This window comes from Gossypium hirsutum, chromosome D04 (assembly GCF_007990345.1).
Source record: "Gossypium hirsutum isolate 1008001.06 chromosome D04, Gossypium_hirsutum_v2.1, whole genome shotgun sequence".
NCBI lineage: Eukaryota > Viridiplantae > Streptophyta > Magnoliopsida > Malvales > Malvaceae > Gossypium > Gossypium hirsutum.
In genome coordinates, this window is record NC_053440.1 from 11,814,834 (window position 1) to 11,886,922 (window position 72,089).

General features: G+C 34.1%; 3 protein-coding genes and 2 non-coding genes across 5 annotated transcripts; all 5 read left to right on the forward strand.

Annotated features, from left to right (window-relative positions):
- Positions 1-9,749: 9,749 nt before the first annotated feature.
- On the forward strand, positions 9,750-13,459 carry LOC107955130 (pentatricopeptide repeat-containing protein At3g58590). The gene is made up of 2 exons (XM_016890853.2): positions 9,750-12,997; positions 13,090-13,459. Exon 1 carries the CDS (start codon positions 10,047-10,049, stop codon positions 12,243-12,245), a length of 2,199 nt encoding a protein of 732 aa, XP_016746342.2. The 5' UTR covers positions 9,750-10,046; the 3' UTR covers positions 12,246-12,997; positions 13,090-13,459.
- Positions 13,460-13,930: 471 nt separating this feature from the next.
- Positions 13,931-14,033, forward strand: LOC121216443 (U6 spliceosomal RNA). The gene has a single exon (XR_005912625.1). It is a non-coding gene; the product is annotated as a U6 spliceosomal RNA (small nuclear RNA).
- A 3,409-nt stretch (positions 14,034-17,442) lies between these two features.
- Positions 17,443-17,545, forward strand: LOC121216467 (U6 spliceosomal RNA). Its single transcript, XR_005912648.1, has one exon. It is a non-coding gene; the product is annotated as a U6 spliceosomal RNA (small nuclear RNA).
- A 2,323-nt stretch (positions 17,546-19,868) lies between these two features.
- On the forward strand, positions 19,869-21,651 carry LOC107955131 (glycerol-3-phosphate acyltransferase 5). The gene is made up of 2 exons (XM_041091974.1): positions 19,869-20,537; positions 20,610-21,651. The coding sequence occupies exons 1-2, from the start codon at positions 19,989-19,991 to the stop codon at positions 21,525-21,527; spliced, it is 1,467 nt and encodes a 488-aa protein (XP_040947908.1). The 5' UTR covers positions 19,869-19,988; the 3' UTR covers positions 21,528-21,651.
- Positions 21,652-28,100: 6,449 nt separating this feature from the next.
- LOC107955132 (probable E3 ubiquitin-protein ligase RHC2A) lies at positions 28,101-29,898 on the forward strand. The gene has a single exon (XM_016890857.2). The coding sequence runs from the start codon at positions 28,587-28,589 to the stop codon at positions 29,598-29,600; it is 1,014 nt and encodes a 337-aa protein (XP_016746346.1). The 5' UTR covers positions 28,101-28,586; the 3' UTR covers positions 29,601-29,898.
- The last annotated feature ends 42,191 nt before the right edge of the window (positions 29,899-72,089 follow it).

The window sequence follows — 72,089 nt, forward strand, 5'->3', positions numbered from 1 at the left end:
AACTGTTCTTTCGGCTTGCATCAATCAGAACCAGAGTGCTTTTGTGCCAGTAGGGGTGTGCAAAATTCGGGTAAAACCAAAAAAATTCGGTTAACTGACCAAATTCGATTAATCGGTCGGTTAACCGAATTTTTTCGGTCGGGGGTCGGTTAATAGGCCCACTATTCACCTAAACCCAATCCAAACTCAAGTATTCAACCCAACCCAATTACCCAACCCAATCATAAAAATTACAAATAATTTAATAAATAAAATAAAATTCTAAAACTAAAACTAAAGTCTAAAAGCCTAAAAATAATTTAATTATGTAGTGATTCAATTCAGTTATTTTGATTAATTCTGTTAATTCGGGTAATTTGGTTAATTTTTAACCAAAAATAAAAAATATATAATTTTCGGTCAATCGACCGAATTAACCAAAAAAATTTCGGTTTGGTTAATTTTTTTTGAAAAATTTCGGTTCGGTTAACAGTTAAAGATTTTAAAAGGTCGGTTAATTCGGTTAATGTTATTTCGGGTCGGTTAACCGAATGAACACCCCTATGTGCCAGCGCATATGATTCATAATACTTTTCTAATTGCCCACGAGTTTTTGCATTACCTCTGGAGTTCTAAAAATTGGTCAAATAAAGGGTTTGTTATTAAGCTTGACATGAGTAAAGCTTATGACCATGTTGAATGGGAATTTTTAGAGAAAGTAATGATCTATATGGGGTTTTTTGTTTCTTGGGTCACTTTGGTTATGTAGTGTGTCCGTACTGTAAGCTACGTTGTTAAATGTAGGGTGTTCATTCGGTTAACCGACTCGAAATAGCGATAACCGAATTAACCAACCTTCCAAAATTTTTAACCGTTAATCGAACTGAATTATTTTTAAAAAACATTAACCGAATTAAAATTTTTTCGATTAATTAGGTCAGTTAATCGAATTAATCGAAAATTATATTTTTTTTATTTTTGGTTAAAAATGAACCGAATTACCCGAAAATTACCCGAATTACTTGAATTGAATCACTACATAATTAAAAACATTACATAAGTCTTTGAATCACTACATAATTAAAAACATTAAATATGTCTTGAAATTAACACATAATTGAAATGTAAGTCTTCAATATTCTCCATTTATATCCATTTCTTCTTTTCAAAAGATCTCCATTTGCATTAAACCTACAAAAAAATATGTACAAAAATTTAGCATATAATAGAAATATATGTATTTAAAAAAAATTAAATAATATAAACAAACGAATAAATTATAAGTTAACAAGAATAAGATAGTAAGCATACCCTTCAACTCACGAAAGCTCATGAATTTAGGGTAGGTTCTGATGCATTCCAAGAAAATTTTAAACATTGAATCAATTAAATAAGTAGGATTGATATGGTAAAAACAATTGAAACTATTAAAATAAAATAATAAATATACCATTTTCGATCTTGTCAAGCTATTGGACTTGTTCTTCAATCTTTTTGATGTCTTCTTGTGATGATGATTTTCGAATCCAATCTTGAGTACACACAAGAGCTTGTACAAGTTTCGGAGTTAAAGAACTCCTATATTAATCAAGCACACGTCCCCCGGTGCTAAATGCAGAATCTGGAGCAACTGTAGAAATCGGTATAGCTAACACATCTCTACCCATTTTTGAAAGAGTGGGAAATCTAGGGCTGTTCACTTTCCACCACAATAAAATATCAAAATCTTCAACAAATTTCTCATTAGCCTCAACTAGATATTTATCCAACTCAGATGTTTTATCCTCACAACAAATTTCCAACTCACATTTTTTATATAAAGCTTGCATTCGCCTTTTCATTTTTTTGTTGTGGTTCACCGAGAGAAACATGTGTTGGCACACTCAATTGGCTACAATTACTATGAAGTGGAGGCTTATACTCATCAAACAATTCATACAAAGATTCCTTCAATTTTTGCATCATTTCACAAGCTTTTTCAAAACTAGACATTTCACAAAGCGCAAATTCAAGATACTTTAGCTTTTGTCTAGGATCTAAAATACAATCAACAAACATAAGCAAATTTATCTTATCAATATCACCCCAATATTTATCATACTTCTCTTTCATCTTGATGGCCATAACACTGAAATCAACATTACTTTTTAACTGAGCATCTCGTAAAAGAATATCAATTTTAGAAAGCTCATAAAAAAAATTATTGGACGTGACATATGAAGTGCCAGATATACGCAAAGTGACTTCATAAAAGTGTTTCAAGAAATCCCTCAAGTTTCTAACATGATCCCAATCATCGACATTAGGCCAACACTCTCCCCTTTCAAGTTCAGCCCTAAAGTTTGTATCTTGCTCCTCAAATCTCTCAAAAGCTTTCTCTCAAAGTTCTGAGCAGTGTCTAACATTAAGTAGGTCGAGTTTCACCTAGTACAAACATCAAGACACAACATCTTCTTGCACTCTATCTTTTCTATCACAACACACTCCTTAAACTTTTGTAATCTAGCTGGAGATTGTCTTACATATCTAACATCTCTCCTAACATGTTCAACAGATTTACTCATTTCCTTTAAGCCTTCAACAATAATCAAATTCACAATGTGTGTCATGCATCTCATATGAAGATATTTACCATTTTGAACTAAACCCCCTCGAAGGTTAAATTTCTTTCTCAAATAACCAATAGCAACATCATTTGAACTTGCATTATGAACAGTAACAGTAAACAATTTATCAATCCCCTAATTCAACAAACATTTCTCAATCGCCATCCCAATGGACTCACCTTTATGACTAGAAATTGGACAGAAGTTTAAAATTTTTTATTCAATTTTCAATTGTTATATATAAAGTGGGCAGTGATACACAAATAATTAACTCTTTGCAAAGAAGTCCATGTGTCAGTAGTTAAGCAAACCCTAGAACAAGAACTTCTCAAAAGTTGTTTTATCTTGACCCTTTCATCTAAATACAATTGATAAACATCCCTAGTCATAATAGTTCGTGAAGGAATATGAAACCTAGGACATGCCACAAATATAAATTTCTTAAAACTTTCACTTTCAACAAACTTGAAAGGTAATTCATCAATCACAATCATTTGTGCTAATCCCTTCCTACATGTTTTTTGATCAAATCTCCAAGTTGAAAGATTCTCTTCCCCTTCTTCAACGCCGTTCCTAGGTAAAACTAGTTGTCCTTGAGTATTGTCAACAAAATTACTAGGATTTTTCTTACATGAACCAATATGATATTTCAATGACCTTGTACTATTTTTTTTCATATCACAACAAAATTATTTTTGACAATAATTACATTTAGTCTTACTTGCGCCCTCACTATTAATAATCTTAGTGAAGTGAGACCAAACTTCTAACCTTTGAGAATTGGCTTTTCTTTTCCCTGTAGTCCCCTTTGTTTGGCTTGAAGCTCCAACTCCCGAATTTTTAGAATCTATCGAAGTAGAAGGTGTAACACTACCCTCAATAGATGTTGGTTCGATTGACATTCTACAAGAAAAAAAGTATATAATAAATTAAAATACATTTATAATATTAAACATATTTTGATGTTGAGTTTTAGAAAAAAACATAGTTGAGTTGGATTATGTTAAAAATGTTAAAAATTTAGACAATTAAATTTTGTCTTGTTTTGGACAACCTTACGGGTCAGCAAGGCATATATTAAACTACGCTTAACATGTTTATTTCATCACGCTTTGAACAACAATAAACAACTATTAGGCATTATATTAAATCAACTCTTTAACACATCCGAACAACTTAAAATACATCATCATAAACTACAACTTTCAGACACCATAAATTGCAGCATTTAACACATAAATTTTTAGCTTACTAACATCATAAATGATAAATCCATATCACTTGCTTAGTAGTTTTGAGCCGGTCATACAACCCAACTTTTGAATAGCACAGAACCAGTATCCATAATGTGTAGCTAAATTTTCATTTAGATACTTTTAAATTTTATAAAAATTTAAATTAGTAAAAATAAAATTATACTTTAATATTATTAAAAATAATAAAATTTTGATTTAATTCTTTAATAATTATAAAGATATAGATATTAAAATAGTAAAATTATATTTTTACTAATTTAATTTCGGTCCCTAAAATATTTTCTGACCCCGTCCTTCTTGATCAGATCAATTGCATAAATTCAAAAACAGCGTCAATGCCATGATTGAACCAAAAAACAAAAAATAAACACCCTCAATACTTCACAAATTGTTCATTTTAAAAAGAAACAAAGTTTATGAAACAATCAATTGAACTAAAAGCTGCGTCTATACAAACACAGGGAAACTTATGATTAACTATTGACTATCTCCAATCAAATTAAAGAACAAAAATTTTCAAATATATCCTTAAACACAGTGAAATTTATCATTAAATACTTTTTTTTCTTTTAACAAAATCCAGTGAAATAGTTAAGATCACAAAGACAAATGTAAAAGAATGAACTTAAACTATTAAAGCTGAAGAAATTTCAAGCATTCTTGTAACTAAACGAAGCATAAATTAAACCAAAAAATATATAAAAATTTCGGATTTGTATTAAGAGTTGACAACTGTAAAATGTATGAAAAAAATAAATTAAATTAGGATACTAAATCGTATGCACACGCCAAAAGGGGAAATAAGAGCAAAAGAGGTTTTTTTTTAAAGAAGAAATGATAGTACTACATTAAAGAAGCTTTGTAGGGTTGTAACATGTTTGGTTGCTGAGAAAGAACTGGAATTTAAACTTTCAACTTTTAAAGCTTAACTAAGAACAAAAGATTCTTGCATTTTTTTTAGCTTTCTCAGGAAACAAACACCAACTAACAAGAAAGAAAGAGCCCAACACAAACTTTTCTCTTAGAAACAGAGTAAAAAAGAAAAAAAGAAAAATGAGGATAAGAACAAACTACAAAGATACCTAATTCTCAAGAAACCCTAGTCTAAAAACAAATAAATAAAAGCAGAGAAATGGAGATTTATTACCTTTTTGGAAAGTTACAAGGAGTTGAGGGTTAATAAAGTTGCAGAGAAGAGCAAGAAAAATTAGAGAAAAAGAATAACAATAATCGAAACAGGCGGACGGGCGGACGGCTATCGGCTGGACGCGGATGGAATGGAATGGCAGGCTATTAGTTTTAGTTTTAGACTATTACAACTGTTAGAGACTTAGACTTTAGTTTTAGTTTTATTGGGTTGGTTATTGGGTAGACTTTAGTTTTAGTTTTATTGGGTTCGGTAATTAGGTAGACTTTAGTTTTAGTTTTATTGGGTTGAGTAATTGGGTTGGGTTGGATAATTTTATTTAGTAATTTTTTTGGTTAAATCGAAAAAATTCAGTTAACCGACCGGTTTCGAACCAAATTAACCATTAACCAAAATAGTAAAAAAAAATAATCGACTCCTGACCAAAAAAATTTGGTTAACCGATCGATTAACTGAATTCGGTCGATTAACCAAATTTTTCTGTTTTACCCGAATTATGCACACTCCTAGTTAAATGTAATGCTTCCCTCACTAATGTGACTATTCCTGAGAGAGGGATTCGTCAGGGAGATCCGTTTTCATCCTATCTTTTCTTATTCTGCATGGAAGCGCTCTCTAAATTACTTTTGGGGGCCTAGATGGATGAGAAGATCCGGGGGATTAGGGCCAATTAGAATGGGCCCAAGATTAATCATCCTTTCTTTGCAGATGACGCTCTTTTTTTTCGTAATAAAGAGGAGGTTGAGACCGTTAAGAATGTCCTCCACTACTTCGAGATGATTTCGGGGCAAAAGGTTAATTCGTCCAAGTTCATTGTCTATCTCAGCCCTAAAACTCCAAGAGATCAAAGGGCGCAGCTGAGTGGTATCTCGGGTATGCAGGTTTTCTAGTCCATGGATAACTATTTAGGCTTGCCTTTGATCATTGGCAAGAATGGACGAGGGTTTTTCAGCACATTATTGATCAGTTTTCTCTTAGGATAGAAGGTTAAAAGTCTTTTATCTTATGGTGGTAAGAAAATTTTCATTAAATCGGTTTTGCAATCTTTACTTACTTATGCGCTTTTGCTTTTTCTTACTTCTAGGGGCACCCTTGATGTGATGATCTCGAGAATGAGGAGATTTTGATGGGCAAAAAAAACAAAGATCTTGGTTGGGCGATGATGGCATGGGACTCTCTATGTACATCTAAGGGTATGGGTGGTTTCAATTTTAAGGACTTGAGGCTCTTCAACATTGCACTCCTCGGGAGACAATGTGGCGACTTATCAACAATAAGGATACTTTATATTATCGTGTTCTATGCTCTAAGTACTTTCCGAATAGGGATGTGCTCCACCCTAAAGCAGTTGATAAACCATCATTCTCTTAATGAGTATTCTGCATGTAGTTAAAGCACTTGAGATCGAGTTTGGATGGCAAATAAGCAATGGCATGACTGCTAGGTACGGCGTTGATAGATAGGGCTTTGAGGGTTTTGATAATTTATGGCATTCTGGATGAATTGGTGAGTGAGTTGTGGAGGTCTAACTCGTGTGAGTGGGATAGAGATCAGGTGGAGAAGTTTTATACGAAGGGTTAAGTGATCATATATGGACCTTACTGATTGTTCAGCATGGTCCACCGGATTGGATTGTTTGGCTTCACAACAAGTTCAGGTGCTATTCATCAAAATCTGGTTGCTCTTGGCTTATTCTCAAGAAGATGGGTTATAGGTTGCATTGTTTATTCTGGAGGACTATTTGAAAACTTCATGTCTTTCCTAAAATCTGTATCTTTGCACAGCGGGTTGGTCATAACTTACTTCTGACTAATGTCAAGATAGGCTAGGTTTTTCAAGGCTTTGACCGGGCTTGCCACCGGTGCAGGCTTGGGGATGAAACTATTATCCATGCTCTTAGAGATCGTTTAAGGCCCGTGCGATTCTTTCTTTTGGAGGGCTTGACGGACGTTTACTTAATTCTTCTTATAAGAGTTGTATTGATTGGCTCGAGGACGCTACTCACTTATTGGATCTTAAGGCGTTTGAGAATCTCATCACAGTTTTATGGAATGTATGAAATGGTCACAACAATGCATTGTTTCAGAGTAAGGAGGATGATGCTCGATTGGTTTGGAAGCGGGCCAAAACCTTGGGGGATGATTTTAGGATCTTTAATCTTTTGCATGCGCCGATGAACCCTAGCCCCCTAGGTCTCATAGGTGGATCAGGCCTTCAAATGATGCCATTAAGGTTAATGTTGATGTGACGGTTCTTGACTCGGTGGTGGGCATTGGAATTATTGCGAGGAATCATGATGGTTTTGTGTTATGTGGTCACGTGATTATTTTGGATTATAGGATGGATGTTGAATGGGCTGAGGCAGAAGCGTTGAGGGAAGGGATTATATTGGCTCATAACAATAATATCACAAGGGCTTTTCTCAAGATTGACTGTGCGAGTTTAGTTAATCGATGTGCTAGTTTAGTCAATTGGTTTAAGTTTCATCGTGAGGGCATTTCGATCTTTGATTTTCGGTTGAAGGAAATTTTCGATTTGTTGGATTCTTTCATTGATTTTAAGATTGAGTGGGTAGACCTGTCGAGCAATAGAGTGGCTGATTGTCTTTGTAAACTTAATGTTAATAAACATTGTACCTTCCCTTTTAATATGGATATCTGAGCGATATCCATGGGCTTGTACTTGTTGATGCTTGTTAATATGAGGTAGTGACATTCGGGCTCATTTTGATAAAAAAAAATCTTATATCTTGGCAATTCTTAAATTTTAAATAACTTTTTTGTTTTTTTATTATTTTAATCAATTTCATTTTTTATGTAAATAAAATATATGTTGAATTCAATGAGGGTTCACTTTCAAATTTTGTTTAACCAATTTGTTTATTATTAATATTATTAAAATGATTGTGTTTCCAACCAATTTAAAAGTTAATTAGTTGTGATACTTTTAATGAATTATTTATAAATTTATTTTAGCACCATATATTTATTTAATAATATATAAATATTAATAACAACAAGGATTATCATAATTTTATAAAAATCGGGACTAAAAAATAATAGGACTAGGTTAAAAAAATTTTAAATGAATTAAAAAAAAGTAAAATAAGACTTGTTAACTTAACTAATTTAAATTTTTATTTATTTATTTAATTTGATCGAACGTTGACCACTTGAACCGTGACATCAATATCAACAAGGAGCATGTGTCACGGGATTAGAATTTTAATCTGGCAAACAACGCAGTCAAGTCATTTTTTGGATTCAAATTCTGCCTAAGTTAGCCTACTCTTGAACAATGAGAATTTATTCTTTTTTTAAGACATCGAAACAAAGCGGAAGCAAACTCACACGAAAGAGCAATGAAAGATGTCGACCTTAGGCAGTTTCTTTGCTTAAAAATGCGTAAGTCAGCCTAACTCGCAATGATAAAGGATTCAACAGCAAAAACGCCTAAGCTGGTCTAACTTGCAATGATAAAGAATTCAACAGAATTCCCTCAAGGTACCCATGAAGAACAGCAGAAGAACGAAGTAAGAACGAACGTTAAAAAATGAACGAAAGTCACAGAAAAGCAAGGACACTTGAGAGAAAAGTTTGAGTGAATACTCTCAAAATTATTATTGATAACTTAATAAATTACAATGAGCAAGGAGGTCTCTATTTATAGTTGAGCCTCAAAGTCCATCAAAGGCTACAATTAAAAGTTGTATACAATTAGAACTCTAAGACACAATTAGAAGCCGTATACAATTAGAACTCTAAGATTACATAATCAGATCTTCTTGGATCACTTCCCATATTTACCAGGCTCTTGGGATGGGCTTTTAATCTCTCCAGGCAACGGGCCAGTTTGGTTGGGCCAAATGACCTCCCTCAAATACGATGGATCGCACAAGTTTGTCATGGTTGCGTGCTCCCATGCGCAACCCATGACACTTGCAGGCTAGGAGTCTACCATTGATAATTTCAAATAATGAATTTGTTTTGTATAAAGAAATAACAATTTTAGTTACTTGTGCTGGTTCCGTGTTTGCTAAGGAATATTGTTCAAAGAACTATTGAGAAACTAACATATTTCTTTTGAAAATAGTGCAAAAGCTGATGAAAATGCAAGAAAACTCGCTGATGATCTCAAGGTTTGTTTGTTGCTCATGCCTTTATCTTCAATTCTACATAGTTTCTTGTTGGTTTCGGAATTGCGAGAATTGACAATATGGCTTGACCATCGTTTATACAGAGGAACTCCATAATAGGATAATTCAAATGGAGAAAGAATTAGATGGAAAACGGGCATTAGAATTGAAACTTCAGCAACTAAGAAAGAGATTGACTGTTTTGAAGCAGGTTGAGGCAAGTATTAAGAAGTTGAGAGAAATGGACATTAAGCTTGAGGAAGTAGAAGAATTATTCAGTTATTATCTTATCAGGGTGAATAAGAGCAACAATAACCTCAAGGATGCTCGCAAAGAACAGATTTAGGTGAGTTCTTTTTTAACTGACCATTTTCTTTTTAAAAATTAACTGATGCGATACTCATTCCCCATCTATGCACGTTAGCATTGCACATTAAAATTTATTTTAACTGATCATTTTCTTTTTAAAAATTGCTTCACACACTGGTGATACTCATTAAAAATATATTATTTTTTCTCCACCGTGAATTTCATATTTTTCGCAGATATTTTAAAAAATATATAATAGTGATTATACCCAAAAAAAAAAAATTCATGATAAGGGGTAAAAGGAATGGTGTTGCTGGTTAGTGAAGTGACACCAACTAGTACCATTTTTGTATATAGTTATTCTTGTAATTAATTAATATTTTTAGATTATTTATATAAAAAACCTTGGTTTGATGTTCGGCTTTGCTCGGAACGGATACAATTTACAGTTTTGGTCGGGGTTTGGTTTGTTTTTTTTACTGTTGAACAGTGAATGTCTCGATATGTATTATGTAGAGATTTGCAATAGCCTGCTGTCTGTGCTTGGTCTACTACGATAAGACCAACACCGGAAAACCTTCAGACGTGCTACTTGACCACCTTTTCCCGCCTGCATGAGCTGCTACGATTTCTTAAAAACCCAACACCGTCTCCTTCAATTACTCAAATCTAGCTCAGCTTTTCCTTTCCTTATATCCACCCAGTCTCTGCACGCCCTTGCCATCACCTTCGGCCCTTACGCCTCCCAACCCATCTTTTTATTCAACAATATCATCTCTCAGTATGCATCACTCGGGCATTTACCAGTGGCACGCAAAGTGTTTGACAATATGACCAACAGAAATACAGTATCGTTTAGTTCGATGATCACTGCCTATGGTAAATCTGGGGACCTCTGGGCCGCTTGCGAATTGTTTTCTTCGATGAGGAGTTATGGTTTTTTGCCTACTCCCTATGTGTTGGCGGGACTCTTATCGTCGCAGGCATTGAGTCTCTCTGGTGGGGTTCAATTACAAGCATTGGTTGTCAAGAATGGATTGTTCTTCGCAGATTCCTTTGTCGGTACTGCTTTGTTAGGTCTGTATGGAAGGTACGGGTGCGTTTCTGAGGCACTCCAGGCATTTGATCACATGCCGAGGAAGAGTTTGGTAACATGGAACTCAATTATTTCTTTGTGTGCACATCATGGTTTGGTTAAAGATTGTATGCTTTTGTTTCGTGAGCTCCAGAGGGTGGAGGCCTCTTTGTCTGACTCTTCATTTGTGGGCGTTTTGTCTGGCTTGAAAGGTGAGCTTGATTTGGAATTTGGAGAACAGATACATGGTTTAGTGATTAAATGTGGTTTTGATCATGAAGTTACTGTTACAAATTCTCTTATTAATGCATATGTCAAATGTGCGCAAATCTGCTTAGCAGAAAAAGTCTTTGAGGGGATGCGTATTACTGATGTTGTGTCCTGGAATACAATTATTGGAGCATTGGAAAAGGATGAACATCCTCAAAAAGCTTTAGGCTTCTTCTTCCAAATGTCCTGGGAAGGAATGATGCCAAACCATACTACTTTCGTTATTATAATTGCTTCTTGTAGTAATTTGCGGATCCCAATGTTAGGGGAATACATTCATGCTAAAACAATCAAGAAGGGCTTCCAATCTGATGTAGTTGTAGGTAGTGCACTAGTTGCCTTTTATGTTAAATGTGATAAATTGCAAGACTCCCATCGATGTTTTGATGGTATACGTGAGAAGAATGTAGTTTCTTGGAATGCTTTAATTTTGGGCTATGCTAGTAAATTTTCGATTACTGCCGCTTCTTTACTGCTAGACATGCTACACGAAGGTTACCGACCTAACGAGTTTACATTTTCTGCAATTCTTAAATCTTCAGCGACCATAGAGCTAAAGCAGCTTCATTGTTTGATTATAAGAATGGGCCATGAAGATAATATATATGTTTTGAGCTCCCTCATGACTTCATATGCTAAAAATGGTTTCCTGTCCGATGCCCTTACTTTCATTACAGATTTTGGAAGACCACCCTCCACAGTGCCTTCTAACATTGCTGCAGGAATTTATTATAGAGTAGGCCAATACCATGAAACTATAAGGCTGCTCTCCATTCTTGAAGATCCGGACATTGTATCTTGGAATATCGTGATCGCAGCTTGTGCTCGTACTGGCCACTATAAAGAGGTTTTCGAACTATTTAAACACATGCAAATGATTCAAATATATCCAGACAATTACACATTTGTAAGCCTTTTATCTGTGTGCAATAAACTTTGTAACCTGGCTTTGGGTAGTTCTGTTCATGGTCTCATTATAAAAACTGATTACAGTCTCTGTGACTCATTTGTTTGCAATTTACTCATAGATATGTATGGAAAATGTGGATGCATCAAAAGTGCAGTGAAAATCTTTGGTGGAATGGTGGACAAAAACCTCATAACCTGGACATCTCTGATTTCAGCCCTTGGAGTCCATGGTTATTATCATGAAGCTTTGGAAACATTCCGAGAAATGGAGTTTCATGGATTTAAGCCTGATGGGGTCAGTTTAATTGCAATCTTGACCGTGTGCAGGCATGCTGGATTAGTGGAAGAAGGCATGGAATTCTTCAGGAGAGTGGAAAGTGACTATGGGTTTGAACCCAAAATGGAACACTATTATTGTGTGGTAGACTTACTGGCTAGATATGGAAAACTCGGGGAAGCAGAGCAGATTATTGCCAGCATGCCATTCCCACCTGATGCCATTATATGGCGTAATTTCCTTGAAGGATTGAAGAGACATACAACTGGAGAAAATCTCTGAACTGGACATGGTGTTGTATACCCCGACTGAAATGATTTCTGATAGTGAATCAGGGCCATGTCTTACCGCATAGCTCCTATTGTATCATCTCTGCGGTCACTGGCTTCATACCTCCCTTGTTAATACCCCTCGTCAACAAATTCAATAGCTGATATCTTTATAAATGGGCTGTGAAATAATTGATCAAAAAGTTTCCCTTGAAAAATCCCAGTTGGCCAATGAGAATGATTGGAAGAATTTTGGGTTTTGACGAAGAAAGAGATCTTTTTTAATGATTAAATTATATGGTGCTTCAGAATTAGCTTCTGCCTTTTGTGGTGTAGAGAATTAAAACTTATCCTTCATAATTGGGTTATGGAATTAATTTGATCAAATAATTTCCCCTGTTAGTCAACTGAGTGACTGGAAAATTATGGTATTGATAAAGAAGAGATATTTTTACCAATAAATTATAAGGTTCTAGCTGGTTTATGCTTGCTGCAAAGAGTAAAACATGAACCTTTATGAATGCCGAGTATTATCTCTTTGTGTGGGAATTGGACTTATCATTTATCTCATTTCTATATATAGTCATAACAACTTTGTAGTCATTAGTGCTCATTTTCTGGTTAATAGTTACAAGAATTGAGAAATGAGTTTGAATAGGAAGGCCCAAGATTAAGCACAAGTTGACAACTTGACATGCTTCTATTGAGGAAGTCCTTGCAGGACCTGAAAGATGTTAATCGAGACATATGTTACTTGGACTCGGGGTGAGTGTTAGATGTTGACATGTGTTTGACATGGGTATTCTCTATATTTGCTAAGTTTTTCCGTACTCATGCCCCCATGTTCATGTTTGCAGGAAGCAAACAAAGCTTAGCAATCAAACGAACTGCCTGTGATGAGGTATAATATTTTGAACAACATTTATTTTGGTGGAACTGAATCAACATTTCTAAGGTGTTTCCGGTGAATGCATTGTTCTGTAAGTTGAAAGAAGGAAGAAAAGGCAGTCTAAAAGAAGCAGCTGAGCTGATGAGTGAGTTCCATCATCCAAAGGAATTGAAGAACCCTAAGTCTCATAAGCAAATAAAGTGTCTGAGCCATCTACTATTGGCCTCAACTCCAGCTCATCTGCTACTAGTGAAATAAAAAACAATGTACAAATTTGTAATTATGTAAAAGAATTGATCCTTAAATGCAACTGTTGAAAATGATATTTCTGTGTCCAATAGCTTTGAATCATCATATTATTGTCAAATTTTCTCCCCTTTTTCTTCTATTCAGGCTTAACGAGAGTTGAGTTGGTGTTAAAGTGTAACAAAAAACTGAAAAACATGAACAATACCTGCAAATCAAGCTTAAAATAGTAACCTGAGCCAGTCTAACTAAATATATTGATATGCTAGTGCAACCGTGAAATGTTCCTCCTTGACCAATTGGGCTGACACGGACCCATTTATCCAGTTGAGGGAGTTGAGGCACGTCAACAGCCCATGTTTGAATAAAAGGGTCCCACTCTACAGCCATAAGCCCATTGCTTTTATTTTAGGCCATGCCTATGTCCAAACGAGCCCGCGCCTGGGGACATAGGATGAGGTAGGCTAGTTCCTGACTTGTTTGGGAACCAACTAGATATCCCACATCAGTTAGAAGCAAAGCACAGAAAGCGTATATAAACTAAGAAGCAGCTAGCAGGTAATGTCCCTTCGGGGACATCCGATAAAATTGGAACGATACAGAGAAGATTAGCATGGCCCCTGCGCAAGGATGACACGCACAAATCGAGAAATGGTCCAAATTTTTTTTTGAAGGGTTGGATTAGGATCGAGAGTTATAATGTGGGTTTGGCCTCCAAATTCGATTTAAGGCTGAGTTTGGTGAATTAGCTTCTCATAACCCTGTGGTTTGTGTTACCAAAAGATGAACTTAACAGCATTAATTTTAGTAAATAAATCATTGTTGAGGTCTATTTTTTTTATCATATTAAAATATTGAAAATTATAACAAAATATTACTATATATCAGGAAATGAAAATAAATTTTTGCAAGTGTATCTATATAAAATTGTAAAATGAAAATATAAAGTTGGTAAATAAAAAAGATATGGCAATAGAAAAATTAAAAGTGAGAAGCAGATTTTGAACATCAACTTTTTATGTTTTATACTATTAAATGAGATTAAATTTAATAAGGAATAAAAATCAACTCCTTGATACTCAGAATACAATTTCTCAGAAAAATGCAACCTCTTGTGTTTGATCTTTGATTTTCTTTTTTACTACTCCCATCTGATTGGAATCCATATGATAATAAGCTAATAAGCCTCAGGAAAATTTAGAAACTGCAATATATATATACTGAAGTGAAGAATTAAATTGAAAAGGAAAAACAAAAAACAAAAAAAAAAGGATTAAATTGAGATAAAAAAAGAGGGATTAAATTGATTGGAAAATTTCTGTAATACCTGATAGAAGGAGGGATTAAATTGAAGAATAATATGGCATGAAATAGCTTGACAATGCAACGCCACTCCAAATTGTGTTTTGCAGAATAATCCAATTCCTTTAAAAAATTTGATTCTATTTGAGTCTAATTTTTATTTAATTGTGCAAGGACACGTTGAAAGATAACAATAAAAGAGACTATAATAAATACCCATTCCTTTTACACTATTTATTTAATTCATGCTTATTGCTCTTTTCTTTTCTTTTCTTTTTTAATGTTAGTGAGAGGCGTGATCATATTTTTTTTGTGTAGTTTTTCAAAAAAAAGTGTGGCAGTGAATTTCGCAACTTTTCTCTATTTATAGGGATGTGAAAATTTGGAGTTAAGAGTTTCCTCGAACGATGTTGAAGTTTAAAGGAAAATCATTACTTGTTTCTATATTCAAGTTTGCTTGGAGTGCATATTTATACGTGATATGAAGACAGAAACAAAAGGTATTTTGTTACATCTTTCTTGACTGAAAATGTTGTTTTGGTGCATATTAAAGAAATCATGCGGTTGTAGTTAAGTCAACAAACCTTGAAACTCATTGAAGTGGTCGGTTGTAGAAGTTTTTTTTCTTGTAACTCAACATCATCATTCTCTTAAGCATGAGCAACTTGTTATTGTTGGACTTTGACGCATACAATTTTTTAAGCTTGTTCCACGATGTGGCCGCATGTGTGTCTTGATCAATGTGGTTATAGACATTCTCTTCAACAAATTGCTGAATAAAATCGCACATCTGTTGATGCTCAAATTTCCACTCTTCATCAATTTTCGACTTGGGTTTTGAGTAGCAAAAACAGAAAGGTGCAAAGCCTTCACAAATCAAAGATCTTTCATCTTGTTTCGCCAGAGTTGATAATTTGTGTCTTTCAACATAATTATCTTACTAGTGTAATTTCCATGATTATCTAACACGAGAACCAAGCTTTGATACCAGTTTGTTGGGACAAATCTAAACCTGAGGAAATACCGTGGAAGCACAATCGATATTCTTTCACCCCCGGAAAGTCAATAAAATAATTATGGTAAACCAAATAACACATATATATCAACAATCAATACAAATAAACCACAATATTGTAAGTAAAAATAATATATCGAGGCACATAATTTTTACGTGAAAAACTTATTTAAAGCAAATGGTAAAAACCATATGACTTTGAAAGTTCACCAAAAATTCTACTATAATCAAAGTTTTGCTATAAGATCACAACCGAACTACAAGAAAAAGTATAAAACTCAAATAAAGCTATCAACAAATAATCTCAAACAAACTTTAAGAGAAAAGTTGAGATTATTTTTGAAAGCCGAAAACCCAAAGCTATAATATCCCAAACGAAAATGGACCATGCACATTAAAGATATCTACTAACTAGTAACTACCATTAAAAAAACTCAGCACCAACACACACCAAATGGACCTCCTATCAAAGAAAAATTGTTCTCTCTTTTTCTTTTACTTGCAGCACACACTTTTTTTATCAGCAACCCCACAAATGTATATATATAGGGTGGGCTCCCGGGACCACCCGCGGCCCAACAAATACAGCATAAATGATTAGCATGATGGGAAAATGGACAAATGGTTCACTCATTTTTTCCCCATTTTTATTGTGAACGTTTGCAGGTGGGGTTCCTTCTCTGTTTGCTTTATGGATTACGCTCACTTAATATTGCAACATAGAGTGGTTTTATGGGTTCAGTCTGTTTTACTCTGTTAAACAGTAAATTACGTTTGAAATGTTTCTAGTTATGTTTTCTGAATTAGCCTCTGCCTTGTTTTTTTTTCATTCTAATCAATTTGATCAAATAAATTACAAGTTTGTAGCTGGTTTATGCTTGCTGCATAAGTGTGAGGCATGAACCTTTATGAATGGTGAACAGGTATATTAATTTCTGTGTGCATTTAGTGGGTTATATCCCCATAAAGCCTGTTTGAGTATGCATTGGACATGGATGTCCCACAGGGTTACTTGAGAAAAAAAGAACCTTTCAAGACCTGAAAGATGTTAGTTGAGATATTACATGTTATGATAGAACCTTCATCCTCTTGTTTTGTTACTCAATAGAACTCTCAGTCAAGCTACAGATTGAAGATAAAATCTGCGGCTGAAATACACAATGCAACAACAGAAGGCGAAGATAAAAAAGAGGGATTGACTGTCTGAATGAGGTGAAATATTTTGAAGATGGTTTGCTGTGGCCGAACCGAATCAGCAATCCTGTATCCTAAGGTGTTCCCCATTAATGCATTGTTGTGGAAATAGAGAGAAGGAAGAAACGGTAGTCAAAAAGAAGCAAATGAGCTGAGTGAGTTCATCATCCAAAGGAATTGAAGACCCAAAACACTGCAAGTGACTAAGCCATCAATGTTTGTCTTTCACTTTTTCTACTTGTGAAATCAAACCCAATATGCTAAGTTTGTAATTATGTAAAAATGAATTGTTCCCTAAATACATCTGTTCAAAATTATCATAAAATGATTATTTTTGTCTTAATTTTTTTAACTGGATAGTTGGGAACCCGCCATCAACTTATTCTCATTTTTTTTCCTAGGAGGGCACCACAAGCCCATGGCTTTTATTTTGATGTCTAAACCAGCCCACGTGACTTGGTCAGGATGAGGTAGCCTAGTTCATGTTTAGTAGCGTACCAACTAGATATACCACATCAATTAGGAACATAGCAGCGAAAGCGTTTATATGGAAGCAGCAGGGTTGTCCCTTCGGGGACATCCGATAAAATTGGAACGATACAGAGAAGATGAGCATGGCCCCAGAGCAAGGATGACAAGCACAAATCGAGAAATGGTCCAAATTTTTTTTCATCCTTTTCTCAGTTTGCTTCGCATTTTAGTTCATGTGGGTTTGGTCTCGATATTCATTATATAAAGATTTGAGAAAGTTTGGCGTCCGGGTTATTCCTTGTAAGTTCCATACAATTATAGTACTAAGTATTTTGATTGCTGGTAATTGTTGATACTGAACACTAACTACTTGTAATTTAGGTGTGTTTAAACTTAAGAGGAGCCTTACGTTTTTAGGGTTAAAGTTTGTTCATAGCTGGTGTTCTGTAATTTATCAAAAAGTTTCACTTTTGAGTGACCCGGGTTGGCCGATGACAAACATTGGGTTTTGACAAAGAAACATTGGAGAATTTGCTCTTCACCAGAATTTCTATACATGGAGCTAATATTTTGTAGCTATCTTACTCAGACTCATGTTTGTGTCCGATGTGGTTACTGTTTAAATATTTTTTACAAGATTTTCATATGTTTAAAATCATCTTATCTTCATATTTGTGTTAGGATATGCATGGGAAGAGTCAGAGCAGCATCGTTTTGGCTGCCACTGCTGATAACCTTGTGGTTTGTGTTAACAGAATTGAAGTACCAAATGCTACAAGATGGAGTGGACTTGGGTATCATTGAGGATTGAATTTGGATATGCAGTTGACATGCTTCCTTTGAAAAGGTCCACAAAGAAGATTGTAACTGAGATGTTTTTTTTTGGTATTGTACAACATTCATCCTCTTGTCTTGTTTTTATCTTTTTTAATGGAACTCCGAGTACTCCTCCTAACATAGATATACATCTGACATGAGTATGTAGGACATGAACAAAAATACTAATATAAAGTCTCCATTGAAATACTAATACAAAACTTATGAACAAAAAATAAGGGGGTATTGGGTACATAATGATGTCTTATTTTTGTACAAAAGAGATGGTAACTTATGCGAATACAAAGTGATCTCCATTGAAATACTACTATAAAACTTATGGATAACCTCATTGACAAACAATATATGTTTTCTCCCACCATTAACACTCAAATTTCAAGAAAATGAAAACTAAGGGTTTTCACTTTCATATTTCTAACCAACGTTACCTAAACTTAGGCAAGAAAAGTTTTCCATAAGAAGTAGACCAATTAAACCACCATTTTCTTTTTCATTTTTCAACCAATTTAAAAAGAGCAAAAAAAAAATCCCATTTCTATAATAAAACCCTTAATTCAAACTCAATTCATTCATTTATTTTTATTCTCAAACTATGATTTTTATCGTAACAACAACTCTTTCTCCTTTTGATACTACAGAAGTTATATGTATTAGAAATTCAATAGCACGCATGTGGAAATTATATATTTAGAACATAGAAGTGTATTTAAAAATAACATATAATAAATAGTGAAGCGTATGGTTTCAAACTAATTAATGATAACAAATGAAAAAAATTGAATAAATTGTGAGTAAAACGAAATTTAAACACGTAAATACATCATATTAAGAATATTAAATGCATTATCTTGGTGGTGCTGTCATCAATCTTGAGTTAATGTGAAGTTAATTTGTGACATCAACTCAATCGACAACTTTATTAATATATATATTTGATGAAGGTGATAAAGTATGCATAATAAATTTCAAAAAAAAAATTATATATGCAAATTTTTTATTGGATTTTAAAAAAATTATATATAAAAAGATTAAATTACATTTTAAATACGAAAAAACTTTTTTATAATTTTACTAATCGAAGTTGGATTACTCGTAACACATGGGGGTTTAATTAGAAGTATACGTACATACATATTCTCTAGTACCCAACAAAGTTATAAAAGTTTTAACATTCATTTGACTTAATCAAATACCAAGAACAATTCAACAAGTCCAGCCAAGGAGCTAATTGTGAAAAAGACAATGACTTTTTTCTAAAAAAGTAGTTAAGGAATACCATCTACTTATTTTGCTAAGCAATGGTATGAACATTCTGAAAAGTTAATACCTTTACTTATTATTTATATATATAACTTCATACTATACGGTAAACCCAAAGTTAGTAACCTAATTAAGGGTCATAAATCGATGGCTCACTCACCTACTTTTAATTCAAAAATTGTTCCCCAGAAAAACAAAAGACAAAAAAGTTTCTGTCTTCATAAATTTTGACAAGTTTGGTGAAGTTAAGTGATCAATCTTCGTATGTTAACGTGGCGTATAGTCCTTTATTCTTTGCAGATATATCAACTTGTTTGGCTGCTAAGAAAATTTAAAATACGAAAAAAGAAAGTATATAAGACAAGTTGTTGTAAAACTGATAAACTGCCTCACTCTTTCATTAGAGATTAGTCAATCCAAACCATTGCTCTTTAACCATATATTCTCAAATCCTTTCATTTTCTTTCATTCAAGCTAAAAAAAAAAAAAGTCAGATTTTTTTTTGATATTTTAAGCAAAAAACACAAAGGAAAATTTTAGTGATGGAATCTGTTGTTTCTGAGTTTGAGGGCACTCTTTTGAAAGACCCAGATCCCTTTTCTTACTTCATGTTGGTGGCATTTGAGGCCTCCGGTTTAATCCGGTTCGCATTGTTGTTGTTGTTCTGGCCAGTGATTCGATTGTTGGAAATGCTAGGGTTGGATGATGCTCGGTTAAAGTTGATGGTCTTTTTCGCGACGGTAGGGCTTCGGGTGTCGGAGATTGAAACGGTTTCGAGAGCTGTTTTACCTAAGTTTTACATGGATGATGTTGATATGAAGGCTTGGAAAGTGTTTAGCTCACATGATAGAAGAGTTGTGGTGACCAAAACGCCTAGGGTTATGGTGGAAAGGTTTGCCAAGGAGCATTTACGAGCTGATGAGGTTATCGGAACCGAACTTGTAGTAACTCGGTTCGGATTTGCTACGGGTTTTGTTAAAAGTGATATCGCTTCTATCTCAAGGAGAGTTGCCAAGCTATTTGTAGACGATGAGCCTATTTTAGGACTCGGAAGAGCTACATCCAGTTTTCAATTCTATTCTCTATGCAAAGTAAGTTTCTTTCAATAAAATTAACAACAATTTCAAAACTTGTTAACTTGCTAATTAAAGATTACCATGCAGGAAAAAGTGCATCCACCATTTATAACCAATCAAAACCTCAACGATCAACAGCTCCTCCGACCACTTCCGGTAATCTTCCATGATGGCCGTCTTGTCAAGCGGCCGACACCCTCAACCGCTCTCTTAATCCTCCTATGGCTTCCATTAGGCATCTTACTAGCAACCATCCGGATTGTCATAGGACTAATTCTTCCAATGCAAGTCATTCCCTACATATCTCACTTATTCGGTGGCAAAATCGTCGTCAAAGGCAAACCACCACCACCCGCCTCTCGTAACAGCCCCGGTGTCCTATTCGTTTGCACTCATAGAACCCTAATGGACCCTGTGATCTTATCCAACGTTCTAATGCGCAAAATCCCAGCAGTCACATATTCCATTTCACGGATTTCCGAAATCCTATCGCCAATACCGACGATTAGATTAACTAGAATCCGAGAAGTGGACGCAGAAAAAATAAAAAATGAATTAGCTAAAGGTGACTTAGTAGTTTGTCCCGAAGGAACAACTTGCAGGGAACCCTTTTTATTAAGGTTTAGTGCCCTATTTGCTGAATTAACTGATCGAATAGTCCCGGTTGCCATGAACTATAGGGTAGGGTTTTTCCATGCAACAACAGCAAGTGGGTGGAAAGCTTTGGATCCAATCTTCTTCTTCATGAACCCTAGACCGGTTTACGAGGTAACGTTCTTAAACCAACTTCCGATGGAAGCGACATGTTCATCGGGAAAGAGTCCAGAAGATGTGGCTAATTATGTGCAAAGAATCTTGGCTGCTACGTTAGGGTTTGAGTGTACAAATTTAACCAGGAAAGAAAAATACAAAATATTGGCTGGGAATGATGGAACAGTTTCACGCACTTCCTTTGTTGATCAAGTTAAGAAGGTGGTGAGGACTTTTAAACCCTCTTTTCAATAAATTTGTTTGTTTTTTTTTTGTATGGAATAAATTGAATTAAATGATGTCCTTTTGTTGTACATAATGGGATTTTTTTTTGCATTATTATTTATGAGATTGTTAATAATACTTGATTTTCATGAAACTTAACCTTTTTCTATTAAAAAAAATGCTATTTATTACATTAAAGAATTAATACACAAATGACAATCGTGTTGTGTATTTTTATTGATATGACAAATGCTAACAAAAAGACGAGTCATCCTTAAAATATACAAAATCCTAAAATTCTGGTCAATGCTAGTAAATGCAAAAGCAATATTATGATGAATTGATTGAGTTCACGTTCAAAGAATTTTTTAAAATAAAATCAAAACCCATATCTATACAATAATGATCCTTCAAAGTTCGGAAAGAATGATGTTAAAAAGAAACAATGTCTGAAACTGGTCGCCGCTGGAATTTGCGTTAGGTTCGAATTTTTATGGTGTTTATTGGAGAAATCTCCTACTTCGATTAAAACTTACTTATGATGGATTCTATAATATAGAAAAGGGTTCTGTGTATCAATATCTGCGTCCAAGTCATAATAGGTGGGAAGTTATACGATACAACTTCAACATAATTACTCTAATATAGCTATCCTTTTTAGGGATTTAAATATTTCCTAACTATTTTGGTCCATTTGGCTAAATAATCTCAACGCGTTACCAACGGCAAATATTGTATAATTGTTCTATTTTCTGCAATTTTTTCCATTCCTCTGTGTAAATAACCTAATATTGTTTCACAGTCAACAACATCTTCACCATCTAGAGTAACGACGAGACAAAGAACACCATGCATTGATGGGTGGTGAGGCCCCATATTGACTATCATAAGGTCTTTTTCTGTAGCTGATAGATTCATAAGTTTTTCCTTGATATATTGTTACATGAATTGTTAAAAACGAAAATAAGTACATCAAAATGAATATCTAATAAATCGACTAATTCAAAATTTGCAAATTAGTGATATTTTTATTCCCGAAGATCTAACTCACCAATTAATTCTTTATAACGTATTTTATTTGTCCTTGATAAATAAGATAGCAGTCGTTGACGTTTTTCCTAGAATTTTACATGGTTGAACTAAGATTTGTTTTTGTTTTACTTCTGTTTTCTTTACTGAAAATAGAATGATGTTGCAATACTTCTGCTTTTGTTGTTTAAGATCACTAATATTCTTATTGTAAAAAATAAAACGTCGGTAATGACAATTCATCGCAAAGAAAAAGAGAGAGAAAAATAAAGAACACACAAATTTTACGTGGAAAGCCTTTCGGGAAAAAAAATCACGGGCAGAGGAGAAGATAATTCACTATGTCGAATTCGAATAATTACAAGAGGAGTAGACTATGTCTATTTATAGGCTTGAAAAACCATATTCTAATAGGAATGTAGTAAGATTGAAACACCTTATTCTAATTAATATTAAATAGATGGAGTTTAATAAGGTTTAAAAAATCTTATTCTAAAATAAAATAAAAGAAGTATAATTCTATAGGGATTTTACTTTTATTTTATTTTACCACTGTATTTTATTTAAATAAGGATTCAGGTCACTTAATTCTAACAATCTCCACATTGACACGAACTCTTAATGAACAAGCTCTTCATCGCGAACTCTCAATGAACAAGTTCTCCACCTCTTCCATAAAACCCCTTAAGGGTTTAACTTTAACAATGAACACCAACCAAGTTTTAGCAATGCTCAAACTTGGTTATAGGAAGTGACTTAGTCATTATATCTGCAGAATTTTCATGAGTACTAATTTTGCTCACAACAATATCACCACAAGCAATAATATCACGAACAAAATGATACCGAACATCAATTTGTTTTGTTCTCTCGTGAAACATTTGATCTTTTGTAAGGAATATACACTCTGACTGTCACAAAATACTATATTGATTTGAAGGTCTTCATTGAGTTCATTAAAGAGTCCCTTCAACCAAATAGCTTCTTTACAAGCCTCAGTAATCGCCATGTACTCAGCTTCAGTGGTAGATAACGCAACTGTAGTTTGCAAAGTAGCTTTCTAACTGATTGCACAACCTCCAATTGTAAAGACATAACCTGTGAGAGATCTTCTTCTATAAATGTCTCCAGCAAAATCAGCATCAACATACCCAATGACTCCATCTCTGGTTTTTCCAACCTATAAGCAAACATCAGTAGTACCTCGTAAGTATTTTAAAATCCACTGAACCGCTTTCCAATGTTCTTTATCGGGATTCACCATGTATCTACTAACTGCACTGACTGCATATGATAAATCTGGACGTGAATAAACCATAGCATACATGAGAGATCCCACTGCACTAGAGTATGGAACATGTGACATGTACTCAATCTCACCATCTGATTGTGGAGACAAAGCCGATGAAAGTCTAAAATGGGCTGCTAAAATAGTACTAATAAGCTTAGCATTCTGATATTGAATCTGCAAAGAACTTTTTCAATGTACCCTTTCTAACTTAGGTACAATTTACTTGCTTTTCTATATCTGAGAATCTCCATACCAAGTATCTTTTTTACTGGTCTCGAATCTTTCATCTCAAATTTCACTTAGTTGGGCTTTGACCTTTCTTATCTCTCCTTTATCTTTTGTTGCTATCAACATGTCATCAACATAAAGGAGTAGATACACAAAAGAACCATCACTTTTTTTCTTAAAGTAAACACAACTGTCAAATCTACTTCTTTTGAAATCATGAGAAGTCATAAAGGAATCAAACCTCTTGTACCACTGTCTTGGTGACTGTTTCAAACCGTAAATGGACTTTTTCATGAAGCAAACATAGTCCTCTTTTTCTGAGACTGTAAAACCCTCTGGTTGTTGTATGTAAATATCCTTCTCAAGTTCTCTATGCAAAAATACAGTTTTTACATCTAACTGCTCAAGCTCCAAATCATGCAATGGCCATAATAATAAGCAAAGCTCGAATTGAACTATACTTCACAACTGGGGAGAACACATCTGTAAACTCTACTCCTGGAATTTGACTGTAACCCTTTGCAACAAGCCTTGCTTTATATCTAGGTTCTTCAACTCCTGGAGTCCCTTCTTTCTTTTTAATCACGCATTTACAACGAATAACCTTTTTACCTTTAAGAAGTTTCACAAGATCCTATGTTTTGTTTTTATGGAGTGATTCCATCTCCTCTTGCATAGCAAACATCCACTTTTCTGAGTCTTCACAACTAACCGCCTCAGAATAATTAGATGGATCTTAGTTTGCATCTATATCTTCAGCCACATTTAAAGCATAAGCAACTAGATCAACCTCGGCATACTTCTTTGGAGGTTTAATTTCTCTTCTAGTTCTGTTTTTGGTGATAGAGTATTGTGGTGAAGAAGCAACTCTATTCTGAATTTTTGTACTGGCTTGAGGAGTCGACTCTGTTGTAGATTCTGAATTAATCTGATGCTCCACCTGCTTTTGATTTTCTTTATTGGAAGAGTTTTTAAAAGAAAAGTGAGGTAGCATAGCAGTTTCATAAAAAACAACATCTCTGCTAATCACAACTTTTCTATTTTCAAGACACCATAACTTATACCCTTTTACACCAACTTTATAACCAAGAAAAACACATTTAATGGATCTCGGTTCTAATTCTCCATTTTCAACATGAGCATACGCAAGACACCCAAAGATCTTTAAAGCAGAATAGTCAGCAGGATTACTAGACCATACCTCTTATGAAGTCTTTTTCTCAATGGCAACGGATGGAGATCGATTGATCAAAAAATATGCAGTAGAGGATGCTTTGGCCCAAAATGAATTTGGTAAGTTAGAATTTGACAACACACATCGAACTGTCAAATGTCTCACGATCCCTTCTGACTTGCACAGTTTATTAAACTCATTAGAATATAACTCTAGGCCATTGCCTATGCGGAGGTATTTTATTTGTTTTCTCCTCTGTTTTTCAATCATAATTTTCCAAGACTTAAATGCGGAAAATATATCACTTTTCTGCTTCAGGTAGAACGCCCACACTTTTCTGGAAAAATCATCAATAAAAGTTAGCATATAATTAGTTCCACCTCTCGAAAGCACTCTGGATGGCCCCCAAAGATCAGAATGAATATACTCCAATGTTTCCTTCGTGTTATGGGTTCCTCTAGTGAATCAAACTCTCTTTTGCTTCCTAAAAACGCAGTGCTCACAGAACTTCAGTTTGCAAATTCATTGCCCATCAAGAAGTCCTCTTTTGCTCAATTCTGCCATGTCATTCTCACTCATATGCCCTAGGCGCATATGCCAAAGTTTAGTAATATCATCATCTGACAAGGAAGGGGATGTGACAGCTGCATCACTAATAACAGTAGAACCCTACAAAACATATAACTTGGTAGTCTTTCTCTGCCCTTTCATCACAACGAGAGAACTTTTGGAAATCTTTAGAACCCCATTTCCAGCTGTGTATTTGTACCCTTTTGAATCAAGAGTACTTAATAGAATTAAATTTCTCTTCAATTCTAGAACATGTCGTGCGTCACTAAGTGTTCTGACAACTCTATCAAACATCTTAACTTTAATTGTTCCGACATCTACAATTCTACATGAAGCATTATTTACCATCAAAACAACACCTTCAGACACTATTTCGTAAGTTGTAAACCAATCCCGATTGGGACTTTTGTGAAAGGTGCAGCCCGAATTAAGGATCCACTTCTCGCTCACTTTAGAATTGTTGACAGAAGCGGCTAGAAGTTCACCATCCTGTAGTCTTCTACAACATCAGCTTTACCGAAATTTTTTGGTTGTTTTCCATTTTGATTTGCAGCCTCCCTTTTGCTCTTGTTCTGCAGCTTATAACACTCAGTTTTAATGTGTCATTTCTTCTTGCAAAAGTTACAAGTTTTACCTCTGTTTGAAGACTTCGATCTACCCTTAGATTTACCGCGAGGATTCCGTTCCTATATCCTTCCATGATCATTATCAGCATTCCGATCTTATCTTCTATGAACAATGAGACCCTCTCCCTGAGAGTCAGTTTTAGCCACAAGATGTTTCATCTTATCATACGAAGTTAAAGAATCATAAACCTCATCAACTGTGAGAGACTCGCGGCTATATAAAATTGTGTCTCTAAATGTTGAATAAGACTGGGGTAACGAAAAAAATAGAATCAACCCTAGATCTTCCTTATCATACTGAATTTCTTTAAACATTATTAAGTGTTCATGCACAGATGCACATCTCTCCAAACGATGAGCATAAAGACGCTGCTTCATATGCAGCTTGCTAGTTAGAGTTTTCGACATACATATTTGTTCCAACCTCTTCCATAATCCAGCGGCGGTTTTCTCCTTCATCACATCCTGCAAAATTTCGTTAGACAAATGCAGATGTAACTGTGTTAATGTCTTTCGATCATTGCGCTTCTTCTCTTCCTCCGTCAATGTTGAAGGCATCTTATCTACTCCTAGCAGGGCTTCCTCTAAGTCCATCTGTGCAAGAATTGCCTGCATCTTTATCTGCCACAACGTGAATCTGGTGTTGCGATCCAACAACGAAACTTCATGCTTCAAAGACGCAATTACTGTGATTAAGATGAACAACCCGGAAGCTCTGATACCAATTTGTAGAAAATAGAACGTCGGTAATGGTAATTTATCGCAAAGAAAAAGAGAGAAAATTAAAGAACACATAGATTTTATGTGGAAACCCTTTTGGGAAAAAGACCACGGGCAGAGGAGATGATAATTCACTTTGTCGAATTCGAATAATTACAAGAGGAGTAGACTATGTCTATTTATAGGCTTGTAAAACCATATTCTAATAGGAGTGTAGTAAGATTGAAACACCTTATTCTAATCAATATCAAATAGATGAAGTTTAATAAGGTTAAAAAAATATTATTATAAAATAAAAGAAGTATAATTCTATAGAGATTTTATTTTTATTTTATTTTACCACTGTATTTTATTTAAATAAAGATTCGAGTCACTTAATTCTAACACTTATATCTTTAAACCCAAAAGTCCTGTAAGCTTAAGAAATTCCTTTTGTATCTTAAAAACCATGGACCGAAAATCCTAAAATAAAAATCGATTAAAAATATTTAAAAAATTAAAACGATGATTTGATTTACAAACAATGTTTCAGTTTTAAATTTTTACTCAATAAACTATTTCCTTTTACAGTTGTTAATTTTTTTTTTAGATTTAAAGATTTGATTTTAGTTTCAATAGTGAATGGTTTTAAAGATATAAAAATATACCGATTGAGTCTTGGTTTGATTAACATTAGCATTTTCCTATTTAAGGGTTGGAGAGGAACTATAACTAGTTCTAGATATTAAAAAGAGTAATGATTTAATTTTAAAGACTTTAATTAAAATTAAATTGAAATAGAGAGGTTAGTGGATAATAATATTTTTATATCTTTAAAAATTAAAAATTTTAATATTCCTAAAGTAATTGAGTTGGAAGTTTCAGAGAAATTGGATTGTTTTTGAGCATCACATGGAAAGTCAAATTAAAAAAGAAGAAGAAGTTATTTTGGTAAATTATAAAGAATATTAAAAAGTCTTTGTAACCGAGTAAAGTACATGGAAAAATATATTCAAAGTCTATGGTGGAAAAAGAAACGAATTAAATATACATCATCATCCCTAATTAAATAGATGTTGACGTGGTAAGGATACCATTGGAAAAGCGTGCCACGTATCTTAATTGATTGATGACGTGGTGCATGCTTTTTAGATGATCATCGCGTAAACAAATGGTTTAATTATGGGGTGGTAGGGGGCCAAATTCTGTTATGAAGTTAAAACTTCCCTCTTTTATTCCGCCACACTAACACAAAGCTAACAGTTTGTAATGTAGTTAAAACCTCATGCTAGCTAACATTTACAGCGTAACTCTCACTTCAACGCGCTCTTTCCGTTTTCCCTTCACCATTGTACATATAAATCAGTATTTCTTCCTCTCTTTGAATCACCATCAACTCTCATCTCCTTCTGCCCCCAAAATGTTTCCTCTTTTGGGAAATTAGTATTCAATTTCCCTTTACTTCTGTTACTATGGAATCAACGACGTCGTATTGGTGTTACCGTTGCAGTCGATTCGTTCGGATTTTTAACCGAGATCCCATCGCTTGCCCCGACTGCGACGGCGGATTCATCGAAGAGATCGGTTACCATCCTCACGCCGAATCCCGTCGCCTCGGCACCAATAGATTCCAAGCTGTCTCCAGGTATACCAGCTCTACTCCTGCTTCCACAAGCCGTCGTAACCGCGGCGATCGGTCTCCTTTCAATCCCGTCATCGTCTTACGCGGCGGAGCCTCCACTTCCTCAGCCGCTGGGGAGAATTCTAATGTTGAGCATAACGGGAGAGGGTTTGACCTTTATTACGACGACGGTGGTGGGCCAGGTCTTCGACCCTTACCCCCGACTATGTCGGAGATTCTATTAGGTTCGGGGTTTGAGGGACTACTTGACCAGTTATCCGAAATGGAAATTCAGAACATCGGGCGTTACGAAAACCCGCCGGCCTCGAAAGCGGCGGTGGAAGCAATGGCAACGGTGGAAATAAACGAAACCCATATTCTCAACGAACTTTACTGCGGGGTTTGCAAGGAGCCATTCGAGTTGGGAACCCAAGTCCGAAACATGCCCTGCAATCATTTGTACCATTCGGAGTGTATACTCCCATGGCTTGAGTTACGAAACTCATGCCCCGTTTGCCGGAATGAATTGCCGGCAGAAACCGGTGGTAGGTATGCGGAGGAGGGGTTGAGTATTTGGAGGCTACCGAGTGGAGGGTTCGCGGTGGGGAGGTTTACAGGCGGAAGAATGGGAGGGGAGAATAGAGAGGTGAGCGTCGGAGGGGAAAGAGGAGGGGTTCTGGGAAGGGTGTGGAGGAATATGGTGGGGTTATTTGGGGGGTCAAGTTCAGCTGCTGCAACAAGGCTGGATTCAGGGATAAGTAGAAGCAGTAGGCTTTCCTTTAATGCTACTTCAAGGAGAGCTACTTCAAGGAGAAGAAGAGGTTGGGCTGTTGAAGTTGATCATGACAGAAGAAGAATATGGTAATTTTTTCTCAATTATCACAAAATCATTGTAAATTATGATATCGTATTTGATTAGGATTCGGGTTCTATATATCTTTGGATATATAATAGGAGTAGATATACCAGCTTATGAGGTTCAGATTGCTGCAATAGACAGTAAGATAATTAACTCAGCTATGATGTAGTAGATTGAGATAAGAAGAATAAATGCAAAGGAGATGGATTCTTTTTTTAGCAAATGATCAAGCATGTATTTTCATTTCCCTAGTGAGGGTCATCTTTTAGCTTTATTGGAGTGAATGTGGAGATTTATTGGGTAATGTCATGATCCTTGAATCCACCCACTGTTGTTATTGATAGTGTGTGAACTTTTCAACCACTGCCTTTGACTTGCAATAGAGAAAGAAAGTCTATTTACAAGACTTAAAAAACTCCTTTGCGCTATTACATAACCCAATTACTGACAAAATGATTCATTTGGGATAGATAAAATGAATACTTACAGTGGGGCGAGCCAATGGTATGATTTATGATTGACTAGGGCTACTTTAGTCTTGCTTTTTTGAGAAGAGCTTTTAAGCGGTAATATGAAAAAGTAATTTTAAGAATAATTTTTAAAAAATAAAATGTCTATAAAATAATAAATATGCATTTAAATAATGTTTAAATTAGTTAATATCATGATATCTTAATAAAAATATAAAAAACAATTTATTATAATTTGTTGATAATATTTTAATATATGAAATATAAGTTTTAAATATTTTTAAAAAAATTAATATTAATTATTCATAAAATTTAATTCGAATATATAAATAAATATATTTTAAATAATAAAATATAACCAATAAAAATTTTAAAATATTATATTATATAAAAAATAAATTTTAATAAGAAACTAATTACATACACAATATAAATATTATATAAAATACATTATAAGGGTTAAAACTATCATTTGGTTCAAAAATACTTTTGTCAATAGCAAAAGCTAAAACAAAACTGCTTTTACTTTTAGGTTCAAAAACACTTCTGACTTTAAAAATTGTTTATTGAGTATTGCTTCTTGCTTGAAAAGTTATTTTGACTTCAAAAATACTTTTGAAAAATAATGCTAAACAAAGCCTAGAGGCTAGATTGAATTGTAAGACATATTTTGATGTCGTCACCTTTTAAATATGTGATCAAGTCTAATTGAATTACTTTAATGAATAGTCTGTACTCCATCAAATTTCAATAGAGTAAATAAAAATGGGGCAAACTTGATAAAAAAAATGCCAATTAAATTTTTTTAATGTTTTAGGTCGTTTTTTTTTCATATTTAGAGAAATAGGTTGTTTTAGGAAAGAAACATAAAATGCATGTTTTTTTTTGTTGGGTGTTGAATATTTGAGGAGAAAATTTTATTTGTATTTGTGTTTGAGGTTGATATTGTGATAGTTTTAAGGTATATTTGAGTTCAAGGTGATGCGATAGCGCGAAAAGTCACTCATTTCATCTATCGTATCAGGATGGAACCATCACCATAAAAGCTTGTTGTATTGCAACTTAGGCTCCCAATTTACGGCGGTTATACGGTCACAATTTAAAGTATAACTAAGGCTCCTAATTGACGGTGGTAATGCGGTCACGAGTTGGAATATGACTCGGGAGCCTAGTTGACAGTGGTTATGCGGTTACAAGTTGAAGTTTTATGATATCGGAAAAGGATGCTTTATAAACACCATAAAAAAGTTTAAGATCATAACCATAAGGAAAAATTAAGGGGATTTCCAGTAAAATCAACTTATTCTTTTTGCCCATCTCCAGCGCCACAGACACTCCTCCCCCTGAAAGTCTTCTTGCCCCCAAATTTGTCACAAGTAGCAAACAATAAGGTTAATGATATTACTTTGGTAGAGACTGAAAAAAACAATAAGTTGATTATACTGGAAAACCCTTAGTTTTTCCCTATATTATGGTATAAGTTATGGGGTTTATAAAGCATCATCTTCTGGTGGCATTAAACTTGAACCCGTGATCGTATAACCACTGTCAAGTAGATATGATTTAATTAAGCTTAGAAGTGACATGGAGGTCGAGGTAATGCTCAATTCATATTACTCTAGTGGATCGGCTATACTAGAGTTATATACCCACTTTGTCGACGTCGATGAATGTGCTCCAAATTTAACAACAATTTCAGTTACTGTCGAAATAGAACAAGAAGCATAAAGTCCAATCATACGAGTTTTATTTACTCTACGGGTTCTTTCCCTTTGGTACTAGGACTTTTTCATGTTTCTTTGGCTAAAACAAAATAATGACTTCTTTAAATATAAAAAAAACCCAAAAATTTACAAAATAGCAAGAATATGCAGACATGCAAATAGTTCCTGGATATAAGTTTCCTTCTTATCTAGTATTCAAATGAAAATCCTACTGAACCTCTCGTACAACAACTTTTTTCTATTTGGTAAAACTTAAAGGGAGGCTTAAGAGTTTACCAGCAGATGACTTAGGACAGATGCTCTCTTAAGCTTAACAGACAACACATTCATTAACGACGAACAACTCTCTTGGTTTTCTTTGATGATAACAAAGACTAGCAACAAAGATGAAACATAAGTCTTCTCTTCACTACTAGGCTATCCTATTTATAGGTAACTCACACCCAAATCCTACTCAAGATTAAATCTAATCAGTCATCATTCTCACACGCTTCCACTAATTAATCACATCTTGCAAGGCTCCCCATGTATCTAATTGTTGACACGTTACCTCCATTAGGATGATGGAAGACTTAAATGTATCCCAGTAACTATTATACTTACATCAGCAACAACACAAAAACACATGTGGCATTCTTACTAGCAGAAAATTCCGCCTAATATGGTTCTCACTACAACCATGAACTCTGCCATGAAGTTACCATCCTCATCTAGTCTAAGTCTCGCGACTTAGGTGGTCTTCGCCAGTGTAGTCTCCCAAACTAAATCGGCTCACCAAACGAGGGTGTGACAAAACAAGTCTTTAGTCTAATTGAAAATGAAGAAACTGATTAAAAGACTAATACATCGTCTATCATGTCCAATTAGGGAGATACCTTGTCTTAGGTATTAGAGCATATGACTTCCATAGATAGAAACATAGATGTGACTAACTAAACTAATAATACATCAAACATGACCTAAGTAGAATAGATCCTAGATCTGTTTATGGATTTATTCACTTGTGACGTTCATAGTGAGACATACCTTAATCTTGAGTGGATGATAGGCTATGTATGCATGACTCACATACTTTGATATAAACAAAAGCCTGAGTTTAAACTAATAAGGAGCCGAAAATTGGTAAGTTGGGTATACGATCTTTGCAGTATATAGCATCATTTTACAATAATGAAATTTATAGCCCTATAAAGGGTAAATGATATCCTCTCATCAGCATTACATGATAGATTGAAAGTAAATGTGGTCACCGGTCATTTGTATTTATGATAAATGATTTAATTAATATGTGATACTAATTGACTTTTCATGAAGAAGATGTAATGATTACCATAAGATAAAATAGGATCATATTGGTAAAACAAATTCATCCCAAAAATATTAAGGATATTCTATGAGGGTAGCACACTTTAATGAGATCGTTGACCAAGCATTTATTAAGTAGATTTCGTAATGGTATATAAAAAGGGAAAGCTCAACCACAATACTTTAGTGGAATGATTTCGTGACTAAATAATGTTATATTTAATAGACAAAAAATTGAAACTTAATTAAAAAGTATTTTAGCCTTAATTATATATGTCCAATCGATCCCCCCACTAGCTTAAGAAAACCAGAAACAAATTGCATGTAGAACCAATAAATATAAAAAAACAGAAATGATAAAGTAAGAGAAATAAATTGTATGTATCACTACCCGCAATGAATGCTCTTTCTTACTAAGTAAAGAAATGACTTAGAAATTAATTTAAGGTTCTTCTAATTATCATTTAATTAATTATAATTAAATAATTAGAGTTTGAAGATGAAATTAAACCAATTAGTCATTATGAATTTATTAAATATTAAAAATTAAATATATTTCCTCATAAATTCTATTAAGTAAAGTTGCTATGACTTTAATAGAATTAGAATTTGGTTGAAAAAATTATTTAATTGAGAAATTAATTAATTGAATTTAATTAATTGTTTAAGTGATATTTATTTTGGGTAATAGAAAATATATTCAGCCTCAGTCGCAGATCAAGACACTACTTGTTGCTTTTTAGATGACCATGAGACTAGTGTATGTCTAAAATACACACAATACCCTGTCGTTGACCGAAGATCGTCAAAACCTAGTCCCCATATGGCATCGGTATAACCCACTAAGGACAATCTGTCAAACGATCGGAAAACTAGCCCATAATCAAGAGTGCCATGTAAATAATGTAAAATTCGTTTTAACGTAAAATTCGTTTTAACGTAACTAGATGCACAGTAGTTGGAGCATGCATAACTTGACAAACCTAATTTATAGCATAGGCAATATCAGGTCAAGTTAAGACTATATATTGTAGAGCACCAGCAAGACTCCTATACTCAGTGGGATAACTTAGATAATCTCCTTCATCCTTTGATAAAATATAAGAACTAATCATCAGTGTGTGAACACCCTTTACATTAGCCAAACCATTTCTGTCAAGAAGTTCTCGAATGTACTTGTGCTGACATAGATGTAGACATCTCGTAGAGAACCGTGTAACTTCAATACCGAGAGTAATGGAGGTCGCCCATGTCTTTAAGCAAAAATTCACTATGTAATTTTTGAACAAAGGCATTAATGCTTTCTGGCAGACTTCCAGTAACAATAATATCATCTACATAAACCAAAATATACAACGTGGAGGCAGGCGTAACACGAACAAATAAAAAGACATCAAATTTGGACAAGACAAACCCAGTAAAGAGAAGAAAACATTTCAGTTTATCGAACCAGGCACATGGGGCTTGACGTAGTCCATATAAAGCTTTGGTCAGACGACACACCAAATGCTCACCATGTGGACCAGAGCGAACATATCCTGGAGGCTACTGCATAAACGCCTCGTTAGTGAGATCTCCACTTAAAAAGACATTATTGACATCAACTTGACGAAGTTGGCAGCCCTTAGAGACAGCAACAGATAATATGGTTCGAACAATGGCAAGTTTAACCACAGGACTAAATGTCTCATTGAAATCACATTCGGGAACTTGAAAATAACCTTTTGCCACCAACTAGGTCTTACGACGAGCAATAGTCCCGTTAGGATTTTTCTTAAGCTTAAATAACCACTTACATCCAATAACCTTCCTCCTAGGTGGCAATGGAACAAGATCCCAGGTAGAGTTCTGAATGAGAGCATCATATTCAGCTTGAGGGGCCTGACGTCATTCCTTACTAGCAAACGCCTCATCAATAGTACGGGGTTCACAGTTAGAAACATCAATAGAGAGAGCTTTTGGTTTAAAAATCTTGACTTTCGAACGAGTAACCATGGAATGTGTGTTGCCCATATGTGGAGAAACAGACGGAGGATCAGAAGAGATAGAGAGTTGCCTAAGAGGAGTGGTGCTCGTAGGCAAGGAATTTAAGTCATCTAGAGAGGGAACTGAAATAGACGGAGTTGAAGATGAATCAAAGACAGGAGGAAAGACTACATCGGGTTGTGATAGCGAAGACTTAGTGGGTCTACTAGCAACAATAGGAACATAAGTAAAAACACATGATCTTGATGATGATAACTCATCAACAGGCTTAGGGAAAAAAGACAATTTTCATCAAAAATGACATGGCTGTTGGAACGCCGGCACCCCTACGGCGCAGCGGAAAAATAAAACATCCGGCGATCCTAACCATGGATCCATGTGTGAGGAACGAATCAGGGTGAAAAAGGGTTTTCAAATTACCGAATGGTGATTCTGAGTAAACAGCGATGCCTCGACAATGAGTAATCTGATCTGCTATCGAATCTAGCCGCAATATATCGTGACCCCGGCCTCTACATAATCCACCCTGTTGACAATAAACGGAAAGAATCCCAAAAACTGTTTTTGAGAAGATTTTGCTTTAACGGCTACTAGACCCACCAAGCAAAGAAAAAGGGGATTTTATATCCCTTTTTTTGGGTTTCTTAAAATTAAATAAATATATCAACGTTTTTTAAACCAAAAATTATAATTACATTAATTATAATAGTGATTTCAGTAAACTACATATTTATTTGAATTTATATGCTAACCAAATTCATGTTCACTATGCGTACAACAACCTTGTACATATAATGCGATAACCAAACACAATACCAACTATGTTTTATTCCGTTCATTTCAACTATAGGGTGACCTTGTAGGTTCTTGTAACGTTAGCAGTAATACTTGAACGATTCCAATGTTACAAACAATGAGTGGCACCTAGCAATGCATCATTGCTACCTAAGTCACAAGAAATCATGATTCGACATAACCTTTTATGATTAACCTTTCATGCAATAATCCTTAAGTCTTTTTTCTCTGGATTGGACACAAGTCATGGAATAGTCACACTTGCATAGTCCATTCCATGTTCCTTGATATCTTAAATAGACTATGATATACAAATAAGTATGACATCTCATATCAGCTTATTTGAGCATGGCCATGCATTTCTAGTCTTACTCAATCAAGTGGCCTAAGATATTACTGCCATTATGTAGGAGGGACTTATCATATATCGATCAACTATATCCCTCTACACAGATTGTGGTATATCCAACATCAGCCTTTATAGAACAACTAGTTACGGTGTACGTTTGACTGTATCAAAATACAAAACTCACGATGTTGGGATTATGATGATCTCAAGTCTGAGGATCATATACATATTAATCACTATGAGTAATGTTGTGACAATTACATAATAATCCAAGAAACATACTCATAACGGGTCAGTCTAATATTTTGTTCTCTAACACACATATTCATGCATCGATATTGACATTCCATATCAATGACAACTCTTTATCATCAATCAACTACATGTTAGTCTTAATGCATTATTGTTATCCTAGCCAACAATAATGTTTGACTAAGGACCTTTTAAGAATAATCATATTATTCTCAGGACATTACTATAAAATAATTTATTTATGCACACAGAAAAGAAACTGAAATAATAATGGTAACGTCTTATATTAATAAACATGATAAATCAAGTATGTTATTACAACCATCTCATGATTGATCTTTGGGCATACTCTAACAGTGGCAACATAAAATAACATTTCCATATGCTGTAAGACATTGATACCCTTTATGTTGAGAATTATACCCCAAAAAAGTGTATCGTTGAGAACGAAAATCCATCTTATGAGAATGAAAATGATGCAAATACAGAAAATAACAACATCCAAATAGACGTAAATGATCATACGAGGGATCTTGGCCATAAAGAACTGTAAAAGGAGACTGTCACTTCAAAACAGAAGTAGGAAAGGCAATTAATAAGATGAACTACACAACAGAACGTGTAGCCCCAAAAACTCATAGGAAGATTTGCCTGAGCTAGCAAAGTAAGGCCTATGTCAACAATGTGTCGATGTTTACATTCTGCCACACCATTCTGTTCGGACGTATGCATACAGGATAACTGATGGATGATTCCATGTTTTGCCAATACAGATTTGATCGCAGAAACTTATCGCCCCAATCACTCTTAAACTGTTCAATATCTCACCCAAACTGAGTTTTGACCAACCTCTAAAACTGAATAAAACAATCCACAGCTTGAGACTTACGTTAAATAAAATAGAGCCAAGTATAGCGAGTACACATATCAATGAACGACACATAATACCAATGATTGCCAGAAGCAATAAAGGCAAGTCCCCACAAATTGGAGACAACCAAAACAAAAGGTTCATTATATTCAGTAGTTGAGTGAGAGAAAGACAATTTATGGAATTTCACTTTCTGACAAGTAATACAAATATTAGTAAGACTAGATTTATTCAATACAATCTGACATTTATCTAAAACAAACTTAACCACAGGAGAAGACGGGTGACCAAGTCTTTGGTGCCACAAAGTAAAAGTATCATAGTTGTCAAGATAAGACAGATGCCCAGATTCAGAAGTAGGATGAGCCACTGCAGAGTGAACAGAAGCAATCGGAGAAATTTGGTAGAGCCCATAACGAATATGGCCTCATAGTAAAATTTCCTTAGTCTTGATGTCCTTAATAACACAGTAAGACGAATAAAATTAAAAAAATACGTTATTTTCAATAGCAAACTGAGAAACAGACAAAAGATTATTCTATATAATCGGTACACACAAAACATTAGACAAATAAAGTAATTTAATCTTCGTGGGTAAAATAGAATTATCAATACTCGAAATTTTGGTGGAGGTCCTATCACCCATAAGGAGAGGAGATATACCTGAGTACGGTGTGGACTCATTCAAGGTAGAGGCCTTTCAACAGACGTGATGTGTAGCCCCTGAATCTGAATACGAAGATGATGTCCCTACAGGCATAGGAATATATGAATCATCATCAAAATTAGACCCAAAATTAGTTGCATTAATATTGCATCCAGTGGAATTCGAGACATCAGATGTGTAAAAGTCAGGAACACGGGGAAACCTGACACACGGCGACGTCGATGCAGGAAAAATACGAGCACGTGGTTTTATCTTTCAGGGAACGTGAGACCTATAATTCGACCCAGACTCACCACCACCTATAAGCCGAAAACCCAGACCATGATTAAGAGACCCCTCAAATCGAACACAATTCAAAACCAGCTCATGAGAAGCTAAATTATTGGACGACCCATCATTATGGAAATTACACCCACAATTAGGGCCTGCCGAAGATGACCCAACTCCAACATGAGCAGATGGTCCAAATGAAGGACAAGGCGCATTCGGCCTAGCACCAGGCCCAATTGATGGCTCAAAGATATTTCCGGCCTCATCACCATGTGGAACAAAAGTTTGAGAACCACCTAGTCTACGAAATCAAATGGAGAGCCGTAACTTGCATAGATCCGCTCCATCAGCCATTAGGGAAAGTCGTCTGTGGCGCCTGACCGGAGTTCGACATCGAGGCTAAAAAACCAGCATACAGTATACCAAACAGATTACCAAAACCACAATACTTCTTCACACCTGAACCTTGATCAACAAAATCAGTCGAAGGCGAAGCCCTTGCCCCTGAAGCCGAACCACCATAGTCACAGTTGAAATGATAACAGTACTGTTGAACCAAGTGCCCAAATAGGCCACATATTTGGCATTGAATGCGGGATCTAAAACCTCTCCTACGATCAGCAGCGGACGCTCTCTACACGTGGAATCTACGAACATCGTTGACGAAGTTACCTTGACCAGGTGCGCATGTAACGACACCTCTTGGATCGCACGAATCTACCTACTTTCAAACTCTAACAAGACATCAACCAGTAGTTGTAATGGTAGAGGTTCAGATGAGAAAGATGCAATGGTGAACATAGCGTCAAACTCTGACGACAGCTCTACAAGCACAATCTCTACCTTCTCTGTTTCTGAAATTCGAGATCCAACCTCAGCAATAAAGGCACATATGTTCTGGATTTTAGCGATGTACTCCTTGATCGACATACCACATTTCTTGATCAAGTAAAAATCATGATGAATGCGGGAGAGCTTCGCGCCGGTGATGGCGACGAAGAGACGAGTAGCAATGGTCCAAACGTCACACGCCATCTTAGCATCTGTGAAACAAGACATAAGAGATGAGCTAATAGTAGAGAGAAGCCAAGAAGCAAGTAACTTATCCTGTTGAAAGTAAGACGGGATTTCAGATTTGACACCAAAGAACCATCCGACGACTGCATGAATCTTGGTGGAGCAGGTAATGTGCCTTCTAAAAAACCAGTCAAATTATAACATTCAGTAATCAAACAAATATATTGTTACCATTGAACGAAATTATTATCGTCTAGCTTAACAGTATTGTGGCGAGAAAAGGACTAAACCAACTGAGCGCTAGTCAACGTCGAGCAACAATGATGAGCAGTTATTGAGTCAGTAGAAGTAGTGGTAGCCATGGAAACACAATATAGCAGGTCTCTAGAGGCTAGACGACTGATTCCATGTTAATATCTCTAGTAAGACTAAAAAGTATTTCAGAAATTGAATTGAGAAATTGAATTGATTATTATTGTTGTTATTGAATTTGTATGATCACTAGTATTTATACAAGTGTTGTATGAGTAACTATTGTTAACAACTTAGCAACTACATAACAACTTGTGTATAACAAACAAACAAACTAACAGAGTACTAACAAAGTGCCTTCTTCTACCTTCCTTAGACTCCTAACATTCCCCTAACTTCTCCACGGGTAAAATCTGAAGAAAATTGTTAAAACACACAAAGGACGAAACAGATAGAGGTTTGGTGAGAATGTCAGTGACCTGATCACAAGCTGTGACCTCACCAACAACAAGTGATTCATTAGCAATTTTTTCACGGACAAAGAAGAGGTCGAGCCCAACTTGTTTAAACTTTGAGTGAAGAACAGGATGGGCTGCGACAACGACGACACTAGAATTGTCACACCAGATAGCAGGTAGATCGGCAGAACACAGGTGTAGTTCTTGTAGCAACAAGAGTAGCCAAATAGCATCACCGATAGCAGTGACAAGACTCCGATATTCAGCCTCAGTTGTAGATCGAGACACTACTTGTTACTTTTTAGATGACCATAAAACTGGTGTATGTCTAAAATACACACAATACCCTGTCGTTGATCGGCAATCATCAAAATCTAATCCCCAAATGGGATCGGCATAACCCACTAAGGACAATCTATCAGACGATCGAAAAACTAGCTCATAGTCATGGGTGTCATGTAAATAATGTAAAATTTATTTTAACGCAACTAGATGCAGAGTAGTTGGAGCACGCATGAATTGACAAACCCGATTTACGGTGTAGGCAATATTAGGTCGAGTTAAGACTTTATATTGTAGAGCACCTGCAAGACTTCTATACTCAGTGGGATCACTTAGACGATCTCCTTCATCCTTTGATAAAATAGAAGAACTAATCATCAGTGTGTGAACACCCTTTGCATTAGCCAAGCCACTTCTATCAAGAAGTTCTCGAATGTACTTGCGCTGACATAGATGTAGACATCCCGTAGAGGACCGTGTAACTTCAATACTGAGAAAGTAATGGAGGTCGCCCATGTCTTTAATAAAAAAATCACTATGTAATTTTTGAACAAAGGCATTAATGGTTTCTGGTAGACTTTCGGTGACAATAATATCATCCACATAAACCAAAATATACAAAGTGAAGGTAGACGTAACACGAACAAATAAAGAGGCATTAGATTTGGACAAGACAAACCCAACAGAGAGAAGAAAACATTTCAGTTTATCGATTGCACGAATCTTGGCGGAGCAGGTAGTGTGCCTTTTAAAAAACTAGTCAAATTATAACCTTAAGTAATCAAACAGATATACTCTTGCCATTGAATGAAATTATTGTCATCTAGCTTAACAGTATTGTGGCAAGGAAAGGACTGAACCAACTGAGCGCTAGTGAACATCGAGCCGCAAGGAGGAGCAGTTGCTGAGTCAGTAGAAGTAATGGTAGCCATGGAAACACAATATAGCAAGTCTCTAGAAGCTAGGCGGCTGATTCCATGTTAATATCTCTAGTAAGATTAAAAAGTATTTCAGAAATTGAATTGATTATGATTGTTGTTCTTGAATCTGTATGATCACTAGTATTTATACAAGTGTTGTATGAGTAACTACTGTTAACAACTTAGCAACTACATAACAACTTGCGTATAACAAACAAACAGACTAACAGAGTACTAGCAGGGTGCCTTCCTCTGCCTTCCTTAGACTCCTAACAAAGTAGGCACTTCAATTGTTGCATCAACAAGTTGTTCTAGCATCTCCATTGAGGGATTTGATGAACCCTCACCCATGGATTGTAACCCTTGTTGCTCGAATTGATCTGTAAAAATCATCTTGGCACGAGCTATGGGAAGAAGAAAGATTGCTTCCTGAAAAAGTGTAAAGCTTTGGAAATAAACAAGAAAGAACATTCTGAAATGTTCCTTGCTTCAGGGTTCTAAGAGAATTAAAAGATTTTAGATGACGACAAAGTGAGGTTTGCCATGGATATTTATAACAAAAATAAGCAAGCACCTCTATCAATGTTTTTCCCTCCAAGATACGAAAAGAGAAAATCTTGATTACCCACCAAAAGTAAATATTTGGTGCCAAATTTTTCATAATTCACCAAAAATTATTGGAAATCACAAAAATAATAAAAAAATAACCAAAAGTTCCAAAATGACATGAAGCATGGTCATTTAGATGTGCTTCAAAGATAGTCAAGACCTCAACCTCAACAGATCTTAACTTAATTTCTTATATCCTTAAACCTAGGCTATTTTATCTAAATGACCAAAAAAAATTACATAAATGATCCTGGTTCAAAAGCAATCACCTAAATGACTTAAAATGAACAATAAATTTAGGTTGGGGGACTTAATGGCCGGCACCATCTAATTTTCTGACACAATCATTACCCAATGATTTTGTCAGGGGTTAAAAAAATTTTTTTGAGTGTTAGACACTAGATAGCCGGCACCTATATATTTTTTTCAAACCGTAGCATACTGACATACATTTATATTAGTTTTAAAAAAATATTTGTTTTGGACAATAAGTGGTGGGGACCACTTTTTCCTATTAAAAAAATATTACTAGGCCATTACTCGACCAATGCCCATGAAGTCGACCATTAATACGCCAAAGCCTACCACGGCCCGTGTCCTAAGGCCTAATGCCAACCATCAGTTGGACGGGCCCGCTTCTCTAGCCTGTCAAGTCCCATCAGCCATCTTTTTTTTATTTTAATCCTATCCATTACTTTAAATCCCATTTTTTATTATTTTAAATCCCATTTTTTCTTTAATTACTTTAATTCCTATTTTTTAATCTGTAAATTATTACTTTAAATTAATTTATCCTTAAATTATATTTTTAATTAAAACCGTATTTTTAAAGAAAAATCAATTTATTCCTTTAAATTGATTTATCATTTAATTATTTCATTTTTAATTAAAATCAAATTTCAAAAATCAATTTATTCCTTTAAATTGATTTATCATTTAATTATTAGGTTTTTTAATTAAAATAATTTTTTTAATAAAATAAATTTATTCCTTTAAATTGATTTATCATTTAATTATTAGGTTTTTTAATTAAAATAAATTTTTTTAATAAAATAAATTTATTCCTTTAAATTGATTCATCATTTAATTATTACGTTTTTTAATTAAAATAAATTTTTTTAATAAAATCAATTTATTCCTTTAAATTGATTTATCTTGTAAAACAGTAAATTGATATTTTAATTAAATTCAATTGTTTAAATTAAGAATTATGGAAAAATAAAAAATAAGGGTGGGGGCAAATAAAAAATAAAAAATCCTTTAATTACAAGTTTTTACAAAATTTGTCGTCATCTTCCAATCCGACATAAAGAGAAGATTAACTAGCAACATAAACATGATGTGGGCAAGTTGATTGGTTGTGGTCCAATGTTCGGCACACCGTGCACTATTTGAGTTCGACGAGGATTCGAAATGACATGGATGTTAGGGAGACGAGGATTCAAAAAGATTAGAACTCATAATACTTTTGGAGAATTTTGTATTTACGTTTTGAGGATTCTTTATTTTCGAGGTTTAGTTTTTATTTCCATCTTTTGTACTCTTCGTTATTTTGTAATTATAGTAAAATTATATTTAGCCATGGTTTTTTATTCTCTTTAGAGAGTTTTTTTCACATTAAATTTGTGTGTTCAATTTCTCAATTTCTTTCGCTATTTTTTGATATTATTTTAACGATTATGTTTTAACAAAAGTATTTTTTAACTCATTATATATAATTTCCACTGAGAAGGTTGATTGGATTGTGGAACCCTCAACTGGTTAGGCTCATGAAAGGATAACCACAATCCTTCCTAACTGCTCTCCTCTGCAACATGCACACACAGGCTTTGATGATTTATAAAGATTTCGTATACAATTATACAACATCCCTTACCCGCACAAACTTTGACATTCACAAATGTCGAGATATCTCTAAAAAATGTATTTTGTGAAATTGAAGTCGAGTTAGAACTACTTTTGAAATCCGCAATATTGTGGTTAAAATCCTTCTAGAACCCTTATATTATGGTTTAAATTTTGCTATTATTCCTTACTCTATACATAAGTTTATAGATTTAGTCCTTATAAATTAATGTGGTCATTTTAAGTTCCTATACTTTTTCGAATTTTAACATTTCAGTTATGACCAAATGGTTCATTAAGTTATTTTACTTTCAAAATCTTATACGGGAAAGATCTTATCACATGTATAATGCTATGCCAACTTACTATTTTCACATATTACTTACAAAAAAACTAGTTAATAAATTTAACGGATGGCGCTTGGGTTAAAACTAACGTTTCAAAATGTGAAAAAGTATAGGGTTTAAGAATGATCAAATTGAAGACCGTAGACTAATTACAAGACTACAAGCAAAATTGATCCAAATTAATTTAATTGCTGCCGATTGGATTAGAACTAAAAAAGTACAAGAATTAAGATGGATTAAATTAAAATATATAAATATTAAATTTACAATTTAAAACTAATATAGGGAGTAATAGCAAATTTTAACGTTGATTACAATGTTGGAGATTGGGTTTGGTTGACTAAAAGAGGGACGTCAAGTTCTGGCGTTGTCCAAGATACAGCAAATTCTCATTGTTTATGATATAGTTTTTGGGGGGACACACCACTTTGGGAGTTTGGACCCAAATCTAAACATGCAGACGATACTATGGACCACTCTGTATGGCAAAATTGGGCCCAAATAACCCTTAAAAAGAATGGGAGAAAGAAAGTTCAGGCTTTTTACAAAAGAAGAAGATTTATCTTTTTGAAGAGCGTTGTTAGTAAAACTTGATTATCAAAAGAAAATAAATGAAAGATTCATTGTTGAATATAAAGTAGGGTCAAAAATAAACCCATCATGATTCATTGTAGATCCCAACAAAAAGCAAGATTTGATTTATCATTATTATCCAAATAACACCGAAATTTCAAAGAGATCTAATCCTCCTTGATTAAGATTTGTGGGGTAACCAATGTGTTTTCCCACCATCTTGAGTGTCCCATTAAGCATGCTATGCTAATAAAATTCAATCATTAATGTCTAAATGTGGACTTATTTCTTATTTGATTGCATAGAAGTGCATGCCATGAAGAATATTTAGGGGAAAAAGAAAAAGCAAACCTTCTTTTTTGACCTCAATCTATTGAGAGGATAATTAAAGTGAAACCATAATTTATTGTACTAATTTGTCTCTAGCTCACCACAATAAACGTTGACAAGTATTTTTTTTAGTTTATCATCCTTTAATATTTATATATATTTGTTAATTTTGTCCTTCAATTTTTTTAAATTAAATTCGATCATCAAGTGCTTTCGAATTTGTATTTGTCAATTTATCTTCCTTAATGATCCATGTAATCTTTAGCTGGGGAGTCTTTACGCCATTAACATCCATAGTAGGACGCTCTTAACCATTTAGCACCACCTTCCAAGGTTTCTCGTCCAAAGACTTAATAAAGACACCCATCCATGCTTTCCAGTGGCATAGATGGAACTATCAAGTATAATGGGTCTTCAAATTGAGTTTCCTTCCATCTTTAAGCAATTCAACAACATGGTCTTTTCCTTAATCACGTTTTAATTTTTTTTTATAAAATCGTTTCTTTTACATGCATGTGCGAACGCGGCCAGTCGTTCTTCTTTGAGATAAATGACTTAATTATTATTTGATAGTAATTAACTTTTTATTAAGAAAGATATAATGATTACCATGAGATAAAATAAATCATATTAAGAGAATAAATTTATCCCAAAGAGATTAAGGATATCTTATTAGGGTAACACATTTATAACAAGGTCATTGGACGAGTACTGATCTAGTTACTTTTGTAATGGTATGTCATTGCGCAGATCTCAGTCACGATATTATAGTGGAATGACTTCATGACTAAATGAGTTTATAATTGATAGACAAAAAATTGGAACTTAATTATAAATCATTTGAACGTTAATCGCATATGTCCAATCGGTCTGTTTGCTAGCTCGTTGAAACCAGAAATGAAATGTATGTTAAATCAAATGGACAGAAATAGATAGAAATGGGAAACATTTGGAAATGAATGTGGTTTTCTCCAAAATGAAAATGAAAATGAATTTATGGGTTTCGAATTAAATAAACTTCAGAAATGGAAATAAATCATTTGGTTATAGAAAAATCATTGAATGTAGAAATATTAAATATATTTTCTCATATATTCCTTTACGAGAAAGTCATCATAATTTTAGAGGAATTAGATTTGGATTGAAAAGATTATTTAATTGGAAAATTAATTTGTTAATTTGAGATGTTTATTTTTTGAAATAGAAAAACAAATATCGAGTTGGATCAAATTATAAAGTACTGGGTTAAAAGTTCAGGAAATACTTGTAATTGGACCCGATATGGGAGATACCCAAAAGTCCTTCTATGTTTAAGAGAGGGACGACAAACCCTATAATCAACTAAAGTTGTTGGCCCTATACTTCTAGTTAGATTAGGAGTTCGTTTTTCTATTTAAAATAGACTTCTACAATTCAACAAAGGTTTTACTTCTCTCTACAAATAGACGGAACCGGTAGGGCTAAATATACAAGTTGAAAATATTACTACTCTGCTCGAAAATAGTGAATTTTATTTTCTAAATATAAAATCTATTCTCTGGAATAACAATTATGTTAGTTTCTATTAAGAAGATTTTTTGCATTCACACTGAAAGTAAACAAAACTATTTTTGGTTCTGTGTTTGATTTGAATCATTCGAGTCCACACTTAAAATAGTTCGTGGTATGAGAATAATGGATAAGGTCGTTCGATTGAAAACCAGAAACGATATAGATTCGTCTAGCCGAAAATAAAAGTGCGATTTTGGTTAAGGGTTTAGTGCTATAAATATAAAAAATAGGCTCGATTTTCAAAAATATTATTTTCTGTTGTGTAAGAAAACCATTTTCGAACTGGATTTTTTCCAACATATATATGGTTATAATGCATATTGATTTAGTGTTACCCTAATAATGGTCTCGAGTATCGTCAAATTAGTTAGCATGCCTTAGGCTGGAAATCATTGTTGTCAGGCTATTCGGAATGATAGAATGTTTAGATATTGAATGCCATCATTGTCGGGCTATCTGGGATGGCAGGATAAGTAAATTGTGAAAACCATCATTGTCAAACTATCCGGGATGATAAAATGTAAGAATAATGAAAGTCATCATTGTCGGGCTATCCCAAATAATAGAATATTGAATTAGAATAAACCATTGTTACCAGGTCATCCAGGATGGTAATGTATTGAATAGTGAGAACCATCGTTGCTGGGCAACCCAAGATGACAAGAATAGTATAAGAAGATATGGAATGTTGATGAATTGATATATTGTTTTTGTATATGTGTTATAATAGATAAGGTGTATAAACCGTTGGATTTAGTATCCTAAGTGTAGTATTTTCGTCAATGTACACTTGTAATTTTTTCAAACAGATTGGTTAATAAAATTATTCATGAATTACATTAATACTTTGTATAATGTCTTAATGTGATTTTTTCACGTAAAGCAAAATGAAAAAAAATGTTGCTAATTGGTCGTCTAATGTTTAACTACTACTAAGTGGTATTATGTGGTTGAATTATAATATAGAAAAATAACTTATATTAGTAGATGAACCAAAACATGTCCTTAGTTTAATCTAAAATGAGCAAACTGATTGAAAGACTAATATGTCGTCTATCAAGTCTATTTGGGGAGATGCCTTGGGCATCAGAGCAGATGACTCCCAGAAGATAGAGACATAGATGTGACTAACTAGATTGACAGTACATAGAACAAGACCCAAGATGAATAGATCATGAATCCGTTTATGGATTTATTCACACGTGATGTGCATAATGTGGCATACCTAAATCCTGAGTGGATGGCAGACTATGTATGTGTGGATCGTACACTTTGATGTAAGTAAAAACTTGAGTTCAAATATATAAAGAACCGAAAGTTGGTGTATTAGGTGTACGACTTCTGTAATATGTAGTGTCATTCATAATAGTGGAATTCATAGCCCAAAACATGGGTAAATTATATCCTTTCATTGGCATTACATGGTTGATAAAAAGTAAACGTGGCCACAAGTCGTCCATTTTTGTGATGGATGACTTGATTACTATTTGATAGTAATTAACTTTTTATGAAGGAAGATGTAATGGTTACCATGAGATAAGATAAGATCATATTGGAAGAACAAATATTATCCCAAAGAGATTAAGAATATCCTATGAGGGTAACACCTTATGACAAGGTCATTGGACGAGTACTGAGTAGCTATTTTCGTAATGGTATGTCGCTGGGGAGAGCTTAGTCACGATATTATAGTGGAATGACTTTTTGACTGAACGAGTTTATAATTAATAGGAAAAAAGCTTAAACTTAATTATAAATCATTTAAACCTCAACTACATATGTCCAATCAGTTCATCAACTAGCTCATTGAGACCAGAAATGAATTGTGTGTTTGAATAGAAATGAACAGAATCAATAGGAAAAGAGAAATGAGAAACATTCATGAATGATTATGATTATCTTCAAAATGGAGAAATTGAATCATTTGGAAATAAATGTAGGTTTCCAAAAATGGAAATGGAAATGGAAATGATCCATTTGTAATCCTATATGGATTACTTAAAAATGATCAGAAGAATGAGTTTATGTTTTTGGATTGTTTTGAAGCTTGATAATGAAAATAAACCATTCAGTCATAGTGAATATGTTGAGTTGTGAAATATTAAACATATTTTCTCAAAATTTTACAAAGGGCAAAATCGTCAAAATTTTACCAGGTATAAAATCGTCAAAAATTTGTTAGGGGTAAAATAGGGATGAGATATATATATAAATATTAAAGTTTATTTTGGGTAATAGAAAAACAAATATTGTGTTGAATCAAAAACTCAGAAAATACTCGTAATTGGACTCGATATGGAAAGGGCCTAAAAGTCTATCATGTAACAACGTAGGATAAGAAAATCCTACTATTATTAACTAGGGTTGTAGTCCCCTACATCCTAGTCGAACTAGGATATTTTTTTCTAGTGGAAATAAACTTCTACAACTCTACAAGGGTTTTACTTTTTCTTCCTATAAATAGATGACACTAGTAGATCTATTTACAGAACTTTGATAGATTGTTATTCTGCCAAAAAATAGAGAGGAATTATTCTCAAATATTACATATATTTTTCCAAAATAAAAATTCTACCGGTTTCTATAAGAAGAGAGAATTTTTGTTTTCACCCCAAAACTTTCTTGGTTAAAGTTTATTGCTATAAATATCACGAACCGGGTCGATTTTCAAAATTTTAATTTTTCATTGCGTAAGAAAACCATTTTCAAACCGGGTTTTTTTCCAACATAAACTACTATATGAATTAGTTGGAAACAAGTTCTGGGGGTTGAGCGAATACGAATGAGTCGATAGACTCTAGAAATCGATTGAATGGTGGGTTAGATGATATAGAGAGAGAGATGTTAAATGAAAATAGAATTGAATGTATTGAACTTGGAAATGGTTTAAAGATAGGTATTTAATAAATGACTTGAATTGACTTTACCATTGATATTATATACCTTGCAATAAATTATTAATGCATGTATTATTTTATTTTAATTCATGGAATTACCATTGAGCGTTTTAACTCAGCGTACGGTTTGTTTTCTCCATGCACAGGTTTAGTAGATCTTCAAGAGAGTGATAAGTAGATTTAGCATCCAAGAAGCAAATCCCCGACTCAACAAAGTTTGTATAGTTCCGTTCTATTTCAAGTATGACATATATTTAGGTTGAGTCAGATTAGTATTTTGAATTGGTCATACGTTATAAAAATATGAAATGGTGAATGTCATAACTTATGGTTAACTAAGTTTTGTGGTATATCGATAGTATAATTGGTAATGTATTTATATACATATTTATATAAATACTAATTAGTCCAATGAAGGACTTGAATGAGATGGTTGAAATGGTTGAATGTTTGTGAGAATAAATGGTAAATTTAGATATAATGGAACTTATTTGGGATATAGATTTGGTTGATATTATAATTACAATTGAATTTGAAGAGTTTTAGGTGTTTGTAAATTGGTACCAAAACTTAAGCATTTGAAAACAATATGTCATGTTGCGACGTCGATAGGTGGTCGTGGCAACAAGATCACGTTTCCATGCCACAATGCGACATTAACATTAAGCTTGGGTCTTTAAAATGAGACCTATTCAATATGTTGCGCCGCAACGTTACCTTGATGTTTTAAAATTCTTACAATTTGGTCAAAGTTATAGAGCTTTCATAAACTTGTATAAGACCCGAAAATGATTATGTATCATTTTATATACCTGTTTTACTTATAATTAAATGTTTAAATGTTGTCAAGTAGATTGGGATTTGATCATAGTTGGTCAAGCAACGAATATGGCATCTTATAGCTCAGACCCGATGATTAGGTCGGGTATGGGGTGTTATAAAACCTGTTGTAGCATATTCTTGGACCTTTGGTAGACCGTGTTATATTTTGAGAGATTGAGAAGCAAAAGGGAAGTTTGATACTTAGAAAGATGACGATTTTTTAGGGTACTCAATGAAAAACCCTGCATACAGAGTTTACAACATTCTAACCAAGACTATGATAGAATCTATAGATGTAATTGTAGATGACCCCCTAAACTTGCTGGAGGATTTACCGAAATATGAAGCTGCTGTTAAACTAAAATATATTTTAACGAAAGATGGAACGAAAATAAATTATTCTAAGGAAGAAATTGACTATGGGCATAATATCAATCTTTTAGCCAAAATATCCAAGAATCACCATCTAGAAAATGTAACTGGTGACATTGTTGATAGTAAAAGGACTTGTAGGAAGCAAATAAATTTCTGAGAAATGATCAACATGAGATACTATGTTCCTACTTTTAAACCAAAATGAGTAGAGAACGCCTTGTGTGATGAACATTGGATTGTTGCAAGAAAAGTTACAGTAATTTGTCAAAAATGAGGTATAGACACTTGTACCCTAACCAATGGGATGCAATGTTATAGGCACCAAATGGATATTCAAGAATAAACTTGACGAGAATGAGAATATTACAAGAAACAGGATGTGTCTAGTGGCTCAGGTTACATGCAAATCGAAATTATGGATTTCAACGAAACATTTGCTCTATTAGCAAGTTTAGAATCTATTCAATTTCTATTAATTACTACTTGTTATCTTTATATAAAATTGCTTGATATGGTCATCAAAAGCACATATCTAAATGGATTACTTAATGAGAAAGTCTACGTTGAACAACCGAAAGGGTTTGTTGAACTACATTATCCGGATTATCTGGTTAAGCTATCAAAGGAACTACATGGGCTCAAACAAGCTCCAAAAGCCTAATATGAGCACTTGTCACAATTCTTATTACAACAAGGGTATGTTCAGAGAAGTGTTGATAAAACTTTATTGTGAAGAAAGGCGTGAACAATATTACTCTTGTTCAAATTTATGTTTACGACATTATCTTCAATTCTACTTCTTAAAAGGAAATAAATGAGCTTGCTCAACTCAAGAAATTTGAGTTTGAGATGAACATGGTTGGAGAACTCGCATACTTTTTCAGACTACAAGTCAAGTAGCTAGAAGGAGGTATCTTTGTCAATAAAGGAAAAGATCTGGCAAATATGGTGAAAATGTTTAAACTTGATTAAGTTAAAAATGCTTGGACCCTCATGAGTTCAAGTGAGAAGCTCCAAGTTGACAGGTATGGTGTTTTTATTGATATTGCGATGTATCGAAGCATCGTTAAGAGTTTATTTTACTTGATAACCAGCAGGTCGGGTATTTGCCAAAGCATGAGTGTATGTGCTCACTTTCAAGCTAATTTGAAAGAGATGCATCTCAAAACAGCAAAACAAATATTTAAATGTATTAAGGACACTATCGACTATGGGCTTTAATTGACTAAAGACAGAAGCATGTCACTAGTTAAGTATAGTGATGTGGATTAGGCCAACGGTATCAATGATAAAAAAAAAGTTACCTTCGGTGGGTGTTTCTTTTTAAGGAATAATTTGGTGTTGGGGCATAGCAAGAAAAATAATTATATTTCTTTCTCAACGACCAAAGCTAAATATATTTCAATCGAAATTTGTTGCATTCAACTTATTTGAATAAAAAAATGCTTCATGATTTCAAAGTTCCAACTTATGTTTTAACGATCTATTGCGATAATACAAGGACAATCAATATTTCAAAAAGTCTCGTGTTACATTCCCGTACAAAACATATTGATATTCGTTATCATTTTATCTAAAAGTTAGTAGAAAACAAGATTGTGGAATTAAAGTACATTTTGATAGAGAAACAATTGGTAAATATTTTTACAAAAACCTTGATGTGACTTGATTTGAAAGCCTGAAAAAAGCTTTTGGGCATTATCGTATATAAGGTATTTATTTATTTTATTTTTTCCTTTCCTTAAAAATTGTTATGCTTCTTATTTCATTTTTGGGGAGATATTTGGATGAGTCTTCAACTCTTGCATTAAACATAAACTTTAAAGAATTTAATATCTCTTCAAAAAAGAGAAAGAAGTGGATAACTCTTCTTCTTTTGGTATTAGAGTTTTACTGCCACCATCATGTTTCATCTTCTCCCTTGGTTTGTTTTTTCTTTATTATTTCCTCACCATGGCTAAAGTGAAAAAAATGACTCGCAAGAAGTTGAGCGGGTTTCCAGATTCCCCTAATGAAGTTGCTATGAGCCTTAGCAATAAATCGATAAGTTGCATATTCCCTCATGTTATTAGGGTGTTGCAATGTTGACACAAAAACTGTTGGAAAATCTGGTTTAGAAAAATGGTTTTCAGTCACAATGAAAAATTAAAATTTTGAAAGTTGAACTAGTTTGTGATATTTATAGCAACAAACTTTTCTAGTAATATAACACCCCAGTTCTAGCGGGTACAAGGTTTGCCGAATAGCCCTAAGGTGTTATGGCTGGCGAAGTGGTATCCACCCAAGTACATTTTGAGCTTATAAAATGGACGGATACAGTTATGTGTTTTAGTTAATGAAAGTGCTATGTTAGATGGCTATGACATTGGAATAAAGTAGTAACCAAATGGAAGGGTAATGAGAGTATGAGTTCATATTAAAAGAATAGTACGCCTTTAATCGTGGTATTGTGCAAGTTATATTGCAAGGTAAGCTGGTTAGGAAGTAATTGAATGTGAACTGAAATAGTTAAAAGATAAAGGGGTACTCAAGGGGGCTTCTCGAAAGTTGTAAACTTTTAGATAAGGCACTGTAGAAAAATATGACACTTGTCAAGTTCTAATAGAGACTTAAATTATATTAATAGATATTCAAGATTTGGATAATGGAGTTCTTTTTTTCCTTCTTCTAGAATATTATTATCTAGAGATTGAGAAGTAAAAAGGTATTTCTTTAAGTTGAAGATGAAACCCTGCATTTTATCAATGGTTCTCCATGTCAAGGTAAGTTTTATGACTTTGTGAATTATGAAAGATTAAGTTTGTATGATTGCATGAACCGTAAATGAAGAAGTAAGATTTTATATATAGGTTATCTAGGTTAACAATGATGGCAAAGATTAATTGAATGAATTTTAAAAGTGGTTGTTGCAATCCCTGATTAGATGCTAGATCTAAGGTTCAAGCCACTATCCTCGAATGTTAGGTGAGTCAATAAGCCGACTCTTGCTTGTATATTGTTCATGTGAGTGCTTCTATGAATGATGATTGAACTATGCAACTGAACTAGAAAGGTATGGTATGATGATGATGTTATCGTATATATGTTTGATGGATCTTTGCATATGTAGTATATATGAAATCTAATGAGTTTAAGCAAGTGGATTGTGCCCTGAAGTTAAAGCATGGTTGTATAGGTAAAACTGGAAAAATGTGACGATATGTGAAACAATTTGGGTGTCTATATGAATCGAGTGTTAAGTATTGAATGATCCCAATGTATGAAGAGTCTGTCAAGTGAGTCTATATCTGTTCACCATGGTGGAGTCTAAAGGGGTCCGTCGGGACTAAAAACACGATGTCTGATATGAATCTCTGAAAAGAAAAGTTCATTGTCAGGCATCATATTGTGTAAGACCATAGTTGGGATATGACATCATATGGAAAAGAATTAAATAAAGAGGATTACCCAAGAGGGGGTTCTTTGCGTGACCTAGGACGATGAGGGGAAAACCTCATGAAATGTGAGTCTAGGCGAATCTCTATTGTAAATACAGTAGAAAAAGAAAGCTTTTGTGGCGATCTATGAAAAGGAAGCCTTTGTAGCGACCTATGAAAATGAAGTCTTTGTGGCGATTTATGAAAAATGAAGTCTACGGAAAAATCCATAAAGAACGCCTGCATGACGCACCCTTATGGACTTCCTTTACAGCGTATTCTGTAAGGGAAGCCTTTGTGGCGTATTTAGTAAGAAAGCCTTTGTGGTGTATTCTAATAGATTCTCTTGTGGCGTGTTCTGTACAAAGCTCGGTATAATTTTGTAAAGGGCTCTATAAGATCAGTATGCTATCAGGAAATGTTAGGGTGTATTCTTCATGGTCTTAAGAAAAGAATATAAAAACTAGAACGCGCTAGAGCATGTGGAAAATTCAAAAGTATGGGCTAATTAAATTTGAAGAACAAATTTGAGTAAGGGCTATGTTTGGTAAATTTAAGAAGGTTATCTGTCTGTAATTATTAGAAGAAAAGGGGTATTCTCCAAAAAGGGGTCAAATCGTGTAATTAAAGAATGTATCTTCTATCTAAGTACAAAATCATTCATGGGTTTCGAAGAAACGATGACTTAGAGGATGTATGCAAGAATAATAATATTTTATCTGTATAGGCCTCTAGAATGGGTATGGTTAAGGAATCACAAAAGTGTAGAATGAAGAACGTGAGTAATGTATCAAAGATGCGAAAAGTAAGGCATGATCTCAGAGCCAGGGGTAATATTTATGGTACGAAAAGTGACATTCTAGGAAGGTATTCGCTAGTGTCACGGGCCGCAGTTCAAAGCCCATGACCATCGCACCAAATGCATCTAATGAAGGTTTATTACTCAGATGGAGATCATTTGGCCCACAAGAACTGGCCCGATTCAAAAAGCTATTAGAGAAGCCTATCAGATTGAAGCCTGGTTGGCTCGATAATGAAGACATGGCAACTTAGGCTAATATGGTAACTAATCTTAGAAGATAGAAGGAATCATATCTTGTAAAGGTTAGATTAGATTTGATATGGCATATCTTGTAAATCCCTAATATAAAGGGATATGGTTAATCTCATCTGTCGATGTAAATGTATCTTGACCATCGGTTTTGGGGGAGCTCAACTATAAATAGAGAGCCTCCCGCTCAGTTGTACTGACTCCATTCATTGTTTCATTAGTCTTTATGAATAAGAGAACTGAGAGCATTTACTCAAACACTTTGCGTGCGCTCTTTCTGTTGTTCTTTGTTGTTATTCTTTTGGCATAAATCGCTTCCGCTCTTCAATTTGGTTCCTTGGAGGAGTTCTTAAGGAATCCTTACTTGAGTAAAGGCTGACTTAGGCGAGTTTGAAGCAAACGGATCGCCTAAAGCCACACGAATCGTGAGATGAAAGGTCTAGCCCCGTGACACTATAGGCAAGTTGAAGAACAAAGAACAATGAGATGGCGTATTGAATTACCCTATGTGAAATACAAAACGATACAGGTATATGAGTGTTTACCTCACTAAGTTCTTATGAACTTATCTCCGTGCTTTATGTTACAGATAAGTTGACTTGGGTCTATGCCAAGAGGGATGACGCCAAGGGTACTTCAAGGAGTGGCGTGTTAGGTTGTTATGCATACAGAGCAAGTTGGCGATGTGTTCAAAGATTATAGTTTTCCTTAGAAATTATATTGGGGTATCTATAATAGTTTAAGGTTCCATTTTGGATATCATTGTAATCTAATTACCTCATGTTGTATCAGTATTCGCCATCATTTTAGATTGTGTTTCTATTTGTATGGTAATACCCAAGATCCAGATCCAGTTGATCAGACCAAGTTGAGGGTGTTACAGGAAAAGTATCTGTGCTTTAAGAGAGACAAATCCTAGATGTACCACGAATTATTTCTAATGTGGACTCAAACAATCATGAACCAAACAAAAAACTAGAAATGATTTAATATTTTCAGTAGGAAAGTAATTCTTTCTCAATAGAAACATGTAGAATTGCAATTCGTAGAAAATAAATTCGCTCTATTTTTTTTTTGAATATCAATATCTCAAAGTTATGTGAAACTTGTGAAAAACTTGTTTTTTGAAGCTCTACTAGTGTCATCTATTTATACGGAGAAATGGGGGAATCCTAATTGAATTAGTAAAACATAGATAATATTTATGTAATAGAAGAATCTGTCTTCTAATTGGACTAGAAGAGAGGGCAACAAACCCTAGTTAAACACACTAGGGTTGCCACCCTTTACATGTAATATGTGGGGAGTTGGGTCTCTCCTATATCGAGTCCAATTATATGTGCTTCCTGCACTTTTAACCCAACACTTTTAATTTAATCCAACCCAATACATGTTTTTATATTTCCCAAAATAAATATTAATTAATTAATTAATTAAATTAGATAAATTAATTTTTCAATTAAATAATTTTCTCAACCCAAATCTAATTCCGTTAAAGTCATGACAACTGTATCGTAAAAGAATCTATGAGGAAATATATTTAATTTTCATATTCAACAGATTCATAATGACTAATCAATTTAATTCTATTTTTGAACTTTAATTATTTAATTAAATAATAATTCAAAAAACTTAAATTAATTCTCAAGTCATTTCTATACTTAGTAAGAAAACACATTCATTTGTGAATGTGACTCATTTCTCAAACTTTATCATTTTCATCCATTTATTTTAGTTTGATTCTACATGCAACTCATTTCTAGTTTCAACGAGCTAGTGGAGGAACCGATTGGACATATGTAATTAGGACTCAAATAATTTATAATTAATTTTCAGCTTTTCGCCTATCAATTATAAACTTATTTAGTCACGAAGCCATTCCACTATAGTATCGTAATTGAGCTCTCCTTTATTACGTACCATTACAAAATATTCTTAATCAACGCTCGTCCAATGACCTTGTCATTAGTGTGTTACCCTCATAGAATATCCTTAATCTCTTTGGGATAAATTCGTTCTCCCAATATAATTTTATTTTATCTCATGATAACCATTACATCTTCCCTCATGAAAAGTCAATTACTATTATGTGGTGAGGAACAAATTGTTCTTTGTTGGGGTTGCATGAACTTGCTTGATAGAGGAGTTATGAGCTTTAATCGATAAGAAAGTGCACTGTTTATTTGTTTTGAGTGATTGAATAAAGATACATATTGAGCGAGGCTCTGCAGTCGTATGACTGTTGTGTTTGAACTGCGTAAACAAAAAATCTATCATGTCATTTCCTTTCCCTTACTTATTTTCATAAGCTTTCTATTTTCGTTCTATCTAAGTAAAGTTGAAAATTAATTATTTTCCAAATATAAACATACAATTTATAAAAGTAAAGAATAGTAGTTTTTATTTGTCTGATATACCATGCAAAGGAATCAATTAACTTTTACTATAAATACTTATTTCCAAAAGGGTTTCCATTTGCAAAAAAATGAATTGTCAGATCCATCCATAAAGACCACACTTCACCACCCACGGTTTCAACTACCTCAGCAAAACACTTCAACAAAATGTAATGCTGGGTTTCCATTTTGATGCGTAAGTTAAAACAGTAAAGTAATTCTAAAATATTTTTAATTAATTTTTAAACTTGAGCAAGAAAAGTGTAACCATTTCACATCTACTTAAAATATAAAAAATTAATGCCAGTAATGGGGCAACCTAAACAGAATTTACCCAAGTTAATGTTACAAAACATAGAGGGTAAAAATGGAGTCTTCAAGGCATCCAATGAGACATTAAAAAGAATAATTAAATACCAATATGTGTTCTGCAAAGCCGGCAACAGTTGAATGAAATCACTCTTGTTTCTTAGATCTCAAAAAACCCAGAAAATGAAACAAAATGAAAAAAAAATGGTCTTCTTCCTAAATTAATATTAATAACATGATGAAAGTAACAATAAGTAGAAAAAAAACCCAAATCTCCTTAAATGGAGATTCATCAAAATCTACTAGAATTAAAGAAAAAAAATAACAAGTCTTTTTATACAACTTGAAATTCTTCCTCATCTTCTTTTTCTTCTTCCTCTTGCTTGGACGCCATTAATGGACCAAAAACAGAGCTTTCCCATGCTACTAATCCTCCAAAGAAAAGGGAAATAAAAAGAACATCTCAAAGAAAAAGGAAAAAGAGAGCAAATTTCTGGAAACATGTTAATCATGCCAGCAAATAAGCATTGTAACGCATCGCCTCATGATGTAAAAACGAGCTCTTTGTTCTTTAACTAATCTTGCACATTTCCTTGTAAAAGCACTTCGTTTGCTTGAACAACTCGATGGATTCTTCATCATAAATGAAGAAGGAGAAGAAGAATATGATGATGAAGATGAACGACTCTTTGATGAGCTTTCTTTCTTTGAGAACTTCCATTTGTCATCAAAGTAGAAACTTGGTGGTGCACTTGAACTTGCTGAAAGAGTTGCTGCCATGGATAAATCCAGAACCTGAACCCCAAAATAAACTACAAAAAGAGGGTTTGCTTTAAGCTTGAAGAAAGATCAACGGAATTTTTAAGTACCCTTTTGGAAGCTTTGAAGGGAGAGATATGAAATGAGGCAATCCTATAAGTGAAATTTAGACTGTAGGGAAGATGGTAGGGGGCACACTATTTATAATGAGTTAAAAAGGAGGAAAATAAAATATTGTAGCGCCTAGGCTACTTTGCCGCTAGAGGCCCACCAAACAATCTTATTTTTAAAGTAACATAAAATATTAGGAGTATGATTTTTGTTTTTAATTCTTTTAACATTTAAAAGGTAGAGTGAGTGTTAGTTCGATTGATATAAATATTATTGTCAATATAGAAAGATGTGAGTTAGAGTACATTCAATCGTATTATCTTCCTATTTATGGGTTGAGGAGGGGCTATGAGTAGTTCTAAGCATTATGTTAAAAAAGAATAGATATGATCAAAACCGATTTATTAATAGAATGAAAATTGATATAGAAACCATAATAGTTCCGATACATAAAAGCATAAGTCTTAAGCTAAACATATTGAAAAGATAGTATGATCACTTGATCAAAACCATACTATATTGAAAAAAAAAAACCTGATCCTAAAGCAAAATTACAAACTTACAAAAGAAAAAAAACACTTGTAAGATCTCATATATTATAAAGAATGAGCCATACCTTTTGGCATTAACCACCAAATTAAAAGACCGCTAACTGGTGCATTGATTCTAATGACAATGGTCAAGATCTTCCCGACAAAACCCATGTAGCCTTATGAACCAAACCCTTTGGACTAGACGTAAACAAAATGAGTCACATTTGACCTAAGAGAATGAGCTCGTGTTGGCTTGAGAAATTAAATTGACATGACTTGAGAAAACAAACCACCAAGGGATCAGGAGAAAGGCATAACTGTCAAACAAGCATAGACCATTGTTGGAGAAGCTGATGAAGATAAAGCACCCTTCAAAAACATCATTTTAACAAAAAAAGGGGAAAATAAAGAAAGGAAGAAATGAGGTGGAAAACAAATTAAGGGGAAATAAGGCCAACAAGAGGAGGGGTTATTCGCCGGCAGGGGGTTGATGAAAATGAGGAGATGAAACATGACCGGGGAATGGAAAGAAAGGGGGAGGGGAGAAGAAAGGGACGGTCGGAGACAACTAGCTCAAAAGTCGTCACTGTCAGATGGTACATACAGGGAGTGATTAATGCTAGGGTTGTTTGAAGGCGACAAAGGTTTGGGGCGAGATTTTTTTTCAATTACTTCATACAATTATTAAAGAGATATCAAAATTTTAATTATAATGTTTACTATCATCCTCCAATCTTAAGTAATTATAAATTTAAATAGGAGATCAAATTGGTTGATAGAACTGATTAAATTGAGAATAATTATTCGTTAAATCGGATGCATCTCAAGAATAATGAATGTCAAATGATAAAAATTGATGAAAATATTCATAGTTAAACCAATAAAAATTAATTTTTGATGTTTATAAAAATTATTTTTATAAGTAATTACAATCTCTTTTATATATATTTTATAAAAGATTTCTTTTTATATATTAAATACTATGCCATTGAGTCATATATAGAGGGGCAATGTCCTGATACCCCTAAAATAGGATATCACATTATTAACTGTTTAAAATTTATAAAATTATAAATTAGCACATGAAAAATTGTACTATTCTCAAATGACATTAAATTTTGATTTAATTTTTAAAAATAAAAAAAATGATTATTATAAAAATATTATTATTAAATTAAGCCTGAATAAATTTCTTCCAAATAACATTGGAATGAAACTTGAATATAAAAACTGTAGCTCTAAATTTATAGATTTAAGAAAAAATCAATGGAGAAAAGATTACAGTTTTGCAGAGTATCGAAGTAAAAGATATTGCTTTTGCCAGTAACTTTTAACAACTGCCAATTTATGCAAGTAAATTTAAAATGGGAATTCAACTTTACGGAAGAACAATTTTTTAGTTTAACTAATTTTATTGTAACTAAAAGAGCTCAATCCATTTTTCTGTTTTTCCATCAAACTTTTTTGGGATGAAAAATCTTACAAGTTTTATTCCACAATCTCTTATCAATTATTTAATGTTATTTTAGTATCTTTTTTCATATCATGAACACATCATTTTGATAATTATTTTTAGCTTGAATTTTAGATCCTTGAACCTAAATCCTAAACCCAAGGTCATGGGTCTAGGGTTCAAAGTTCAAGATCCAATGTCTATGGTTCAGGTTAAAAATTTTACCAAAATAATATTTCAATGGCATGAAAAAATAATACTAAAATGACATTAAATAATTGGTAGGGGATACATGATGATCTGACATTTCTGTTTCATATAATCCTTTTTCCAAATATAAATACGAAACTTTCAATTTGATTCAACTATACACATTTAAAGAAATAAATATATCAAATTATTTTATATTAGATAAATATAATTATTTTTATATGCAATAAATAAACATAAAATGATGCTATATTGATAATTGTGTTTATAATTTATAAGAACTGGATCAAATCAAAAATTTATGTATAAAATTATACAAAATCAAAGTTCATTTATGAAATTACACATTAGACTAAAGTTCATGTATAATTTTGAGGTTTATCTTTTTCCCTTTTTATCACATTTTCTCATTTATTTGTTTATCATTTTGGTCATTTTTGGATTCTTAAATCAGCAAATTACTAAAATAATCACTAAATTTTGATAAATTTTTTTCACTAAACTATGAAAAAATATATTTTGATCATTATTGTTATCGATTTATAATGTTTTTCCCATTTATCCGTTAATAACCATTACAGTTTTAATGAAAAAATAAGGTGAGATATTAATTTAAGGGTTAATATCTAATTTAATCCTTAAATTATATTTAAAATATTAAAAAAAATCAATACAACGTTTTTAACAATACTTTTGAGAAAAATAGTAAAATTTTCCAAAATAGATCTTTAAAATAATGAAAAACGATTATTTATTTTTTGAAATTAAAAAATATTTTTTTAATATTATAATCATGTAAAAAATAAAAAAATTCATAAGTAAAGTCCTTCTCGATCAATTTATTAAATATTAATAAAAATAATGGATACAGAAATAAATTAAAAAAAACATAAAAATAGACAAAAAATATGAAAACTTTAAAATCGTTTCGAAATTATTTCTTTTAAAAACGCTACTATTTCCGATAAATGTTACGTGTCAGAAGGACATTACTATTATCATTTTGGCACGTGTCAGTCAAAACCTGTTACATGTTTTACTGTGTCAACCGTTCAAAATCATGCGCGACTTACAAAGAATCTGGCCTCAACGTGTGTACCATTATTTAATATTTCTCTGTCATATTTTATTCTTAATCAAAATATTAATGCAATTGAATATATTTACGTAGACTTCGTTAAAATAAAAATTTTGAGTTCAGTTTATTGCACCAAATACTAGCATTTTTTTATTTAATCAAAATTTTTGTCTCCATAGCACATGATTTCAATTATTTTGTGTACCACCAATTTCGGTTTTAACATATTTTTATAAATGCCAATAATCTTAATTAGGGTAAGGTTCGGCCAAATTACTAATAAAAGCCCATTTTTTTTAATAATTATAGAAATGGGCCGGTTTTTTAATTATTTACCGGAATGGGTCATTTTCCGCGAAATCGCGGCCACGTCAGCGCGATGTCGGGGTACATGACAGGAGATCGCGCTGACGTGGACGCGATTTGCCCGCGCGTGAACAGTGCCCAACGGTCAAAAAATTGACCGTTGGCCCCCCCAACGGTAACTTTTTTTTAAAACTATATAAACCCCCCACCCCTTTTATTTTCACAAAAAAATTCTCTCAATTTCTTCAAAAATTCTCTCAATTCCCTTCAAAAATTCTCTCAATTTCCTTCCAAAATTCTCTCAAACTCTCAAATTCCTTCCAAAATCCTCTCAATTTCCTTCAAAAAATCTCCAAATCCATATTAAATTTATTTTTCCATTAAATTTCATTTTTTAAGAAAATTATACAATTTTTTATTTTTTAAAAATAATTTTAAAATTTTTAAAATTTTCAACAATGGCCGGAACATTGATTCGTCTTGATAGGAATCACATATCGGTGGAGCAAATGAACATGGTAAGTATTAAATTTAAATTTTAAATTTTATTTAAGATATTTTTATTTATGTATTTTTAGATATTTATTAATTTATTTTTTGTTATAAAAGGATAAAGATCGCGTATTGGAATGCAATATTCGGAATATGCATGCTCCTCCATCACCGTTAGTAGAGAACTACCTTCGAGAAGCGGGATTTTGGCACGTGGTGACGGTAGGCCGGGGATGCAAGTTGGAGCCGAAACTGATTAGTGCGTTGATCGAGAGGTGGAGACCCGAGACGCACACATTTCATCTTCCATGTGGAGAGTGCACTATCACTTTAGAAGATGTCCATCTATATTTGGGATTGCCGGTGGACGGGCACCCAGTGACCGGGTCTGCCCAATCTAGCAATTGGGAGGCGGTGTGCTACGAGCTTTTGGGCGCCGTTCCGGATAAAATGGATGGAGGTAAGGTGGAGATGGGTTGGTTACGTGCGACCTTCCCCGATCTGAATGAATATTCAACCGAAATTGAAAGAATCCGATATGCTCGAGCATACATTCTTCAAATAATTGGAGGCTATCTTATGGCCGACACGTCAAGGAGCCGTGTACATCTAAGGTGGCTGCTAAAACTCGTTGATTTTAGAGGAGCCGGCAAATTTAGTTGGGGGTTTGCCGTCTTGGCAACATTATATCGGGAGATGTGCGGCGCGACGAAACCGAGGAGATCAAAAATCGGAGGATGCCTGTCACTACTGCAATCATGGGCACGGTTTCGCTTTCCATTTCTACGTCCTCGAGTGAACCACCCATATACATTCCCACTCGTAACGAGGTAAATTTTATATTACATTTTGAAATTGTTATGTAGATTTTGTAAGAATAAAAGTATGCTAAAAATTTATTTAATTAGGTGGAACCATCCGGCGAGTTATCGTGGATTACCATCCGAACTTGAAGATATACGGCTTCTATTGGACCAACGGTCGGAAGCAGAAGTAAGTATTATTGCAAATAGATATTTCCATACATTCGCTAGTGGATTGATATTTAGTATTATGTATATAAGTAATATTTCTATCATGTTCATGTAGTTTCAATGGACACCATACGAGGATCCGGCAATCCAGGTAGTAATCCCGGAAGAGTTTTTACAAAACCCTAACTCTTGGCACGTGAAAGTGGTGTTGATCAACTACGCAACTGTGGAGCCCCACCAGACAGACAGAGTCCTACGACAGTTTGGATGTAGACAACTGATCCCTGCGAACCCTGAGGTGTTTGACGAGCACCACAAAATCGACCTTCGGCTATTAGGTACGGATTGGCCTAGATACTGGTCAGACTACAAGGAAATGTGGGAAAATCGGCATGAGTATCTACCTACTCAGGAACAAATCATCGTTCTTGAGTTAGCGTGCATTCCAGAATACATGCCATGGTTTAGGATCCATGGGAAGCCGTATTTACTTACGCCAGAGGAGAGGCGGCGGCAAATACGTGTCGGAAGGGAAAGGCGCGGGCCTCTAAATCCAAGGGGACAAGAGTACGAGGGCAGCCCATCAACGAGGCCCAGACAGTCAGCCGGCTCATCATCAGCTGCCATGGAAGCACCATCCCCAACGAGAGCACCGACGCAGACACCTGATGCAGCAATTCAACAGATGATACCCATGCAATCGCCTTTCCCTATGATGCCAGGTATGTTTCCTAGCCCTTATATGTACCCTAACCCGTACATGTATCCTTTTCCGAATCCTATGGCAGGTTGGAGCCAAATGCCCGTATCAGCTCCATTTCTTGTAATGCCGAGCGGACCACCGATAATTAGGCCATCACCGCAGGAGGGGTCGCAAGGGGGGCCGTCGGGGAGCTCTTCTTTTTACCAATCGCCAGCAACGCATGGCTTTCAAACTCCGTCGCCGTTCATGATGCAAACACCTCCACATTCACTATTCTTTGAAGGTGGATCATCGTCCCAAGTCTGACAAGCGGATGCCGAACCGGAAGAACAACAATCACCACCCGAGGAAGAACAACCGCCGCCGGAAGCTAGAGGAAGGAGGAATCCAGCGCGTAACCGTCGACGGCCGCCATGTGGAACCGAATCCCCCGGTCATAGACATTGACTACCGTATTAACATGTATCAATACCCATGTAATGAAATAGAAGTTAATAACGATGTAATACACATAGAAATTTTTTCGAGTTTGTTTGACATTATTTGATTAAAAACCCTAACCTAACCTAATTGAATTAAAAACCCTAACCTAATTGAATTAAAAACCCTAACCTAACTTAATTTAATTAAAAACCCTAAAACCCTAACTTAATTTAATTAAAAACCCTAACCTAACTTAATTTAATTAAAAACCCTAACCTAACTTAATTTAATTAAAAACCCTAACCTAACTTAATTTAATTAAAAACCCTAACCTAACTTAATTTAATTAAAAACCCTAAAACCCTAACTTAATTGAATTAAAAACCTTAACCTAACCTAACTTAATTAAAAACCCTAACCTAACCTAATTGAATTAAAAACCCTAACCTAACCTAATTTAATTAAAAACCCTAACCTAACCTAATTTAATTAAAAACCCTAACCTAATTGAACCCTAAACCCTAAAACCCTAACTTAATTTAATTAAAAACCCTAAAACCCTAACTTAATTTAATTAAAAACCCTAACCTAACTTAATTTAATTAAAAACCCTAAGACCCTAACCTAACTTAATTAAAAACCCTAACCTAACCTAATTTAATTAAAAACCCTAAAACCCTAACTTAATTGAATTAAAAACCCTAACCTAACCTAACTTAATTTACTTAAAAACCCTAACCTAATTGAATTAAAAACCCTAACCTAACCTAATTTAATTAAAATTAAAAACCTAACTTAATTTAAAACCCTAACCTAACTTAACCCTAAACCCTAACCTAACTTAATGTAAAACCCTAACCCTAAGCTAATAAACCCTAACCTAACATACAACAGCGGATTTGATAATCTTACTAACCATTCAAGAAATTGTAGTTTTACATAATGTTGGATTTCGTAAACTGTTTTGACTGGTACTAACATTTAAGAAATTGTAGTAATTTGATAATTTTACTAACAATTAATACAATTATCAATTAATAATTGAATAAAAGGTAGCTTTTTCTATAATTGAATAAAAGGTAGCTTTTTCTATAATTACATTCAACTATTGCGATTAGGGCATGATCGACTTGTATGGCCTAGGTTCCTACACCATCCGCACAATTTCTGTTGACTGCCTGTTTCTCAGATATCCATATTGTTCCATATTCTACTGGAGCAAGGTCGACCCTTCGGCTTGCGACGCAATTCTCTATCCGGTAACAGCTTAAAAGGAGCAAGAGATACGGGCGGCCACTTACGTTCATCTGGGACCAGTGGGAAAACGTGTCTCCATACGTTGTACATGTTTTCTAATTTGTACACTTCGTCCACATAACTAAGCCGATCCAGACAGAGTTTTTGACAGGCTGCAATAACATGAGAGCATGGATAACGAAGTGCATCGAACTTCCCACAGTCACAAGTCCTGTTTCGCAAGTGTACACGATATTGCCTGCCAACAACACCTTGGTGCGGTATGTCGAACTCTGTCACGCGAAACCATAAATTGTCTTGATCGTGACACACAGCGTGCATGATGTTTGCCCTCGCCTTCGCCTTGTTAATTTCTTGAACTACCTTACTGCACCATACATGCCCACCCTGCATCTGGCCTGCATAAGTTGCTGCTCGCTTTGGAAATAGCGTCGCCAAACGGAAATATGTCTCTCGCAGAACCGCTGTTATCGGTAGATGGCGCGTTCCTTTAAGAACATAATTTATGCATTCCGCCAGGTTCGACGTCATACGGCCATATCGTAGGCCTCCGTCGTATGCTTGTGTCCACTGTTCGAAACGTATGTTGCAAAGGTAGTCTGCCCCTTCTATGTTTTGAGATTGCAAGATTGCCAACATCTCATGAAAACGATCTTTATTCATTTCATACCCTACCAATATAAGAACATAGCGAATATTTTATACCGCTTCTAGCAATAAAACTAATTCAATTTGACTAACGAAATAATACAGTTATACAGTAAATACCCATGTTGGTCAATTGTCATCGTTCCGTCTTAGACGGATATTGCCTGTAGTAGTTCGAAGCAACGTGTCTCAGGCAATATCTATGGTGTGTACGCTGCCACAAGCTTCCCTCCCGATCAAATGCAGCTAGTATCTCAGCGCCCCGATCTGAAATAACACAGATATCAGGTTGGGGGCACACATGCATCCTTAACCTAGAGAGAAAGAAATCCCAGTCATCAGACGACTCCCCCGGTGTTATTGCATATGCAATTGGAAGAATTCTCCCACCGCCGTCTTGTGCCACTGCAACCAATAGCCGATGAGTGTACCTACCGAACATGAAGGTACCGTCAATTTGTACCAACGGCTTGCAGTACGGAAATGCGTCTCGACATTGCTTAAAGGTCCAAAATAGGCGTTTGAACACTTGGCATCCACGTAGCAATCGGCCGTTGTAGTACGCATGTTTCGTTTGAAGGTCTGTGATGGCACCTGGGACGTATCTCTCTAGCACCTGACTCCATTGCCATATTTCATTATATGAGGCGTCCCACCTACTATGCATCTTCTCCAATGCCTTTTGCTTAGCTATCCAAGCCTTGCGGTAAGAGGGCGTGTACCCCATTTGGCTACGGATATTGGCAATTATCACCGGCACTGAAGTTCGAGGATCTGATTTTATCGTGGGCAGTATCAAGCTAGCCAACATAGCTGAATCAATTTTTGGATGATCTTCTGAAACACCTACAAAGGGAGGGAGTACATTAAATAATGCAACATTGGAAAATAAAAATATTATTCAGAGACATGCTCAAATGTACCTGCAGCATATGTATGTGGACCTCTGTACTTTTTTATCTCCCACAACCCTGTCCTCTTCCTTAACGAGGCAACGACTTTCCATAAACATGTGCCATTTTGCACCGCACACTTCGCCTCAAACTTTTCAGATTTTGATTTAACGACGTGGTAATTAACGCCGTTTTTTATGCTCTGCTATTTCAAAGCACCAATAAAACTATCCTTATTGGTAAATTGATTACCAACTTCAAGTTCACCGAGATCTACCCCCAAACTTGTACGATCGCGCACCCGGTGTGGTAGATCTGGAAACTCTAACGCATCATCATTTGACAGATCGACATTATGCATGTGGGCTAGAGGTGAGTATGCTCTGAATCGTGGATTTTCTTCATCATCTGCACTCCTATCACCATCTTCACCTTCTATTGGAATAGGCTCCGGTTCAGAAAATAATCCTACCTCTGCACCATCTAGCCCGGGCTCTCGAGGTGGATCAACATCGAAGTCACATTCTGACCCACAATCATCTGTAGCGTACGACGTCCCCTCACCGGTTGATGTCGTAGGTAGTACGTCACCCCTTCTTCTGGGCATTTGATAACGTCCCCAATTAGATGTAGATTGCTATCTAGTAGAACTTGATGCAGAACCCCAGCTCGTATTTCCTGCGTCAAACGTCGAGCCACCGACGTACATGTCCCATCCCCCGATAAAGTGTCTTGGGAGGGAAGTGCATTCGACACCGCTACCGAACATGGGTTGTTCCGTATTTTGTAACACGCTAACCGAGTGTCGGCCAGGGGTCGTGTATACATCTCGAACACCGGACGGAAGTACATCAGTTGGCGACGTAAATTGTACATATAACTCAATATAAGCTGCTCCGCTAGCAAGATGAGTCTGCACCATTGCCTCCAAGCTACGAGTACCTTTTACGTCGAACGAGTCATATGTCACCGGATCAACAGAAGAACAAAATCGATACGTCATTGATAGAACTTTCATTGGCGTCGTTCCGAAGATTTTACGCCTAATTCTTTTACGGAGTTCTGTCAACTCTATGTTTTGGCTAAATGACAGTCGCACCGTATTCTCCGACAAAAAAACAACACCATTCTCGGTGTGGCAAACCTCACCATCGTAGTAAATAACAGCACTAATACGTTCACTCATTTTGAAACTCTAAGTTTCTTAGCCTCTCTAAAATGTTCCTGCTGTGAGTTATGCATTCTATGGAACATTTTTTGCCTAATTTATAGCCTCAGCCCAAACTTGCTACTGTAGCAAAATCGCGTCCACGAGGGCGCGATTTGACACTATTTGCTCAGAAACGTCAAAAAAAATTATTTCCAACATGACCAACTGTAGCGAAATCGCGTCCACGAGGGCGCGATTTAACAATTTCTGCCCAATATAGCATCCTTGTATCAGCGATTTTATACTATTTGCTCAGAAAACGTCAAAAAAAATTATTTCTTACATGACCACTGTAGCGAAATCGCATCCACGAGGCCACGATTTCACAATTTCTTCTTAAATAGCATCCTAGTAGAAGCGATTTCCCACTATTTGACCGGATACGTCAACTCGAAATTTTTTTTCCCGGGACCCCTAACCCCTAAAAAGCTTGCACCCTAAACCCTAAAAACCAGAAAACACAAACGTAAAATCAGCGTCAAAATCGCGTCCCCGGTACCGCGCTACGTCGGCAAATCGCGTCCACGTCAGCGCGACCTGCTGACGTGGAAGGAAATCGCTTCCTCAAGGACACGATTTCCTTCCACGTCGGCAGGTCGTGCTGACGTGGACGCGATCTCCTGTCATGTACCCCGACATCGCGCTGACGTGGCCGCGATTTCGCGGAAAATGGCCCATTCCGGTAAATAATTAAAAAACCGGCCCATTTCTGTAATTATTAAAAAAAGGGGCTTTTTTTGGTAATTTGGCCGTAAGGTTCACCATTTAATTAACTAGAGTGGGGTGAAATAAAATTTAAGTTAAATTTAAAAATTTAAAAATTTAAAAATATGAAATTAAAATAATGTTTAAAATATGATTAATTTTTAAATTAGAACATATAAATTGAAAATAATATATATTTAAAAAATTTTAAAAATAAAATAACATAAAAACAAGATATTTTAGTATGATAAATTTGATTGGGTAATTTACATGTTCAAGACATTGAAATTGTCCATTTTAGGAAAAGAATTGTTTTTATAATTTAATAATTAATAGATTTTTCATAATTTTAATAAAAAATTTAAAAAAATTTATAAATTATTTATTAACATGACATATGAGGTAAATAGTGTCATGTCAGCATAAAGTATATGTGGACTATCATGCGGGTTGACAAGCCAACATCATTAAAAAAATTAATGTTTTAATGATCATTTCCGTTAAAAAAAATGAATTGACTCTTTTTGAAAAGTTAATACCCAAATTTAGTTTAAAAAAAGAATTAAGTGTCAAATTGATAAAAGATGTAAATGTTGAGGGCTAAATTTACCATTATACCAAAATCTTAAAATAATACGTACAATCAACCCATTCTATAATAACCTCGTTTGACAAAATTTCAGATGCTATTGAGTGGTGACTGTTATACACCTATAATAACATTTGAAATTTAAATCACATTTGAAATTTTTTAAAATTTCAAATTAAAAAATTAAAAAAAATTATAATACTAATTAGTGAAATTTTATCATATCTTTAGTAAAATTTATAAATGTAATTCCATTTATTAAAGATTTATTTTATACAATACCTACTTCTACCCAAAGGCAAAGAATTTTTTCTTAGGGGGCTGAAGTTAAATTGTAATTTTTACGACAGTAAAAATATAAATTTTAAAGATTAAATCAAAATTTTCTCATTTTTAAGGGAGCTAAAATTTTAAAAATTTTAAAGGGCCAAACTCCTACCAGCCCCCTAAATTCGCCCCTACTTCTACTTATACCCTCATACCTTTAAATCAGAGAAAAAATACGATCAATTGCATTTAAACTCTTGTCCTCATTGTTGTAATAGCAACAGTACGTACAATCAACCCATTCTATAATAACCTCGTTTGACAAAATTTCAGATGTTATTGAGTGGTGACTGTTATACACCTATAATAACATTTGAAATTTAAATCACATTTGAAATTTTTCAAAATTTCAAATTAAAAAATTAAAAAAAATTATAATACTAATTAGTGAAATTTTATCATATCTTTAGTAAAATTTATAAATGTAATTCCATTTATTAAAGATTTATTTTATACAATACCTACTTCTACCCAAAGGCAAAGAATTTTTTCTTAGGGGGCTGAAGTTAAATTGTAATTTTTACGATAGTAAAAATATAAATTTTAAAGATTAAATCAAAATTTTCTCATTTTTAAGGGAGCTAAAATTTTAAAAATTTTAAAGGGCCAAACTCCTACCAGCCCCCTAAATTCGCCCCTACTTCTACTTATACCCTCATACCTTTAAATCAGAGAAAAAATACGATCAATTGCATTTAAACTCTTGTCCTCATTGTTGTAATAGCAACAATACGTACAATCAACCCATTCTATAATAACCTCCTTTGACAAAATTTCAGATGTTATTGAGTGGTGACTGTTATACACCTATAATAACATTTGAAATTTAAATCACATTTGAAATTTTTCAAAATTTCAAATTAAAAAATTAAAAAAATTATAATACTAATTAGTGAAATTTTATCATATCTTTAGTAAAATTTATAAATGTAATTCCATTTATTAAAGATTTATTTTATACAATACCTACTTCTACCCAAAGGCAAAGAATTTTTTCTTAGGGGGCTGAAGTTAAATTGTAATTTTTACGATAGTAAAAATATAAATTTTAAAGATTAAATCAAAATTTTCTCATTTTTAAGGGAGCTAAAATTTTAAAAATTTTAAAGGGCCAAACTCCTACCAGCCCCCTAAATTCGCCCCTACTTCTACTTATACCCTCATACCTTTAAATCAGAGAAAAAATACGATCAATTGCATTTAAACTCTTGTCCTCATTGTTGTAATAGCAACAATGTAATTTTAGCTAAAACAACTTTATTAAAGCTTATTTTCATTTAATAAAATATTATAAATATTGTTTTTATATAAAATTTAAATACTTTATTGCAACAATATTTTAACTAAAATTTAATACTTTCATTTCACTTTAAAATAATATTAATTTTATTAAAATTTGAGACAATAAATTGTTATAGAAAATTAATTAGATTTCATATTTATAATTGTTGTTGTAATAGATAAAAAAGAATTAAAAAAAATACCAAATGTAACATAGAAAATCAGTTTTGTAATATTATAGAAAAGATTGTCACGTAAAAGTTCGTCAAAATATATACAGGGGTAGCTAAGGTGTTGACAGGCCCCGGCTCTCTTAAAATAAAAATTTAAATTAGTAAAGGTGAAATTGTATTTTGGCTTTCTTAAAATAATAAAAATTTGATTTAGTTCTTTAAAAATTATAA

Coding starts and splice junctions, on each gene's coding strand:
- LOC107955130 (XM_016890853.2), top strand. CDS start 10,047: ATGAGCTGCTACGATTTCTTAAAAACCCAACACCGTCTCCTTCAATTA.
- LOC107955131 (XM_041091974.1), top strand. CDS start 19,989: ATGGAATCTGTTGTTTCTGAGTTTGAGGGCACTCTTTTGAAAGACCCA. Junction 20,538..20,609: donor AATTCTATTCTCTATGCAAA/GTAAGTTTCTTT, acceptor ATTACCATGCAG/GAAAAAGTGCATCCACCATT.
- LOC107955132 (XM_016890857.2), top strand. CDS start 28,587: ATGGAATCAACGACGTCGTATTGGTGTTACCGTTGCAGTCGATTCGTT.